This window comes from Triturus cristatus, chromosome 5_1 (assembly GCF_964204655.1).
Source record: "Triturus cristatus chromosome 5_1, aTriCri1.1, whole genome shotgun sequence".
In the NCBI taxonomy this organism is placed as follows: domain Eukaryota; kingdom Metazoa; phylum Chordata; class Amphibia; order Caudata; family Salamandridae; genus Triturus; species Triturus cristatus.
The window spans coordinates 246106822-246178910 of NC_140587.1; positions in this window are offsets into that span (position 1 = coordinate 246106822).

The following is a 72089-nucleotide window of genomic DNA, read 5'->3' on the forward strand; positions in this document are numbered from 1 at the left end:
AGCCCCACACAGGTGGATTGCTGAGAGTGCTCCAAGGCCATGCCGCCTTTTTACACCACTCTGCAAACGCGGCTCCTGGCGCACTACTGCTTGGTGATGAAATCCTCTTGTGTCCTGATGTCCTCAGGACACAGGAGGACCTCATCGCCCCACCAGCAGTGTCCCAAGAGGCTCGTTTGCAGAGTGGTGTAAAAAGGGTCATGGCCTCGGACTACCTCTCTGCAATCCAGCTTTATGGTGCTTACTGGAGGTACCTGGTGGGCTAGTTGGCCATCAGGGACCCTCAGTATTCAAGGGGACTTAATTCCCAAACTTAGAACGCGCTAGGTGCGCATTTGCAGAGTGGTCCAGAGAGGGGGGCCTCCAGCGAGATGCCGACTTAAAAAAATAAAATATATATTTCTGAACAGGGGATGTGTGGCACCCCTTCTTTCAATATGTTTTGGGCCCTGGGGACCACATCCCCCAGGGTCTGCACATTGGAAGGGGGTCGCACGGCCCCCTCCTGAGGCCAATTTCGTCCCCAGGGAACCCATCCCCCTGGGCATGGCCTGACTTGTTTGTTTTTATTTAATAAATTTGGCCCCATCATTTTTTGACTAATGGGGAGGGGGGCCAAGTGACCCCCCTAGCCCTCAGCGTTGGGAACCGTGGAATGAGCCCCAATGCCCCCACGGTCCCCTCCGGCTCCCCGCCACCTGCGGTGGCCGGCATTGAATTTGGGCAAGGGGAGCTGCATGCTAGCTTTTTGGGAGCAAGAGCAGGTTTCCTGCTCTCGCTTCCAAACAACAATGTCCCGGGGGTGGGTACCCCGGGACATTGCAGGAGCCGGCCCTTGGGGTGGCGGTTCCCAGGGCCATCAAGGGCCCTCCCAAGGTTAAGAAAGCCCCGGGGAGGTGGTGGTCCCTGGGCCCAGGGGTCCGCAACAAACCCCCGTATTTAAATAAACAGTGCCCCGGGGAGTTTGTGGTCCCCAGGGCAGTGTGGGGGGGCTCAAGCCCCCTGACTCTAATTATTTAGCAAAGCCCTGGGGAGGTGGCGGTCCTCTGGGCTTGGGGGAGCCCACGAGGCTCCCGCGCCCATACTTACAGATTGCCCCGGGGAGTTCCAGGGCATGAAGACCTTTGATTGAGATCTAAGAATCACATCCAAACATTTCTTGACTTTCTTGCATGGATCATTGCACCGCTTGCAATTGGAGAGCTCTTCAGCAAAGGAGTCTGCTTAGCACTTTTGCTGTCATTTTCTTTTTCAGGGACCCAAACCTTTCACTGCTTTGAAATAACTTCTATACCAGAATAACAGGAGAGGAGAAATCAAGAGGAACATGGGCAAATGATAATTGAAGAATTGAAATATGTTTAGGCAGGAGGTTCTATCTCACCATCATAATCCACTTTCTGGGAATTTTTCGTTATACCTACCGGTGAAGAACGTTTACCTTTTAAGAGTGTTACATGCACTTTGTGCAACAAGAAACTGAGCAGAAGGAGCCCGGGGAAAATATAGCATCATAACATCTGCAATGGATATTCACCTTAAGGCTTTGGGTGTAGGCCAGGACCTATGGCAGTGTCCTGTACTCCACCAGCTGGGCAGACAATCTTCACTGTGCATGACGTTCGGACATGCACAGCAGGGGTTGGCTACAGAACTAGGCCTCTGGCTAACCCATGCTGCACATATTCAAAAAGCTGACAACCCCAGATGTGCAAAACCTTTGTCCAAGCAAAACAGGGATTCGCTACAGGGCCTGGCCAGACCCTGCATTCAACCCACTATGGGCAGCCAACGTAGACCGCGCATGACTTTTGGGTGTGTGCATCTGGAGTGGTCTGTAAGCAGGCAACTCCCCTTCTGTAGGCAGCCAACGCATGCTGCGCATCAGCCAAACAGGAAATAAGTAGGGTGTTGAGATAAACCATTGTTTTTTTTGTTACATTCATATTTAACTAGAGTCTTTTTTGTGATGTAGAGCAAACCCTTGTTTCTTATTACACACATCATGTAAGAGACAGCTGTTGGGGGCATCGCCAAGCCGCGGGCTGTGATGGCTGCGCGGTGCTGAAGCTCCGCCGCCGGCCCAGCAAAATCACGGATGTCCCCGGCCACCTGAACGGAGTAACGGACAGCGAGCGATGCCGCTTCACCCCCCAGTCCCCAGGTTGAAGATTTGACGTCGGCTGGCCCGCGGAACCTTCAGCGGTGTTCCCGGGGGCGGCTGGCTCGGAGGACAGGCAGAGACAAAGTGGCGGCTTGAATCGGCGCATCGGAGAGGTCGAGGGGATGGCAGAGGCCGGCTCGGACGCAGGTACCGTGGGGAGGCTGGGGTGGGGGTGTGGACGCCTGGGAGCGGGCTGGACGGGGTCTGCTTTGCCCCCCCCGCTGCTGCTAATGCGGGGCTGGACGAGTGGTCGGCGGCTGTCCGGCACCGCTTGGCGGCTCCGCTAGCCTAGCTTCCCCGAGTCCCTCGCTGATTTAAGCGGGTGAGGTCGGAGGGGGCGGACAGTGGCTGGTTTGCGGTGGTGGGGGTCGGGGAGGCTTACCGTTCTGTGCCGGGCGCCTGGGTCGCTCCTGCCCCCTTCATTGGGCCGTCTCTGTTGGTGGCGTGTGCTCTGGGTGCTGGGCTTTCCTGCCTGCTTGACCGGACGTCCGGGCCTCCCGCCCTTACGGCCTGTCTCCTGTATTCAGTGCTGCTGGGCCGGCATGGTTTCTGTTCCCTCGTCCTAAGGGAGTCCTGAAGAGCCGCGCTGAGAATCCTTGGTCCGGACCAGAGTGGCGGTTGATGGTTGGCCTGGTCTTCGCGTTGCTGTGGCGCTCGTCCTGGGAAGGGCCGCCTGGAAGCCCGTACAGCGCTCTGTGGCCTGAACTGCCTGGTTTGAGCTGGTGCCGCTCTGACACGCTGCCCTCACCGGGTTCCTGAGAGGGCTGGTTGGTGTCCAGTCGTGCCTGCTTAGGCATGGGTCGTAGGGACCCGAAACAGAAAACGCTGCCATTTGAAAAGCTTGCTGAGCATTCGTCGGAGAGGGCCCCTTGACATGGCGGCGCAGAACAAAAGCACGATCGGTGGATCAGCGGCCGGCGCCCCTTCACCCGACTGGCTGCAGGAGATGAAGGCTGGGTTTCGGTCCATAGACAGTCGCTTTGACTCCTTGGATAAAACGCTGGAAACCATGGGTGCCAAGATACAGGCCCATGATCGTCGCTTAGACGGGGCGGAGGCCAGGATTTCAGCCATCGAGGACGGCACTGCACAGACAGCCAAGCGATTAGACAGAATGGAGCCCATATTAAAAGATGTGGCCATTAAGAACGAGGACCTAGAATCGCGACGTCGCCAGTGACGGGCCGGCTGGATGTCTTTGTGGAAAAACTGTTGGATGACATCTTTGGGAGAGACTCTTTCACGGCTAGCTTTGTGGTGGAGAGGGCACATCGCTCCCTGGGGCCACGTCCTAATCCGGGACTCCCGCCTCGCCCGCTGATAGCCCGCATCATGAACTTTCGAGACCGGGACACTGCTTTACGACTCGCTAGAGAGAAGGGAGATATTCATTGACAAGGCTTTAAACTTGCTTTCTACCCGGACTTCACTGCTGTGGTTCAGGAGGCCCAGCGGAAATACGCAGGGGCGAAGGCTGCGCTCCGCAATCTTTGCCTCAAGTACGGCATGCTCTACCCGGCGCGGTTGCGGGTGGAGATTGATGGCCGGGTGCGGCTCTTTGACAATCCTACGGAGGTGCAGGACTTTTGTCGCGCATACAAGCCGAATAAAAGCCCTCCCCGCGGAGGCAGGGGTGGGCAGTCTTCCCCGCACAGTGGATCGATGGCCAGCCAGGATCTGTTTGCGGGCTCTGGGGTGGGATGATGTGGCGCCTATGTATGATCCTTGCTTCTTCCATTTGTTGCTGGCTGGGGACTCAGGACAGTTTGTGAACGATTGCTGCGTATTGCTGGGTTGATGCCGGGCCATTGCCACCCCCCCTTGGTGGATACCGATGGGAGTTATGTTGGAAATGATGCTCCGTTTGTTAATGTCTGACAGGGCATGGTGCATCTGTTTGGAGCTTTTTTTTTGTTGTTTACTACTTTGGGATTGCCGCCAGTTTTTGCGGTATGGCTGGGTGGGGGTAGGGGGGTTGGAGTAGGTTGTTTTGATCTCAGAAGCATTCATTGGTGTGAGACGAATTTGATGTTATCTGGTGGTACTGATGGCTCCTGTTCACAATTGCTTTGTCAGATGTTTAGATGGCTCGTATAGGTCTGAATGAAAGTCCCATAAACTTGTCATTAATGTCTTGGAACGTCAGGGGCCTTAACAATCAACATAAATGCAGGCAGGTGATGCATTATCTAAATCGGCATCAGGTGGATGTTGCCTTTATCCAAGAGACACACTTACACTCCACAAACAACTCTCGCTTTGCTGCTTCCTGGGGAACACACAGGTACTTTGCCAATTTTAGCAACTATGCCAGAGGCGCTGCTGTGCTGATTCACAAAAGAGTCCCATCAGGTCATTGGGGATAGAGAGGGACGCTATTGCATAGTGAGAGGAGTGCTGATGGGACACGGGATCATCTTGGTGTGCGTGTATGCCCCCAATACTGACTCCCCAGAATTTTTTCATGCGCTAGACGCGCAACTTACAACCCTGGGGCCCGCTATGCTCCTGCTTGGTGGTGACTTCAACCTCTTACTAGATGTGGGTTTGGACAGTACCTCGATGGCAGCTGACACTAAGCCCAGGGCTCGACGTGCTCTCGGAGACCTCTGTCATCAATTCTCCCTTATTGACATTTGGCGCAAGCGCAACCCAGCCACCACTAGTTACACACATTTTTCTGGCCAACACAATACCTGGACTAGGATTGACTACTGGTTGCTCTCCCCCGGTCTGTCCCCCTGGTTTCGGACGTTGAGGACTCTCCCCAGAACATATTCGGACCACTCGCCGGTCCTGCTTTCCCTGAATGTGCCGCGCCCTGAAGGCTTTGAGCGCCAGTGGCGTTTCCCTGGAAAAGCGCTGTTGGACGACCTGTTTTATCATGAGGTCACTGAGGCGATTGAGGAATATTACGCGAATAACACCGGCTCGGTTGACTCTTGGGCCATGCTATGGGAGGGGTTTAAGGCCTACATTAGGGGGGTTTGTATAGCTAAGCATGCCGGGGTCCTAAAAGCGTTGCACACGACACTTACTCAGCTAGAGGCTCAGTTAGATTTGATAGACGCGGAAGCGCGAGGGGCAGCGTCGGATGCCGTGTTTGCCAGGAGGTTGCGTCTCCTCTCCGAATACAGGGAAACTGCAGACAGAGATCCTATATCTCGGCAAATACCAAACTGCCCGTAGATACGGCGAGGGCGACCGGCCGGGTCGTACATTAGCGCAGGCTCTACGACCGCCGTACAGTAAGTCGTACATTACTGAAGTTCGGGGTGAGGACGGACTGCTTCGCACGACGCCCTCCGAGATTAGGGATGAGTTTCTGGCCTACTTTTCGGCATTATATACGACCAGACAGGGTGATGACGCCTCTGCACGGGAGGATTACTTATCCGAAATCGCGCTAGTGATTTGGGAAAAGGGCATGCAGGAATTCATGGCGGAGCCTATAACGGTGACTGAGGTTCGAGGGGCGATTAAAGTCCTACGGAACTCCTCGGCCCCGGGCCTGGATGGCTTGTCGGGGGACTTTTACAAGGCATTTTCGGATCTATTGGCGTTCAAGCTTATCGAGGTCTACGCCGAGGCCTTGGAACGAGAGACTCTCCCGCCCACTCTAAGCGAAGCGGTCATTGTTTTACTTCCAAAGCCGAATAAAGACCCGGCGTTATGTGGGTCATACAGACCCCTTTCGCTACTGAATATTGACTACAAAATTCTCGCCAAAATTGTGTCCAACAGACTTTCACAATTGATGGAGTTTATTATTGCCCCGGCTCAATCTGGCTTCATACCCCATCGCTCGACACCCGCGGCCGGAATTCTTCTGGACACTGAAAAAGCCTTCGATTCTTTAGAATGGCCGTTTTTCTTATCCATAATGCAGCGTATGGGCATGCCGGCTGGCTTTATCGCCACCACGCGGCTCTTATATAGCCGCCCCACGGCGAGGCTCCGCATTAATGGTACGTTATCGCGCCCGTTTGCTCTTACCCGCGGCACCCATCAGGGATGTCCGCTGTCGCTGCTGCTGTTCATTCTCGCCATGGACCCACTAATCCGACATTTTCAGGAGCCACATCTCCACAGAGGGCTCCAATTCCGGACGGGTCCTCTATTGGTCTCACTCTATGCCGACGACACCATACTGTATGTTAGAGAGCCTCAACTGAACCTGGCTCCTCTGATACGTGAAATACTTCGCTTTGGTCGTCATTCCAGGCTGGGTATCAATTGGCATAAGTCCATCATCTTCCCATTGACCAGCGGCACTTCTCCTTGGCAGTGCGAGTATCCGCTGGAGTGGTGCTCGGACTCTGTAAAATATTTGGGCATACACATCCATCTGAACACAGAAGAGATTATTCGTCTTAATTATGGCTGCGCAATTGCGAAGCTTGAATCGCAGGTGGACAAATGGCTACGGCTTCCGCTATCTATGGCGGCCAGAATCGCCATCATAAAAATTATAGTACTCCCTAAATTTTTGTATCTTTTTAATAATATCCCCTTCCCCCTCACTCAAAATTTCTTCGCCTCGCTGCGGGCTCATTTGATTAGATTGGTCTGGGGAGGGAAGCAGCCACGGATCCGCTGGAAGATACTCATGCTTCCGCACGATAGAGGCGGACTTGGAATACCAGATTTGTATCTATATTATTTGGTTGCGCAGTGTGCCCACGCCTATGGATGGTACCACCCGGACGCACGGATTGCATTTCTTCGCCCGGAAGCTGATTTTGTGCTCCCGGGCCGATTGGCCGCGGTGTTGCCTAAGGGCGTACCCAGAAGTCCAGTTGATATCCAAACGGTGTCTACCACGAGCTGGGCTTGGAGTAGGCTATTGCGCTACATGGATCAGCCCATCTTATACTCAACTTCTCTCCCGTTACCTAATGAGGGATGGCTTCCGATCACTGGCGAGAAACTTGTGCAACGCACTTTTACGAAGTTTGACATCACCAAGATTGGTGATCTATACCCGGGCGGGCACGTATTCTCGATGTCGGAGGAGTAGCGATTCAGTGATGCCACTTTCATGGACAGATTTATCCTTAATCGGCTGTATTGCACAGTCAGGTCGGGAATTAGGGGATTCCCCCTCGAGCCGGCTTCCTTTGAGCCACTTACTCTCCCCATCGACACGGCCTCAGGGGCACATCTTATTTCTAAACTGTACAAGCTATGTATTGTGCAGGTTCCCTGCACGGACGACTAGCTACGACTAGCATGGGAGACTGACCTGGATAGGCTCATCACGGATGAACATTGGTCCGCTTGCTGTAAGGTCACCAAAAAGATATCCCTCAATAGCGGCCACAAACTCTTACACTACAGATTTTTTCGCAGAAGCTACATGACGCCGGCTAAACTTCACGCCATTGATCCCAAGCGGCCCCACACATGCTGGAAGTGTGCCTCCCCTCATGCTGACTTTTCCCATATGACCTGGACTTGTCCAAAATTGCAACCATACTGGGCGCAGATACACAAAATCATGGGGGACATGCTGGGGCTTACCCTGGTTCCTACCCCGGAAGTGGCGTTGCTGGGATACACGGTTAACTTTCCCAAGTCCGTGAGGAGGCTGGCGTCGCTGGGCATTCTACTAGCAAAGCGAGAAATTGCTAAGCGCTGGGGTAGTGGGGCGGTTCCCGCAACTAATGCATGGCTTACTGATATGGCTTACTGTAGCACATATAGCGAGATTTACTCGAGTCTTCTTTCTGCAACAGCTCGTCCCAAAGATATCTGGGGTCCCTACAGAACATATATCGCGAATATGCCAGGCGCCTCTCCCACACACTCTGACTCGGGAATTGTGCCCACAGGGGTTGGTTAGATTTGGCTGTGGTGCCTCTGTGTGAACGTGTGGGCCTCGGGGAGGTTGTGGTGCGATGGGTCCCCCTTGCCTTGGGTATGATTTTTGGGTGGCGCATGGGTTTGGCACTGCAAGATTTGAATGGCTTGGCTCTTACGCAGGAGAGGGGCATGGTGGGGGTCAGTGATACATTGCATGGCCACATGGGATCTGACGGGCTAGGTTGCTGCAACAAGGAACAGGAAATTGCCGCCTGGAGCCAGGCTTATCTATTGTTAACGGACACAGGAGTGTTGCCATCGCACTGTTTGATTCACACACATGACAGTTGTAACCATTGCAGAGATCTCGTATTGATTTGTTTACAAAAGATAAATAAAGTTTTTTTTTTTAAATGTAAGAGACAGCTGTTGATAATACTCATTGCACACTTGAAGTAGGCTGGGTACCTAGCTGTTGAAGTGCCAAAATAGGTCACTGGACTAGAAACCAATGACCATGATCCATTTGCTTCATGAGAGGGGGAGTCATAAGAATAGGTGAAGTTTCAGGGAAGCAATTTGAATCCTGATTGATCAAAAGTCACAGCTGAGCCATTGTTTCAGGAAGAGCCAAGACAAGTAGGAACTGTCAGAAGTCCTTTAAAAATGGAAAGTAGCACAGTGGCAAAGCTGGCTATAGTGTATTGAGGCAGTAGACATGACTCAAGCCTGTGATAAGTGACCTTATAAGAAAGTAGCAGTATTCAGTCTTTTCCAGAGAAAGGGTATGACTGTGCTATTTCATTTAAACCTGGAGGTGCTGTTCATTTTTGTAGATCCTGACTGAAAAGGAAATACTAGAAGCCTATATGTCTCAGAATTCACACAATGGGTTGATCCATTTTTATCATCTCCTGAGGTGCTGTTGATTTTTGTACTCTAGAAGGATCAGGGTCTTCAACTTTAATTATATTGGTTATAGAGACTTGAATCAGACTAGTCAAGGATAGATATTTGTGATCTCTTATGAAGGATAAATTGGAGTCAGTTCACAAAGCATGAGTGTTTGCTTTGCTTGTATTATCAGGAACCTATCATTTGCTGCATACAAGAGAAGCTGATGAGTGAAAAACAGCCTTCCGTATCCCAGGTGAATGCTTTGAATATTGTGTCATGAAATTTCCCTGCTATTTTTCAGCATTTTATGGAATACATATTTTTCGTTGCATAGTTATACTATACTTTCACATACATCCATGGTTCAAAAAAGGTGTTAGTTGATGCCATATCTGATTGCTGTCTTGAGTTATCACTTACATATGATCAGTCCATGGTGCCTTCTCAGCAAATGGTTCAAATGGTCCAATCCATTTCAAACATGATCAAGATGGATCCAAGAGAGTTGGAAAGGACTTCTAGTGAAGACTCCTCTAATTCACTGACCAGACCTGTATTTTAGTCAACAAGCAATCCTTGATGCAACAATCCTTCAAAGGAATATAATCGTATATAATGAAGACGTGTTGTGAATTGGGGATTTCTGGTCATAAGGGTGTCAAAACTACCGTACATATGATATAGGTTTGCTATCTTTTTGGTGGCTTACAGGTGATTCTGACATTCGGGAATATGCTATTGCTTGTCCAAATTTTGCTCAGCAAAAATCTTGACATTCTAAACCATTTATCTATCTACATCCATTACCCGTGGCACCAGAACCCTACCAAACAACCTCTCCAGGATATTGTGTGACGATGGTTACTCTGGATACTTTCGTCAAGATTGCTCTTTTTGCTCCTGTTTTTGAAAGACTATCAGCTGAAGAAAAAATGATATTTTGAAATTCATGAATCACCTTATACTATCATTCATGATGGATGTACTCATTATATTCCACAATTTTGGGGAACTTTTTTTGTAAAGCATTGGGTGTTAAACGTGGCTTTTCTTCTGTTTCCCATTCTCAGTCAAATGGGCAAATAAGAATGAAAGAACCAAAGTTGGAACCATATACTCCTTTGCTACTATAATTTTACTCAATATAAAATGGTCTCATATTTCCCAGCAGCTCATAGTGTCATTAATGTTTCACCTATTTTCCGTAGGGAAGGATTTCATTCAAAACCTTTTCCCATTCCTGTCCTTGTTTTGATCCATGGTTCCTGCATTAGCTGACTATTTGAATCAGCTGCAAAGACATACTTTTCTGAATATTTGCATAAATCAAAAGTCAAGATGCTGAAAACTCAAGATCAAATTCTGCTCCTTTTGGTGTCTGGTTATCTTCTAGTATTTTGCTTGTACATAATTTGCAGGTCAAATTTCAACCACATTTTTTCGTTCCATTTTGAATAACTAATAAGATTCATCCTGTGGCCCTTCAAGTGAATTTGCCTCATACTTGGAGCATTCGCTTAAAGAAATATGGGGCATATCAACAACAACCGGCGATAATTATCGCTTAGCGCTAGGATAATTATCGCCGGCTAGCGTGGATTTTTATCTCTGAGATAGCGTGCTATTAGCAACGCTCATCTCAAAAGCGATAAAGATCCTAGCGCTAACTGCCTAACGTGAGATTATCACTGGAAACCCAGTGATAATCTCAGGAAATGTGGCGTTAGCTTGTTGATAGGGCCTCACAAACTTAGCCATGATATCCACCCTCCATAGGATATCATGGCTAAATCAGTCCTGAAGCAGGCGTAAGGAAAGTAGCGATAACAGGGGTTATCGCTACTTTTCTTGCCGCTATGCTTCATAGCGTGGGGCTTGATGATAGGAGAAAAGTCGCTTAGCAACATTTCTCCTGTCATGTTAGGTCAGGAACGCCCACTTTGCATCTCATTAGAGATGCAAAGCTGGGCGTTAAGATTTCGTGCGCTAAAGCAAGGTTTCACGCGTTAGCGTGACCTTGGTAATTAGAGATAAAATTATCGCCGCTTTTCGGCCGCAAACGGCCGCAAAAGCGGCAATAATTTTCTATCGCCTCGTTTCTGATATGCCCCAAGTTCTTTGTTCTGTTTTATTGGCTTACATCTGAACCACCATTGTTAGAAATGGGATCTCTGGTTGGCTAGGGCATGCGACTAAGCCAGGCAGAAATCACCATTCTAGTCGGGGCAAGGGAGTTATATTCTGAAGATAACCCCTGCTCACCCCCTTGGTAGCTTGTTAGAGCAGTCAGGCTTATCCCAGAGGCAATGTGTAAAGCGTTTGCGCAACACACTCACATAATTGTAACACACTGGGCCCACCACAAAAGAAACTCCACACAAGGTTTGTATTACTCATAAAACACATTAGAACGTAATCACATATATACACTGTGCCACCTGGCACTGGGTATGACTTTACAGGGATTATATACAGTACAGGGCCATAATTCACAGTTAGTGAAGACAACCAGTCACTACTGGTAAGGGTGCACTTAGCATAAACACATTAGGCAAAAGTATCAGCAGCAGTGCACCAAAGTAAACACTTGCAGTACACCTATCATGAGCACCTCCTAGGCGTGAACTTAACAACATTACCTAATACAGCATGTTATTCAGAACATAATCAGCCGCAGTGTACCATAATAAACACTGCACACATGGGTACTCAGCATATCATATTATGTAAATACATCAATAGGCGTGCACCTTCTGCATACATATAATTAAACCTGCACCATAGGACAATACTTTGTAAAGTGCACACTTATCATCGATCAGGGACACCGTAAGAATGGCACCCCTTGTAGGCTCTTTGGGCCACGTGCTCGCCTACACGATGTAGGGCAGTAATCTCCTGGGGATCCCGTCCATGGCTCATCCCGAAATGCCGCTTTCAACATGAGGCCTCCAAACTGTCCACGTAGCTGCCAATGCAGCAGAAACAATGGCCGTAATGCAAAGGGGGGCGGGTGTGCAACTCACCCTTGTTTCCTCAAAAGAATGCCCCCAATGATATGAATCTCGTAGGGGCAGCTGCCAACTGCCACCTAGGGCAGCTGCTGTGCATGTAGGGTAATGTTGGCGTGGCCCCTCGCCAGGCATCTTACTGGTCCCGCTGCCTCAAATGGACTGCCCCACTCTCCGAGGCAAGTCAGACTCGCCTGGACTCCCGCAGAGACACCAGCTGGGCCGCTGTGCTCCTTGATGCTTTGCTGCTGAGTCGGTCCGGATTCTGGAGCTTCCAGTGGGCTCCCGCCTACCTCAGTAAACATACGGGGCTCTCCTCCTCCTTCCGGGAGCCCCTCCCACAGTCAGGCGTCTGCCTGACTTCCTGGGGATTCCTCTCTCGCAGCTTCTTTTTTTGCAGTCTTGCGGGTGCCGGCTGCAGCAGGTGGCTAAGCAACTTCTGGCTTCTCTTTGGTGCTGGGCTTCTTGCTGAGCGGCCGTGCTTCATGCCTTCTCCTCACTCAGGTGGAAGTCAGCCCAGAACTCCCCGGCAATTTTACAGCTCCCTTTGCGGTTTCAGGAGGCACAATGCCCCCAGGATTGGGCAAACAAAGAATTTCGCCCAAGCAAAAAGGAGGGGGGGGGGGCACCTCTATTGAATCCAGCGCTCTCGTAGCGCTAAATCTGCTGAGTACTGCTTGGCAGGATCTAGCACTCACCACGCGCTGAGCCCATAAAGTCACAAGGGGCAGAGCAGGGCCCAGCCAGGCCAGCTCACAGGGTCCTCTGGCAGAGGGGAAGTCCTTCGTAGCGGTTCCTCCTGGCGCCCAGCAGTCCTCTTCGTCCTTCATCAGGTGCTACTCCTCCCACTTCTCCAAATGCAGATCGGCTTATTCAGCCTAGCGCTGATGCACCCAGCTCTACTGGAGCCACTACACCTCCCCAGTCTCTGTCATCCAGAGCCAGACATGCAATACACAACAGGCAGACACAAAGACACATAGCACACAGAAATGCCCACTTCTAAAAGGGGCATTTCTAAAATAGTGACAATAAATCTGCAAACACCATTATGCAGCATTTATTGCCACTATTCCAAACATACCAAACTTGATCATGCTACTACTCTCATGTCAGGAATTACCACTGAAACACATATCAGGGAATCCCCAATGCATTTCTATGAGAGGGCAGCCTCACAGTAGTGAGAAACCAGATAGGCTGTTTGTCACTACCAGGACATGCCACACAGTCAAGGCACATGTTCTACCTTTTACTCACACGGCACCCTGCCCTTCGGGCTAGCTAGGGCCTACCTTAGAGGTGACTGATATGTAGTTAATGGGGATTCACAGATGTGGCACCCACTTTATGTGCCATATCACAGCGGCAGTAAACTACTTGCACAGGCCCTGCAATGGGCCCTGCAATGGCAGAGGCCTGAGACAGGTTTGAAAGGCTACTTTGGTGGGTTGCGCAAGCAGCGCTCAAGCCCACCAGTCACATTTAATTTACTGGCCCGGTATATGAGATACCACTTTACAAGGGTCTGATAGCTAATTAAATACGCCAAACAGGTGAAGACCAAACCTACCAAGTTTACCATAGAGAGCACATGCACTTTAACACCCAACAGCAGTGATAAAGTGCCCAGAGTCCTAAAACCACCAACACCAGGTCAGAAAAAGTTCCAGGAGTTAGGCAAAAAGTTCCGGGGGTGACCCTGCAAAAAGGGCCAAGTCTAACAACCACCTGTTATGGGAAAGGGTTATGGTTCAAGGGCAACTAGAATATGAGTGTAGCAAAGTGGGTTCAGCCCACTAACTCTCTTTCACTTTTTTACTACCGAGTTTTGGACTTTCATTGTAAGTGAGTCTGACTAACTGAATCTCACTCATTCTAAATTCAATAGAAATAAACTGAGAGTGCAAGTCACAAGTATCTGCTTTTAAGATAAGGCTGCTGCTTCATAGCTGGGTTGAGAGGTTAGACGCAAGCATGTGATCACTAATGTGCGAGTGTGTGTGAGCTGAACATACTAGACTAAAGTCTCGCTCACCACAGCACATGCACATAGGTAGCAGAAGGAACCCATCATGGATTGGTGCTGACCTGCAGTAGGCCTTACATTGTGAGTGTACATGGATAGTGTAGTCCCATTGTGCTTACTCATCAGCTGTGTGTTCACTTCATTATACCTTATGAGCACAATCTGCTCCATCTCACAGTTTCGTCATATTTAGGCCTAGAAATACCAGTCAGGTACTAATTTTAGGGTAAGCCTGTACACCAAGTGCAGACCCACTCTCACTTTTGTGATAACTCTTTATGGTACTTTGAGCATTGTCATATTTCCCTGGCTTAGCCAAAATCAGATACCAGGTCTTTGCCCCCCCACTGAGCCAACCTAATAATTCTGCTGGCCAGGAGAAAGATCAAAGACCTTCCCACATTACCAGTGTTTGATCAAGTTCTTGGGTCTCCTCAACATCTCATCCATCCAACACACCCACAGCACCCTACTGTGTGACTTCAATCTCCCAATAAATCAAGGTTCAAAAAAGACACTCCTAAAACTCATCAACTCATTCAATGTGGTGCAGCATATCAACCAATCAACACACTCCAAATGCAACATCCACAATCTTGTCTTCACAACATCACAAGCATTCTAATGAAAACCCCCTTATTGTTTTACTAGATTGACTAAATTACCATTTCCATTTCTCTGCTCAGTGTACATCCAGCCAACTGAGGTCAACTCAGAAGAGTCAACCAAACATTCAGATCCTTCAAACATTTCTCCCTTGACAATCTAAAGCTTGAACTCGTATCCCATCCTGACAACTCCATATCTACCATCAACACCCTTCTAAACAACTTTAGCACTTTCTTGGAAAACCATGATGACACGCACACTTCAAATACAATTTGCTAGCTGAGACCTTCAGCATGATGGTACTTCAAACACCCCTCCAACAACAAACACTTCTTCAGACAGGAAAACAAAGTAACTCTGTTCAACAAACAAACAACTCACCACAATAGCTCCATCAAATTACTATGGCAACACCAATAATATGGATTTCAACAGAAGCAGAACACTCTTCAAGGCAATCATGTACTGAATCCATTCCCTGCATCATCCTTCACAGACAAAAGCATTGGCATCAACCTCTTCTTCAGTGCTAAATAAAGATCTGACAATACATCAACAAAACCAAGGCTACTTCTCCTTTAAGGTCATCTATCAAAGCCCTATGCCTCACAAATCTCATCAACATACTCAACCCTCTTTCTGGAGAAGGTCTTTCACCCTACTCAATATTATAAATGCTTCTTTCACTTGAGGCATCTTCCAAGAATCTTTGAAGGCAGTACAGGGCCTGTCACTCCTAAAGAGCCGGCCCTTTTCTCACCTATCTTTCTTCAGTAAGATCATCAAAAAAGCAGTCGAAACTCATCTCCAAGATCACATCAATGCACCACTACCAATCTGGTTTGAAATCATTAACAGAGACAGCGACCTTACACATCATAGATGATGCCCTCTTAACAGGATGACTCCTGCTTCCTTATATTGCTGGACCTCTCAGCTGCTTTGGTACACATCATAGGCAATCCCACCCTCATCCACACCCAGAAGTGTTGAATGGGATTTATTTGCAACATCATTCCATGGTTCTCCTCCTATCTAATGCAAAAATAAACAAACCCTATCAACTCAAACACAGAGAGAACATAACCCACTGATAGCAAATAAGTTTCTTTTTTAATATCGTCAATGGTAACCATACATATATCTTATCCCATACAACTCCCTAAAAATTTAATATTTCTAATTCTTTCATTATTAACTCAGATATTCACATTTGTGCCAACCAATATGTAGAAATAGATACTTACTATTACAGTTCAGTGTTTGTTAAATCTGTTGACAGTTGGTTTCTACTACTATGATACTTCCTATAAGCCTTCACCAACACCAACATATTTTCCTCAGTTTTTTCCAATGCAGAAGGCTTTATCTACAACTTATGGAATATCATAGTGCAGTTATTCCTAAAGTATTACTGTAAAGTAACAAGCTATACATTACACTTTTTAATTCTAGGTTCACAAACATAATCAATGTTGTGATCCTCTCTCACTTCGTTTTAGCTATCACATTATTATTTCTATTAATAAAGAGTGCATGACTCAATAACAATAGAAACTCTATTGGAAAAGTCATGACAACCTAGAGAAGTATAACCATTTCAAAATATTTAAAATGTAATTTAATAACGCAGAGAAAAATCTTTAAAACCAAACATGCAAAGGGCTGAAATTATTATATCAAGAAATCATACTACCTTCTGGCATTGAAAGAAAAATGATGGCATCCCTAGACTCAGAGCAGATAGGCTCGTCGCTAACTATTACATAGATGTTTCAGTACCTAATCCACCAGTTATTCTATAGAGCGCATTATATTTTCTAAATTTCACTTTTTTATCAAGGAGCATAAATTATGGTGTAATATGTAAACAATGTCAATGCCAACCCACACAATTTCACACTCTTGGGCACCCCCAGGTCCTTAAAGCACCATATCACTTGTTCAGTACACCAAGGTTCCACTCTGTCCCATGACAACTTCAACCTGTGCCTAGAGCCATATCGGCCTCTACTCAATGATAAAAGCATCACACTTCACCATTACACCATTGTTACACAATTCTGCTTGAAAGCCTCCTTCACTCCTGGCATCCAATGCCTCACACTCTGCCTATACCTTACCCAGACTTGGATGTCCAGCACCTCCGTGAAGCTCACTCCAGGCAGAATACCTGGTATTTGTCTTCACCAACAAGTAAGGAATAGTAAAATTCTGGCTCAGTGAAATTCATCTTTATGTCTTCAGACCCGAGTTTTAACCAATGTCTTTTGAATTCACACTGGACGCCAACCTCACTCTTAAGGAACACAGTGCCAAGAAAACCAAGACGGTTTGGTACTTCCTCTGTCTGCTGGATAAAGTAAAACTATTTCTCCCACAAAGCAACTTCTGAACTGCTGTGCAAGCCCTCTTACTCTTCCGTCTGGACAATGGAAACACCCTGCTCCATGGCCTCCCAGACTCCACACTGGCCCCCGTAAGGACTTCTACATACTACAGCATGTCTCATCCAATGCCTAAAGAAATATGATCACACCACCTACTACTGATTCCCCTTACTGGCCCCCACCTGCATTATTTATAAAGCCATCACAACCTCCACTATGAGCAATCAAGCTGACCATCTTTGGGCACCCTCGGCCCGCCCAGAGCTGGGACACCATCAGACTGCAAAAAAAGAAGTGTAAGAAAGCAAATAGGCCTTTTCCATGAGCACCTACGATCTGGAAAAACATCACCATTTCCATCAGAACTGCCTCAACAATGTTAAAATTCAGGAAAGAGTTGAAATCACACTTCATTAAAGAAAACTGCATCATGGTGCAATAACTGTCCACAAATCAGTTACCTCTCAAATCACTTGCCTTTTACCTGCGCAACACTCTGCTGACTTTGGTTAGGTTTGCACTCTATAAATACCACATACATACACACAAACACACACACACATACATATATCAAGGTTTGTAAAATTCCTAAGAATGTTTTTCCCTTTGAGAGTTGTTCCATCCTATTAGGGGACCTCTTAAGAAGACACTTGGCAACTTTTACATGTATTATCCTCTGCAGAAAGATACCGTGGCTGCTGAGAAGAGTCATGCTTTCTTTGGGCAGTTTAGAAGGGAAATCAATAGGCTGTCCAAGTACCTTGCCAAGGCAGTGTTTCTCAGGTAAGCAACAGTACACAAATCTTTATGTCAGTGACAAAATCAATGAATTCCATCACCTGTGAATAAATGCATTATGACTGATCAGAATTCAGCAGGAAACTTATGGAAACAAGGAAGACTGGCATGTAGTTCAGATGCTCCTGCTGTGTAACTGAACACGTGGTTATTAGGAGAATGTCATTGAGTTAACATATAAGCAGGAGTTTCATGAAATACTACAGAGAGGGAGAAATCAGAAGGGAAGGCAATGGAATTGTCACCCATGGCCACTCCAAAAGAACTTCAGATACTGTTGATGAAAGTCAATGATAGGAATTGAAAAATAGACATCCTTCAGTTCCAGAAACATGATCCACTCTTCTGTGACAGTAGTATTTCTGAGAGTAAACCCTTTCATCTTGAAATGGTTGCTAGACTTGGCCCTTTTTACAGGGTCACCCCTGAACTTTGTGTCTTCCTCCTGGTATTTTTTCTGACCTGGTGTTGGTGGTTTTAGGACTCTGGGAACTTTATCACTGCAGTCCAGTGTTAAAGTGCATGTTCTCTCTATGTTAAACATGGTAAGATTGGTGTACACCTGTTTGGCGTATTTAATTTACCTATCAGTCCCTTGTAAAAGTGGTATCTCATATACCCAGGGCCAATAAATTAAATGCTACTGGTCGGCTTGCAGCTCTGCTTGCGCCACCCACCAAAGTAGCCTTTCAAACTTGTCTCAGGCCTCTCCCATTGCAGGGCCTGTGCTTGCAGTTTACTGCCGCTGTGACGTGGCACATAAAGTGGGTCCCACATCTGTGACTCCCCTTTTACTACATATCAGTCACCCCTAAGGTAGGCCCTAGCTAACCCTATGGACAGGGTGCGCTGTAGGTTAAAGGTAGGACATGTGCATTAACTGTGTGGCATGTCCTGGTACTGACAAACAGCCATTTTGGTTTCTCACTACTGTGAGGCTGTCTTCTCATAGGAATGCATTGGGGATTCCCTGATATGTGTTTTAGTGGTAATTCCTGATATGATAGGAGTACTGTGATCAAGTTTGGTATGTTATGAATAGTGGTAATAAATGCTGCGTAATGGTGTTTGCAGATTTTTATCACTATTTTAAGAAATGCCACTTTTAGAAGTGGTCATTTCTGTGTGCTATGTATCTTTGTGCTTGCATGTTGTGTATTGCATGTCTGGCTCTGGATGACAGGGGCTGGGGAGGTGCAGTGGCTCCAGAGGGGCTGGGTGAATAGGCCGATCTGCATTTGGAGTAGTGGGAGGAGTAGCATCTGACCCTGAATATGACTGTGCCTGCCTCCCACAATGCTTTCTCAGCCCCTCTGTGGTGTGTCTGGGCCCTGAGCCTACACTAATAATGGGGACTGTTTTGCACTTGTTAAGTGCCCCCCAGAACTGGTTTGGACTAGATCCAAGGCCCTGTGACAGGGCAGAACAAAGACTAGCAGTGGTATAAATATTGGGGCTGTGACCCCATGTAAATGGTGAACTTGGTTCTTACTTGAAGACTTGGATGTGGAAGAACCAACGTGGAATTCAGCCCCAGCCTGCTGGAGGGTTGAAAGGACTGCCCTCTGCCAAGAGGCACTGCGTGCTGGCCTGCCTGTGCTCTGTTCTTTGCTTCCCCTGCGCGTGATCATAACGCTGGAGAGCGTTTTCTAAAAGGAGCGGGCTTGCACAGGTCTGATTTGGGGAGGAGTGCTTTTTGGCCCTGGAGCGTGGGAAGCGTGGGCAGCGCCTCCCCCCTTCTGCTCTGCGGCCTGAGCCCCAGGTGTGGGCTCACACTGGCCTGGACCGTGTGGGGCACTCCATTGTTTTGCACGCAAAAGCACTGTGCCCCACAGCTAGTTTTATGCCGGAATTCCGACGCTGGGATTCCTCCTTATTGCCTGGTTGGGGGCAGGGCATTAAGCCAGGAAGCCTGATCCTGGGTGGGGCTCCCGTACGGAAGAGGAGAGCCCCGCGGGTTTCCTCAGCTGGTTGGAGGTTGCGGGTGCACAGGCAGCTACTTTTCGTTCTACAACCCTAAGGGAGGTACGTGGTTATCCTCCACCTCGACAGGCTGCAATTGCGCCTGGGCCTTTGGGTGCGGGTCGTGTGCCCTCGCAAGGGGCAGAGGGTAGAAGTAGTTAGGGGCTACTAGGCAGTGTTTTACTCTGGCGCACCATGGAAGGGGTGTGATATGCAATAGTGCCCAGCTGATGTTCATCTGTATGCTGCGCTGAGTACCAAGGGTGGCACCCTATGCATTACAACAGTGACCTGCACATGTCTAAGAGGGGCATGATGTGTTTCTGGAAGTAACCAAACTACGTGCCCTATGTTCGGGCCCTGATTATGCTGCGGAGTTGTTGTGCATAGCTGACAAGGGTCAGCAAGTGGGGTGCTCCCTCACATAATGGTGATTACGGCATGTGCACTGTGGCAGGTGTTTACTGTGGTGCATTGTGCTGAGGATGTATATGTGTACTGTGCTATGCTGACTATTATCACAAGGTTCATGCCTCATGCATTATGCTAAGTGCACTCTTACCAGTAAGTACTGGTTGTCCTCCCTAACGGTAATTTATATACTGATTATGGCAGTGGCCTGATTGTCCCTGTAATGTATATAATCCCTGTAAAGTCATACTAAGTGGCAGGTGGCACAGTGTATATATGTGATTACGCTCTAATGTGTTTTATGAGTAATGCAAAGGCTATTTTTGATATAACCTTGTGTGGAGTTTCTTTTGTGGTGTGCCTAATGTGTCGCTGCTGTGTGAGTGTGTTGCACAAATGCTTTACACATTACCTCTAGGATAAGCCTGACTGCTCGTGCCAAGCTACCAAAGGGGTGAGCAGGGGTTATCTTCAGCGTGTAACTCCCTTGCCCTGACTAGAGTGGTGGTTTCAGCCTGGCTTAGGCGCACGCCCTAGCCAAGCAGAAATCCCATATCTAACAATGGTAATAAAGCACTAATATGTTTAGTGATGTAGGTTGAGTTAAGCCCTTTAGTTTCTTGAAGAATAACATTTAGTTAATAAACACTTCAAAGATGGGTACATGCACACTAGCCCCTTTCTTGATCAGCTGCACTGCTTTCTGGTGAACTAGCACATGCACATTAGTTGATTATAGGTCCACAGTGCTGCAGAGGCAATACCAAAACATCTTTAATATAACCATGAACAGTCCAAAGAAACCCTGCATCACATCATATATTTTATCACTGTGAAATAAACATCACAATCACATTTCGCACTTTTATCTGGATTGAGTGGGACCTTGAATTGGACTTGATGCATTGGGTTCCTGAAGTGTCAAGGAGCAGCACACTCCTGATAATAATCATGGAATATGATCCCTTGGAAATTCTGGTTGAACTGAGGGCTACTCATGGCTGCCTATGCACCATGGCTGAAAAATCAGCTTCAGATGGGCAGGCCCATTCTGCTGACAGCATTCTGCTGCCTTTTGCCAAAAGCTCAAAAACACACTTGTGGCAGAAGATACTTCGGATAGTGGCTTGGGGATGGTTGATGGTGGTGAATGTGCACTCCTTGAGAAACTAATCTATAACAGCAGACCACCTCTATACCTAAGCTGGGGTGACAAGCATGTTACTACTAGTTCATTAAAAACAAGGAGGATTCCCACAGCTTAGACAAGAAGGTGGTTTTAGTGTCACATTGAAGTTATACTGCTCTCTAAGCTCAGACTTGAAGGTGGGGAGTGTTTTTCTCATTCTGCAGGAAGGCTGACCAAGCATGTCTAGAAGCATAAACAAAAGTTCAGAGACATCTAAGCGGTGGTCCTGTCACTGCACAGTTTACCACTTTCCTTAGTGAGCGCTCGAGGAAGAAGAACAAATCAGGAAGTTGAGATCTACTTCAGGGGCCATGCTCCTTGGGCTCTCAGCCGGTAAGTTAAACCTCTTCCAGTGGAAAATGCAGAAGAGTGAATTGGAAAACATATTGGATTGGAGCCATAACTCAGTCAGAGCAATGAGAATGTGAAAACGTACTTAAAATCTCTTTGTATTTGGTTTGTATATGTTTATGCAAAGAAATGCTAAGAACCATTTATGTTATCAAAAATGTTTAAATTTATATTTCCTATTTACTTGAAGGTTTCCATGAAATCATATTGATCGCAAAACGTTCATGTCGTTCTCAGGCCTAAAAGCCACAATGCTCCATGCACTACACTTCACATCTTCCAGCAGCATAACCAGTTTTTCGAACCTGGTAAGCATTTTTTGAGAATTTGAGTTAGTATTGTAGATGTGAATGATATGTTCTCTTTAAGGCTGTCCTGCTCTTCCTTGAGGAACAGATCCTGAACCTGCAGAATTAACAATGATTTAGCTGAGAACAAGTTTCTGCTATGTGGTCGTATTGCATTGATTTGTATGGAGAGAAATTCCTTATTTTACATGTCAATTTTACACATTTTTAGCTGCAACTGATCATTTTCGAGCGATAGCCCTGGTCAGTTGGATTGAAAATTGGCTTTGATCATTTGCTCGGATCACTGACAGAATATCGATGCTGAAAATATCGACCTGACAAAATATCGAGGTCAAAATATCTAATACAAAAATATTGAATTCATATCTTCAAACAGGTAAGTACAAAAATATTGAATCAAAAATATTGTTGTAAAAAATATAGTTAGTCAAAATATCGAATGTTTAAAATTGTACTAAAAGTAATTTAAAATTAATAAATTAATAACTATAAATAACTAAAACATACTTAAAAATACTCACATAACCTTAAAATGACTAAATAATTAATGTAAGTTAAAAAAAAAGTAAACATACATTTTTATTTTTTAAACATTACGAAAAAATATTCAATATTTTTACCGTAGGATAGCGGGAGGGTAAAATTTACTGTTACCACTCCAGAGAGTGCAATAGTAGGGAAAGCGTTGGATAGCGTAGGGGTAACAATTACTATTCCCACTCCACAGAGTGCAACAGTAGGGAAAGCGTTGGATAGCGTAGGGGTAAAAATTAATATTCCCACTCCAGAGAGTGCAACAGTAGGGAAAGGGTTGGATAGCGTAGGGGTAACAATTACTATTCCCACTCCAGAGAGTGCAACAGTAGGGAAAGCGTTGGATAGCGGGAGGGTAAAAATTACTATTCCCACTCCGGAGAGTGCAACAGTAGGGGAAGCGTTGGATAGCATAGGGGTAAAAATTACTATTCCCACTACAGAGAGTGCAACAGTAGGGAAAGCGTTGGATAGCGGGAGGGTACTTCCCACCCTATTTCCCTATAAACCCACAACCCACTACAGAACTAAAACACAAAATTAAATTAAAAATAATTAATAATTCCTAAAAATTAATATTTAATTTACAATAGTTAAATTACTTCCCACCCTATTCCCCTATAAACCCACAACCCGCTACGGATTTACACTACGCAAATATTAAATAACATAAAATTCATAACTTAAAAAAAATTAAACATACATTACAAAAATAATATACACTTTTAACACATATACTAACATACAAAACACTTTAAAAAATTCGATATAATTCAAAATTCGATATATTTTAATGCCTATATTTTATACTTCGATATTTTGACAATCGATATTACTTACCTTCAATTCGATATTTTTAACCACTGTATTATGTCCATTCGATATTTTGTCCATTCTATATTTTTACTTCGATATTATGTCCATTCGATATTAATTTTTCGATATTATGTCTAGTTACCCTTTTGCTCCACTGCCTGCTGTTTTGCTTTACCTGCTAGTTAGACTTTAGGCTTTCTGAAGTTTTGCGTTTTATTTTTTACAGATGGTGCATTATAGAGGCGGGAACTTACGAAACAGTGAGTGCTGGCCTTATTGCCACACAAGGATCCCTAGCATGAAAGGTAAAGGAAAAATTATGGGGGAAACTGGGGTGAGAGCGTGGCGGGGGAGGGAGCAGCCTAGCACCACGCCTGACATTTGACAGGAAAACGGATGCAGATCAAGCCAAAATGTGGGTAAAAGTCTAACTGCATTTACCATTCATTTGTTGATTTATTTCATGGCTTACAATGTTTGTGGCTATTGGATTGTCGAACCGGTACACACAGTTGCTGTTATGGTAGAAGATGACACTGAAAATAGAAGAAAAAAAGGTTGGGCAGGTAGGACTGATTGGAATTTAGAAGGGAAAATAAGTATGAGAGTGCAACATAGAGGGAGAGGGCACTAGAAATAGTGAGGTAACAGGGAAGATAGCCAATAGTGCCAGGATCCAAAGAACAGACCGTTGAAGCATTAACATGTGAGAGAAAGAGACCCTCTGATCTGGCTGGCCTGGCACCTTCACAGGCCTCTCTGGGTGTAGATTCAAGGTTCGGCAAATGCAAGGGGATCTTAGGATGTGAGTGCACAATACCTTCCTTTTCTCCTCCTCCATAAGATCAGTTTGAAGCAGTAACAACTGAAAGAAACCCTATCCTGCTTTCTGTTGCCTCTCCCACCTTCCTCCCCAAGATAAATACAAGGCTTGCAGGCCCTCTTTCCTTCTACCTGAGTGTAATTATGCTGTTAGGGACTGGGAGGGGGGCTGGATAAAATGGACTCCTACTCACCCTATGTACCAACTTTATTGTGAACGAACGCAGTACAAATGCTTAAAGGAGTGAGTAAGACTCAAAAACAAAGACAGAAAGAACTCCTTTCTGGGAATGGTACTTTTGAGATAGAGAGGTTAGCTAACTTGCAGAAAAGGTTGAAAGAGTCAAAGAATGAAACATACATTGAGCAGTTGGCTGCTCTTCATCCAATTGCATAAGGAATCCCTCACGCGCAAACAAGAATCCCATATCCCGAGCATGAAAGTTACTCAGGAGAAGCAGGAATAGATAATTAGCCACCTTAAGGACAGAATTAGGACTTGCGCTCCAACTGCTTTACCTCCTGACTTGTTTTTCCCCCCAGATTACTGAACCACAAGAGAAGAAATAGAGGGAGGATGTAAGAGAGGAGGATTTGTTGCTCCTGTTCCCCATGCCTGCCAATGGGATCAGAGGCACATTTGGATTTGCCCAAGAAAACAGAGCAGCAGCTGCTAGACCTCAGAAGCCTGGAGCACAAGGAAGTGACATGCAAGTGAGTGCTGCGAGGCCCTTGGCAGGCAGTACAATACCCAGGTTGGAGGCTGATTCCACTACTGTGGACTGACATAGAGCATGCACATGTTCTACCTTGGGGTATAGGGACCAGCAAGAGCGACATCCTAAAATGACTCTCAAAGCCTGAGACAAAGCGTAGGATTGACAAAATCTTTTGGATCATCTCCCTCTAAAAGAATACCGGGCTGGAGGTGGGGGGAGAGTTCTGGTTCAATCAATCAATCAATCAATCAAAGCCATTTATAAAGCGCACTTCTCACCCGGAGGGTCTCAAGGCGCTTGGGGGGGGGGGGGGGATGCCGCTACTGCTCGAACAGCCAGGTCTTGAGCTTCTTCCTGAAGGAGAGGTGGTCTTGGGTCAGGCGCAGGTCGGGAGGGAGGGAGGGAGTTCCAGGACTTTGCGGCCAGGTAGGAGAAGGACCTTCCTCCTGTTGTCGCTCTTCGGATGCGGGGGACGGCGGCGAGGGCGTGGCTGGTTGATCGGAGATGGCGTTTGGGAGCGTAGAAGTTGAGGCGGTTGTTGAGGTAGCTCGGGCCTTGGTCGTGTAGGGCTTTGTGTGCGTGGGTGAGGAGACGGAAGGTGATTCTCTTGTTGACGGGGAGCCAGTGCAGGTCTCTCAGATGTCCGGAGATGTGGCTGCTTCGGGGGATGTCGAGGATGAGTCTGGCTGAGGCGTTCTGTATCCGCTCGAGTCTCTTCTGGAGCTTGGCGGTGTATCCGGCGTAGAGGGCGTTGCCGTAGTCCAGTCGGCTGGTGACAAGGGCCTGGGTGACCGTCTTCCTGGTCTCGGTGGGAATCCATCGGAAGATCTTCCGTAGCATGCGCAGGATGTTGAAACAGGACGAGGAGACGGCGTTGACTTGTCTGGTCATGGAGAGGGAGGAGTCCAGGATGAAGCCCAGGTTTCGTGCGTGGTCTGTCGGTTTGGGTGCGGTGCACAGGGCGGGGGGCCACCAGAAGTCGTCCCAGGCGGAGGGCGAGGAGCCCAGGATGAGGACTTCCGTCTTGTCTGAGTTCAGTTTCAGGCGGCTGGTCATCATCCACTCGGCTACGTCTTTCATCCCTTCGTGGAGGTTGGCTCTGGCGGCGGCGGGGTCGTTGGTCAGGGAGAGGATCAGCTGGGTGTCGTCTGCGTAGGAGATGATGTTGAGGTTGTGTTGGCGTGCGATGGCCGCAAGAGGGCTCATGTAGACGTTGAAGAGGGTGGGGCTCAGTGATGATCCTTGGGGGACGCCGCAGATGACTTTGGTGGCCTCTGACTTGTACGGTGGTAGGCGGACTCTCTGTGTCCTTCCGTCGAGGAAGGAGATAATCCATTCCAGTGCCTTCTCCTGGATTCCGACGTTGCTGAGGCGCTGCACTAGGGTGCGGTGGCAGACAGTGTCAAATGCCGCGGAGAGGTCTAGGAGGATGAGGGCCGCTGTTTCTCCGTTGTCCAGCAGGGCTCGGATGTCATCGGTGGCAGCGATGAGGGCGGTTTCGGTGCTGTGGTTGGCTCGGAAGCCAGACTGTGAGGGGTCGAGGGATCCATTCGTCTCGAGGAAGGCGGCCAGCTGCTTGTTGACGGTCTTCTCGATGACTTTGGCTGGAAACGGGAGGAGCGAGATAGGGCGGTAATTCTTGAGTTCGGTGGGGTCCGCTGTTGGTTTCTTTAGTAGAGCGCTGAGTTTGGCGTGCTTCCAGCTCTCAGGGAAGGTGGCGGCGTCGAAGGAGGTGTTGATGATGTCCCGCAGGTGGGGTGCGATGACAGCGTCGGCCTTGTTGAATACGTGGTGAGGGCAGGGGTCGGTCGGAGATCCGGAGTGGATAGAGTTCATCGTGCGGATGGTGTCTTCTGTGTTGGTCGGGGTCCAGGCGCTGAGGGTGGTGGTGGGGGGCGTTGGTGCGGTCGTGGGGGACGTTGTTTGTGGGATGAAGCTGTTGTGTATGTCAGCGATCTTGTTGTGGAAGTAGGAGGCGAGGGAGTTGCAGAGGTCTTGCGACGGGGTGATGTCGTTGTTTCCGGCGTTGGGATTGGAGAGCTCTTTCACGATGTTGAAGAGTTCCTTGCAGTTGTGTGCGTTGTTGTCCAGCCGGTCCTTGAATGCAGTTTTCTTGGTGGCGTGGATTAGTTGATGGTGCTTCCGGGTGGCGAGCTTGAGGGTGGTCATGTTGTCCGGTGTTGGCTCCCTTCTCCAGGCTTTCTCGAGGGCTCGGCACTTCTTCTTGGAGCTCTTGAGTTCGTCGGTGAACCATGGGGCCTTCTTGCTGCCGGGTCTGCTGGGCGGGGTCCTCAGTGGGGCGAGTTTGTCCGCGCAGGTGCTGATCCACTTCGTGAGGTTGTCGGCGGCCTGGCTAGGGTTCGCTGAGCTGGCTGGAGGGTGCTGGCTCAGGGAAGCGGCAAGCTGGTCGGCTGTGATCTTGTTCCAGCTTCTTCGAGCATCCTGTTGCTGGTGGTGGTGGATCGTGGTTCTTCTGAAGGTGAAGTGGACGCAGCTGTGGTCCGTCCAGTGGAGTCCAGTGGCGTGGCTGAAGGCGATGTCTTTGCTGGATGAGAAGACGGCGTTGAGTGTGTGTCCGGCGAGGTGGGTGGGGGTGGACACCAGCTGCTTGAGTCCGCGGTCCATGGTTCAGTGTCCATGGACTCCCTCTGATCTGATGAGCATAAAGAAGCAATTCTTCAACGTGCGAGAGAACCTGAGAGTGTACGGATCTTTCTGTGTGGATATGAACCAAATGTTGCAATTTATAATACCAAGTAAAGCGAGAGAGAGATTGGTGGAGAAAGACCCATGGCTCACAGTGGACCCCGGTAATGATGAAGTAATGAATGCTGCAACGGATGCGTTGTTGAAAGCATTCTCAGAAAGATGCTCTGTGAAAAGCGACTTGACTAAAAATTCCAATTGAAAACTGAATAAATGTTGAGGCTCAGCTAATTATTTACCTAGGATGATCTTTGTTCTCCCTTCTTTTTCATTACTATAGACGAGAAGAGTCAGTATCTCTTCTTCTTCACATTCTGAGGGTCCCAACTTTCATGGACCCGACTCCCACAACGATTTACTGAATCTCTCTTCATCTTTACCAAGCTCCAAAGAAGAATTTGGACATGTTGGTCTTTCCAGGGGGTGTCCCCTGGTTCAGTATGTTGAAAACGTAATGCTGGCATCTGTAATTGTAGATATACTACACAAAAAGGAGGACCAAAGGAAATTTTAGGACCAGCAGGGGCTGATTCCCCACTCATATAACTAGAAAACACAATAGTAGGCCTCTGGGTCCAATTAAATATTGGAGTGCTGGAGTATCTCTTTCTCAGGACGATTCCCCTAACCCACCCTAAGGTGGCATGCTTCATCATTGGGGATCTCTTTGCACTACGAACAGAATTGTAGTGCGGGCTACAACCCCCGATACCGGTCCTAGGATGCTTGTTTCTGGTCCAGGAAGGACCTGGCTTGGCAGTTCAGGCTGGGCTATTCCCATGAGGCATAGGGTCAAGTCTGATCTAAACTGAGGTGGCATGGTGAGCAAAAGAATGATGGATTTAACCCAGATCTCTTGACTCGGGTGAATGTTTTGATTTGTTCTGCATTCCATCATCAATTGTGTGTCTTTTGCTAAACAAAATCATTAGCACGCACTCACAACATATACGGCTCAGGTTAGAGTCCATATTATGATCTGAACCAACACAATTGTAGTATAAGTGACATACCAGAATTGTCAGGTGAGCAAAAGGATACTTGAAACCTCAGCATGTATTACTCAAGGCGGTATCCAGAACCTGTATAAAAACCTCTATAAAACCATATAGGTGGTGATAAAATATGACTGTTGGGTGTAGTCATGAAAACACAGAGTATAAAGTTGACTGTGCAAATAGAATGGAATATGTAAGGTCTACTTATGAGCAATGTTGTAGGGAAATCTATTATGATGCGCTGCTGGTGACATGCTATCTAATCAGAATATCCTGAGTGGGGGCAATTCTAGGTGTATATACAAAGAAGGGCATAGTAGATCAAAAGAGTTAGTGCACACAACAATAATGGTAAGCAAACTAAAGTTCGTTAACAGGCAATTTGCCCAGAAGTTGTACTAAGTGAACATGGGAGGACAGAGAAAAAGAACAGAAAATGCTCATGAAATGAAAAGCGCACACAAATGAAAAGACAACAAGGACAAGGATTCCCCGAGGGAACAGGGAGAACAGTCCCGAGCAGGTATTGCCATCTACAAGTGATCCCAGGGCCGTAACGGAGATTGACAGAGATGAAAGGTTTTTAAACAGACCCACCCAGACTAGTTGCAAATAGACAGACGTACCTTGAAGAAGGGAAAATCCGCGGCCAGAATAGTGCCCCAGAAATGGTACTTGCTACGAGCAGTGAACCGCTAATCTGTTATTCCAGACCAATGCAGCGAAGTTTCAGTTATTCAACTCTCTGTATTCAGCTTCAAACGAAAAATTGCAGTTTTGCCTTCCCTTAGTAAGATGCCTCAGTTAAGCGATGTCTAGCCTATTATTTCTCAGCCTTGGACCCAGTAGCTGCTGGGCTGCCCAATTCTTGATAAAACCTCGGAAAATATTGTGTTACATTCTACACTAACTGCTGTCATTCTCCCAAATACACAAATTAATCATCTGTCCACAGCTCAGTTGTCTCAATATGTATGGAGGCTTCTGAAGTCCAGCAGCTGCTGCTCTGTTTTCTTGTGCAAATCCTGATGTGCCTCTGATCCCATTGGCAGGCATGGGGAACAGGAGCAACAAATCCTCCCTCTATTTCTTCTCTTGTGGTTCAGTAATCTGGGGGAAAAACAAGTCAGTTGGTAAAGCAGTTGGGGCGCAAGTCCTAATTCTGTCCTTAAGGTGGCTAATTATCTATTCCAGCTTCTCCTGAGTAACTTTTATGCTCGGAATATGGGATTCTTATTTGCGCGTGAGGGATTCCATATGCAATTGGATGAAGAGCCATTCTGGGTAGCTCAGAAAATAACTTAGCTCAAGGCAGTATTTCCGAATACTACCTCGTTTGAAAAACACAGAATACTAACAATCTGATTGCCCATGGGGATAAAACCACAAGTAGATTGTACCACTTGGGGTACAGTCTTTGCTGCCATTTATACCAGGACTCATGGTATTCCTTTGTTAGCGGTGGTACCAGATGTATTAAGACAAATACAAAACGAATATGGAGCAGAGCCTGCCTTTAACTTAGGGATGAAGTTACTAGGTAACTATGACCAGGTAATAGCCATAATACTAGCTAATATTAAAGAGGAAGCAGCTTTGGTGGCAATCCGCCAAAGCCTAAGGGAGTTCAGTCCGTTAGATCAGTGTTTCCCAAACTGGGGTCCGAGGACCCCCAGGGGTCCGTGGCACATTCCCAGGGGGTCCTCAGCCAGCAATCTTAAAAGCACTGCAACGTTCTTGGTAAAATTAGCAGTTTTTGAGCAACTATAAAAGTGTCAAGAAAATGCCAGTGATTAATGTACCTGCTGGAGACAGATGAGAGTTTTGTCCAGTGGCAGCTTTGACTTATCTAATGTGACACAGAGAGTTTATATGCCTACTGCAAAGAACGTGTACAATGCATTTTAAAAAACAGTATTTTATGTGCATAGGTCAGTGGGCTACTGATTTTGTCACAGAGATTCTTTCGTCACTGTGCAATTCATAAGGGAGAATCGTAATCTAGCAGTGTCCTATAAACTGTCATCAAAGAGCTGCTTGCAAACTGCATGGTAAAAGTTAGCAACATATGTTTATTCCCAGTCTATCATTATCCTGATGCTGCTATGTTCCCACTTCCTGCACATGAACAATTTTGTAATGCTGTTTTGTCACTTCTATGTGTGCTGCCTAATGCAGCACACATGGAAGTTACAAAACGTAATTTTTATTAAAGATTGTTTATGTGCAGGAAGGGTCACCTTTGAAAAATCAAAAACGAGGAGAAATAAGGCATTTCTCCTCATTTCGCAAAGTTAAGACCAGGTTTTTCATGGTCTTAATTTGGGTGCTGTCTCCTATTTAAGCTGATCTTGTAAACAGAGGGCAGCGTCAAAATCAATGGGTGTTGGAGTGAAACGCCCACTGTAACTCCCACTGCCCACCTTTTTCACGCTAAGCATTGCGTGATAGGGGGCCTTATTTACAAGGCAGCGTTAGGCCACAATAAGTGGCTTAACGCTGCCTTGTAAATAAGGCGAAGCCCCTATTGCCACAGGAACATCGCTTAAAGTGACGTTCCCATGGCAATAGGGACTTGTAAATATGCCCCTGAAATCCTTAGTAATTCGAGTATTTGTTTTGTGTGCACACGTGTTTTTATTTTTTTTGAATTACTGTTTTAATGTTTGAAATTTAAATCCTACAAATTGCTTGGGGGTCCCCGGCCTTCAGTGGTGACTCAATGGGGTTCCTCAGGAGTCAAAAGTTTGAGAACCACTGCGTTAGATCAACAACACGAACTATCCAAAATAATTGAAACTGCATATGCAGAATTAGGCAGACAGTTTAGGTGGGAAATCTTTAAAACCACATCTGATGGGCAGTCCTGAAAAGGACACTTTCAAGCAGACACCTGCTTCTTCTAAAGAGAAGTGGGATAATAAAAAACAACAAAACTTTTAAGGAAACAGATCTCAATCCCGAGGTAGATCTCCTCCACAGTAGCCCTCTGAAAAGAAATTAGGAAACCTGACTGGTATCAGGATATTGATACACGTTCCTCTCGTTCCTTTCAGGGTTCATCGAAAAACTCCGAGAGGGAAGCACGGTCAGGAAGACAAGAAGAGCGTACAAAGTCCGGAGACAAACAGCACGCTCAAGACTATTCCAAAAAAGAAGAAAAGCCAAAATCAAAACCTCAGTATAAGAAGAAGAAAGTTGCAGGCCTGAAGATCAGACATGGCCAGAATTCTGTGGACACAACTTCTGAATGGGGAATTGGCTCAGACGATGCTAGAAAATGCGGCAGAAGTAACAATAGCTCTCCAGAACCTGATGGAATTTCTGATGACAGCGGACTTGAATGATTACATCTCTGTGGAAACACCAGATACGAGGGTAAGCGTCCCACATAGGTTATATGAAATAACACTCCAAATGGAGGGGGACAAGCCCAGGAAAGTTAAAGGTCTCTTTTGGGTGAACCTGTCATCTGGTTATGACATCTTATTATCTGAACAAGATTGGCAGCCAGCATTCGTTATGGAGTGCCCTAGGGGAGAAACAGTAATTTTTACAGCCTTCTCCGACCACGTTCCCATTCATCTTAAACACACACATGCATGGGAGTGGGCAGTTGTACTAGCTCCAGCATTGTACAAAAATCATGCCGGATGGGATGAGAATCCAACCCACCACGTGATCCCGTTAAAAGTTTCACCAAATGCACAGAGACAATATCCAGTAAAGCAAGAAGCTCAAAAACGGGTCAGGGAGATCTGAGATCAACTTGAATACCAAGGGGTGATCGAAAATTGCACCTCATCAATGAACAATCCTTTGTTTCCTGTCATGAAACCTGACAATACATATCGTCTAGTTTTAGATTACAGACATTTAAACACTTGCACAAAGACATTCGCTGTCCAAAATGCACACAGTGCCACATTAATGGATAACATTGTCGGGAAAAAATACAAAACAACACTTGATATCTCGAATGGATTTTTCTGCCAAAATATAGCGCCTGAAAGCAGGTATTTGACCGCATTCTCAGCGTTGGGGTCCCGGAGACAATTTTGTCGTCTCCCCAAGGGTATAAGAACAGCCCAGGGCTATTTTCAGCAAGAATAACCAAATTACCGAGCAATTTTGATGAGGAAGCATTGTCATATGTGGATTATATTTATCTGATGGACGATGACTTAAAAAGACACTTGACTAGGGTGAGCACCATAATTATGGGATTCGCCTCTGAGGGCTACAAATGTAATTTAAAAAAATCAAAAATTCCTGTTTTTAGGATATGAGCTTTCAAGTGAAGGAAAAGTCTGTAAGCTAACATTTTAGAAAAATGTGCGCTACTCCAACCTCCAAAATCATTAAAAAATGTACAATCAATACTGGGATTACTAAATTTTGGCAGAACATACATTTTAGACGGAAAAAGTTAAACCTTTCTACCACTTAATAAAACCTGACTTTTCATTTAGACAATGGACACAGAAACACACAAACATCCCACGTTCACTACAAGAAGACATGATAGCTTCAAAACACTTACAGACACGGGTAAGCGTACGCAACTTAGTGATCTGTTTACTAGCGGGTCAATGTGAGTGCACTTACTTAACCTTCAATGAAGGCAAAACAGTACCAATCGCTTACAAATCACACCTGTACACAAATGCAGAAATGCGTTTCACTTCAACAAATAAAATACTGACAGCAGTTCAGACCGCTGTAGCAAGAGAAAGAGCACTGGCTCAGGGAAAACGCATAATTGTCGTAACAATGGTACCAGCTTTAGAAGCTGTTACAAAGGCTAGCATTCCAAATGCCTTACATCCGAGATGGATACAATGGGCTAATTCTCTTACTGCAACGGATGTTGAGCACAGATTTGATCCGAGTCTAAAAACACAAGCATTTCTGTATTACTAACAAGAATACCCTCTACCAAATGAACTCTTGCCTCTAGATCAGTATGAAAATATTATTTACGCTGACAGATCTGATCAACCGGCCATAGGGAGTAAGTAACAATACAGCGCAGCATGTGATATCATTAAAGGTGGCATGCGGGATGGAAAGTTCCATCCAAGTTGCACCAAGACCTAATCTCTAGGAGACTGCATGGCTCAGTTGGCAGAGTTAAAAGTGCTGATACTGGTACTTGTAAATCCGGATCACGAATTCCCCACACTGATAGTGTGTGATTCTTTTTACTCTGTGCAGTCATACAAGGAATATTTACATCACTGGGAACACAACGGGTTCAAAGACGCAAAAGGTGGCACAAATATGCATAAAATGCTATGGGAACAGGTAGTTGAGTTGAGAAACAAACTACCACGGGCTTACGTGATTCATACGCTGAGTCATCAATGTGATGCCGTTGAAGTTGAAGGGCATACATTGGCTGATAAAGCTGCGAAGGGGGCTCAATGCACAGCTTCCATAGCTGCAATCACTTGTTCAAAAACGAGGATAGATGGTGAGATTATGGTTGCTGTTATTGCCTTGCGCAAACGCAGCTCAGCAGTACCAAAGAAATTTCCACTCAAGTACTCCTACAAGTTAGTTGCAAACAACATTCCATATGCTCAGATTCCTGGAGTGGGGGACAGAGTAATACCAAATATGGATCTTAGGCAAGGTTTGATTTTTGCAGCACACGAGCGTTTGGGCTCTGCTCATACAGGCGTCACAGCGACTATTTCATTGTTGAAACAGCGCTACTGGTGGCCAGGTCTAACAAAGCAAACTAAAGACTATGGGGCAGATTTACAAGCCCCTTGCGCCACTTTTGCATCACTTTTCCTATGTTAAATGTGACGCAAAAGTGTCTCATGGGGCTTGTAAATCTGCCCCTATGTCTTGAAATGTGACATCTGCCAGCAGATGAAAGGCTCCACCATAACACGCCCGGCACAGACACCATTATTAAAATCAGACAAACCTCTCGCTTGTGTGTATCTGGACCACTGCGGCCCCTTATAATCAGATGGGGCCTACTAATATTTCATGGTTGCAGTGGATTCATGCTCAAGATTCCTATGGGTTTGGCCTCAGCGCTCGGCTGACGCTCGAACTGTTATCAAAGATTTGCGAGTCGTTATAGGGACATACGCAGCTGGCAAGTTGCATTCTGACCGTGGCCCGGCATTTAGCTCTCGTGCTTACAAAGAGGCCATGGAAAGAATGGGCATAGCATTGTGGTACTCCTCTCCATACCATCCTGAGGGAAATTCGGTTGTAGAAAGGAAAAACCGGGACCTAAAGCAATCTTTAACAGCTATGGTATTAGGCAAGGGCGGTATTTGGGTCAATCACTTATATGGGGTACAACGAGCTCTCAATAACCAGCCAAGAAGTTCTCTAGGGGGTGTCACACCTTACGAGGTCCTAATTGGGAAAAGACTGTGGGTACCTGATCTTGATTGTGAAGGCACAGCGGCGGATGAGAAACCATTTGATATCCATGATCGTTTGGCTGTTTTACAGGATCTAAATGAATCCAGGACACAACAAAGTAACATCCACCAGAAATAGACCGCCACTGGGGAAGTCAAGGCTGTCACGGCAAGACCTGTCTGGATCCCAAAAGTCGGGGATCTGGTCAGAGAGAAAATAGTGGACAAAAAAGAATTTGGACCATCATACAGAAAGCCTGTACCTGTCCTAGCAGTTCAAGAAACAATAACTGTGCTTCTACCGCCTCTTGCCGGAAAAAAGGAGAAAAGATTTGTCTCAATAGACTTAATCAAACCACACTATGTGGCTGATACTAAGCAGTAGGCCTCATGGACTCAACAGTAGCAGACGCCCTCCTCTAGCTACAATCCAAGGAGTTCAAACGGAAAGACTCATCACGCTCGAAGAGCCTCCTGTACGGAATGAAGGACTATGAAACAATGCTATGGAACTCGTTCCTCTTGAACCGGAAGTTCAACTTCAAAATCAAACTAACACAGGTTGAAAGAAGACCAAATACGGATGTTTACGTCAACATGCCTCGACAAGAGCAAACTACAATTTAAACAAACCCTGATGCAATTCCTAAAATTGATCCAACTGCTTCTGGCTACTTCATAAACTTTGATACGTTTTCCTTGGATCCAAGTGAACCAGAACTACGCCAGCCCAACAAACACGCAAGCAACAAGTAAAGGATTTTTTTGAGCTTTCTCAAAAAAACTTACCTGTAGAATTCTGGGCAATTACTGGGATCCTGTTCTTTCTTTTCTGGATAGGTTTAGGTATAACTTTTAGCATGCTTATTAATGGACAATACCTTCAACACAGACCTGCAGCTGAAAATTGATTCTGAAACCACATCAATCCTCTCATCAAGAACAAAGAGAATTGCCATCACTGAACATCACAGCAGTTCCTATACCGGACGGTTTATTTTGGGACAAGGTTGATTTTGATATTTTCGGTCCAACTGAACTTTTAAACATTTCTCATGTATTTAAAATGTCATTGAGTGATATCATTACCTGCAGTACATTTTCTGATGATTGGAACTCTGAAACTGTTAATAACATGTTGTCTGATTTAGAAAAAACTGCTGCATTTCCAAACACTGAAATGTTAGAAGATACTTCAGACTATGACACTTTGTACTGTTACCAACATTATGGTCATCATCTCTTACACAAATCTATAACACCTAGAAATGGTTTTGAGTACCACCAGTGGGAACATTTTCAGGATATATATCACTTCTGATCCGAAGTTATTTTATTATAAAGTGGCTTCCACATCGGCACAGAAAATTATGCTGACTAACACCAAACAGATTTACTCTGCTTCCTTATCACTCGATTGTCTGAACAGGATTTTGACCTATGGAAGGACACAATAGACTTAAAATCAGTCTGGGGTTCTAGAGACTGGCAAGTCCAGTGAACAAAAGCACTATTTAGAGCATGCCTCAGCAGAGGATATTTCTAAATGACACTGTGCAATAGACATCCTGTCTTGTACTAGCCAAGAACAAGGACCTGAACACACCTCGGTTTCCAACACCATCACAAATGGACAGGTGGCAAAATTCAACTTCACAAGAAGGGGTAGAAGTAGATGATATTGTTCGGTGCAATAGATCAGATCCTAATTGGAAAGGATGGTTGGTTTGGCCCATAGACACGAACAGATGTCAGCAAAGATATTGGGGTACCACCAAAGAGTTCAGTATCCATAGGCCAGACCCACGCTATGTACAAAGAGAACATCCAGGGGTAGTGACATCCTACAGTGTTGGAAAGTAGTGCCTTGATTGGCTAGAAACCTCATAGAAGTGAAACAGCACTTATCCTTACTCACACATGACATTGATCTTAGTGATTTTTTACTAGGCCCCAGGAAAGCATGTCAGAAACGTTTCATATATTTTGGCATTTATGCTGCCTACAATGAAATTTGGAAAATATCCCAACAAGAGGTCGCAGAGAGACTACGGGAAATAGACCGTATTAACTTAGAGAAGGCATTAGCGGTAGTGGATAATGGGTTAACAACTTAGACCTCCAGGATATATTCCTTAGGCAACATTGTATCTTCTGAAATAGACATATTGGAACAAGATTTTGCCATATTACAACATGGGCAATCTCAGTTATGTTCCATTATGTTGTTAAGCTCAAACCCGCAATCTTTGTGTGCAGGCTATGTGCCTTGGCGTTTAATAAACAGTACGTCTCTGTTTTCTGAATACAGTCTAACAGATAAACAAATAGAAATGGCACAAAGGGGAGCAAAATATACAATGCTGCATATTGAAAAACTGGATAGATTACCATTTACGCTAGCCGAATCACCATCAACTGAATGGCTAATCCATGGCCACATAACTTTACCGGTCACTACTTTTCAGTTTCAATATTGCCTTGAGCAAAGGCAGGCAGGCCAATATGAAAAAAATGGGTAAGGAATACATTAAGGACTCTTGGGAGTTACCATACAGATTTTGATGCTGGAGTGGGGATTGAGAAGTGTTTCTAATTGGTACAAATTGCAAAAACGCTTTAATCGGTTCCCTCATGTGCCAGGAAATTTTCCTGCATGGAGATTGTAATGGTCCAGTAGCGAACTTGTCCTGCCACATGAAAGGGACTCCAGCGGCCGTGATTACCTGGTATTCAAGCTGCTCTCGAATGGGAGTTACTTGATGCTGAATGATCAAGGTTGCTGTGGGATGCTCCCGGGCATTGCCTATCTGGTCATTGTGAACTCCAGGGTTACTTGCTGTATTGTTTCCCCCAATGAATACAGTCAGGAAGGCGCCGTTATGGCCTTCATTGAATGTTTCCTGTATATAGTTTGATACTTTGAGCAGACTGAAAGCCATGCTTTTACAACAAACCGTACCCTCAACCTCTGCTCGAGAGACCTTTGATCTTCAAATCACAAGGACCTCGACTGAGATACAAGCACTTATACGTGCAAACTGCCCCTTTTATTTCGCAGAAATGGTAAGTCGTATCTTTAATATATCTGAAACGAGTGGTATTGTACACCTATTTAAGATCATAGGGTCAGGATTTCGAAGCACCTTTCAGACAATCCTCGGAAGTTATTCAAAATTTTATACACTCCATATTGGGAAGCATGTTTGGAGGTCTTCCGCTGATCCTTTTCTCTATATATAGCAGGAATCCTGATTGAAATTTTTCTGCTAAGAAATGGACGGCCCAAACACCAACAAGATGGCAAAAGCACTCCTGGAGCGTAAATATCATGAGCGCATGGTACAACATCTGGGCACACCTCGCCTACGGGAATTGAGCGCCTCTTGGTTCCTATCCTTTAGACCAGTTTGGATGGACAGCTTCTTACCTGTACTTCGATGCCTGTTTTGCAGAGAAGAATGCGTGTTGGATCTCTGTCTGACACTTGCAACAAACATGCCTACGTACTTGAATACCAAGCTGGAACCCGTGAGGTCCCTTGCTCGGCAATTTCCCCAGCGTATTCCTATCTTAATGGCTGCATTTCTCGAGAACCCGCAGGTGCCTTTTACTACAACTGGGTTGAGCATCAGCTCTTCCACTAGCACTCAGGTATCGACTACAACAGCACTCAGGTATCGACTACAACACCAGCTGCCACTGCACCAGCTATTTGCAGTTCTGAGTATCATCTGTGCTTAATTGACATGCTCTGCGAGGTGTTACAGGGACCGTCCTCTGCAACAGCGGGCAACAGCAATGTTGCGTTCCCCAGCCAGGACACTTAGGGCCTCATGTAGGTAGCCAAATACCGGTCGATAACGGCCGATTTTCGGTAATTATACCGTTACCGACCGGTATTTTGGCCATTGGTATGTAGGGGGACAAACTTTGCTTTCGGAATTTACCGAATCGGTAAAATTACCGATTCGGTAATAATACCGAATCGGTAATGTTACCGAATCGGTAACTTTTCCGAATCGGTAATTTTACCGATTCGGTAAATTCCGAAAGCAAAGTCGAGATGTAGGGGGAGTGTGTGTGTGTGTGTTTAAGAGTCGGTATTTACCACCAACTTATAGTTGGTGGTAAATAATGAATGTATGTGTAAATGCATTTTTACGCGCGTAGCAGTGTGCAATGTGGCATACATACATGCCCTTAGGGCATGTATGTGTGCCACATGTGCACACATGGCCGAATCAGGGGTGCAACAGGGTGTCAATGTGACACCCTGCCACCCTTGTATGTGTTCCCCCATTACCGAATCGGTATTTACCGATTCGGTAATGAGGCATACCTTCCCATCAATGGGAAGGTATGCCTCATTACCGAATCGGTAAATACCGATTCGGTAATTACCGACTAGTAACGATTCGGTAAAAAATACCGACTCATTACCTACATACCAGTTACCACTTCTAAAATACCGATTCGGTATCGTTCGGTATTTTAGAAGTGGTAACTGGTATGCTACCTACATGAGGCCCTTAATCTTTAATTGGCTCACCGTGTGCTGGGAGAGAATTAGATTTTTTCCTTTTGGTTTCAAAACTCAACTAAATTCGGAACATTTCCTAAGAATTGACCCTGGAAAAGCATGGTCTTCTGATGCTTGTAGTGGTTTGACTTATATAAATGAACTCGACTAGGACTTTGGCTTAAAGTGACATTTCCAAATACCAACTATCGAAAATCATTTTTTTCTCCCCCCGCATTAAACCATTTTTAAATGGTTTTAAGGACAAAATTTTATGAAGCTCATTGATATTTATATGCGCTGCTACCTAGTAAAAAGAGTAGTTCTCTAGCGTTTTTATCATTGTTGACTGTTCAGAAGAGGAGTGGGTGTTATGTTTCATAGAGGTACCCTAATACAGGCCCGGGTAATATCATACGCCTTCACCTACATTATCTCCCTTATACTACACAGTAATGAGCCTTTAGGATTGAACCTTTACCTAGTTCTATTCCTGGGCGCAGAAGGAGTGTTTTCCCTAAACATTAGCATAATATAACTTCATCAATTTACTTATACAGTATGAATGAATATTCATGAGGGTTCATGGAAACCAGGCAGGGGCTACATCACCTGCAGCATAATATCTATGTACAAGGTTCATCCCATACATCATCCTCAAATCCAACAATGGCTAATACAAGAAACCAGGGATAAAGGAACCCTAGGTACTTTTTATATAAATACAGCACATCTTGCTAGGGTTGGTAGAGGGAACCAAGACTTCCAGGCTGACACACTAACCGGAGACGCTGAGGCTTCTGCATGCAGATGCTCCAGCTGACAGTGGTCTAACACATCCCTCGCGGGGTGTCCAACTCGAGACCAGTACGGGGTCCCACACTCTCTCTCTTCAGGTAATGGGGTTAGACTAAATCCTACAGGGATTCTTGGCTTCACACCTACTCACATGCTAGGTACACTTAGGTACATCTAGATAGGCATCGTAGGAGTACGTGCACCTTTTATCATGCATTTTATATTCATGTACGTATTCATGATTATTGCAAGATGGTAGAGCTGTACTATCCTTTTATTTTCACTGTACTGCTAATCATATATATCTGCTACTTTCTAACGATTGTTGCAGCACATCTATTTTACACTAGAAGAACTGTGCAATAAATTCTTATTTCAACACGCCCAACTGTTTCTTCTGTGCAACTCTCTGAGACCGAATAAGCAAGCACGAGTGACTGAGCGAAAAGTAGTATATTGTTTCCATGATCCTGAGGGATCAGGGTTGTCATGTTCTGAGGTTGCCAGAAACTATTCTCTCCCCGATAAGAGGAGATTCTAGTGGCACTGTTAGGTAGCTAAAACAGAAAGGCTAACATTCTCGTTGGGGGCTCTCAGAGTCATTCTGCCACCAATCCTACAGTTTATGTTATCCAAACGTGCAGGTCTTGTATGGGTAATGTTGGAACTACACGACATGGCGCCCTACTGTTTAATGATTGTTGCAGCTCATCTTTTTTACACTAGAAGAACAACTGTGCAATAAATTCTTATTGTAACACGCCCGACTGTTTCTTCTGTTCTCTCTGAGACTGAATAAGTGAGCATGAGTGACGGAGCGAAAAATAGTACATTGTTTCCACGATCCTGAGGGATCAGGGTAGTCATGTTCTGAGGTTGCCAGAAACTATTCTCTACCCGATAAGTGGAGATTCTAGTGGCACTGTGAGCTAGCTAAAACAGAAAGGCTAACATTCTCGGTGGGGGTGCTCAGAGTCAGTCTGCCACAAATCCTACAGTTTATGTTATCCAAACGTGCAGGTCCTGTATGGGTAATATAGGAACAACACAACACTTCCATTCTGAACATTACAGAATGCATGCATAGCGAACCTCTTCTAATGGCTCCCATCACAGCCACATGAGGCTCAGGAAACCATATCTTACATGCCTCTTCAGCGCACTTAGGGCCTGATTACCGTGAACCGCCATACCTGCCGTTGTGGGCTGAACGCCTCGAGCTCAGCAGTCCGACCGCCGTATTACGAAATTGTCAGATGGCCTTTGCAAAGACCATGGTCCAACCGCTGACACTACCAGCCATCACAGACCACTGTGGTCGGGGAACAGCAGCTGCCATAGGGCGGTAGTTAGGAGTCTCACTGCCGTTTGTATTACGAATTGGCTTTCCGACGAGCATACCACAGCGGTGGAACCAACGTCTTCAGGTCGGCAGAAGGGACAAATTTGAGGTGCATACTCACCTTTTTCCTGTTCTTCCAGGTACATGTGGATCCCTTTCTACAGGTCCCCCTTCACAGCAGCATCTTCACCCCGATGACTATGACCCTGTTTGCGGCGATCTACAGGTAAGTCCTTTTAGTACCATATGAGCTGAGCTCCAGCAATGAGTAGGTGGTATTTTTCTATATGCATCATGCATATGTTTGCATTCAACACATATGCAGTTGAAATGCTCACACAGGCATCAATATATATGGAAAAAAATTCCCCACCACTACTAGACCCCACAGCCACACCGCGGGTACTGAGGTCAACTTGTAATATGGCAGTTGGAAGACTGCCAACACTGTGGTCTTCTAGAGGACGCAGTGTCCCGGCTGTCAGACGTCCTGACTCTTAATCAGGGCCTTACTGTGGTAACTCTAGCTCCTTCCAGTTTGTGGATGCAAGTTGGGGGTGGCTGAGAATGCCTTGCAAGGCCTACATTGCTCGATCTGAGTGATCATAGCGGCCTTTGAAACTAAGGAAAACATGCTTGGGAATACTGCCTGAGTTCAATAAAGAGCATATCATAAACTACAAAGAACGTTCGATTTTGAACCACATGGTAGTCAGTGAAAACACAGCATATGTCATGTCCACTGTTATGTAGAGTATTATGACTGTAATGCACTTGTCATATAGTAAAATTAACGTATACTAAGTTCTGACAGAGGATGATCATGGCAAGCAGAACAAACATTTTACCCATATATGTAGCACTGGGTGCAGAGTTTTCTGTAATGTTAGCATTTTTTTGTAAAGCGCACAATCACCCTAGAGGGCATCCTGTCGCCAACACAAGAGCAGTCAGGCTGATCCATGGATTAACCTAGTTGAAGAACCAAGTGTTCAGCTTTGTGCAGAATTCACTAATTTTAGAGATGGTGCAGATGTGCAAAGACAGGTAATTCTCCCCTTTTGGAGCCACCTAGGAGAAGTAACTTCTCCTTGTTCTGGTGCTGCGTATGCATGGAATGTGTGTGAGTCTGGCTGTGCAAAGATGTCTGGAAGGTTTTTGAAATCTGAGGCGGTACTGAGGTTTGCTGGACCAGTGCTTTGTAAGGCTTTGAATTTGTATTTCAGGTGTTTGAAAAGGGTGTTAGATGGGAAGTCAGTAACACTGTTTGAGGTGCAAGGTGTGTGTGTGTGTGTTGGAATGTTGGAATGTTGAGGGAGGAGGCTGGCTGCTGCATTTTGTGTGGTTTGGAGTCATCTGCTTAGTTGAGTGAGGGAGTAATTCAGTATCAGGGAGCTCTCACCCAGTATGGAACACTTGATACCATAGCGAGTCTTTTGCTCACAATGTACTGCCTGACTAAAAGCCGCCCTTTGTATAGGATCAAATATTCATCAGTCGTTATATTCTTTCCAGGAGTATATTTCTCTGGAAACTTGGCAGACAAATGTTCGGTTATTATGCACATTATAAAGCAGTTTTGACAATAACCCTTGAGTGCACTTAAAAGTCTGGTGATTTTTACATTTGGCACGTTCTTCTTTTTAATGTCATACAACCATAGGTCCAGTGTGAGTCACAAGTGAGGGGAATACTGGTTACCGGGGCAGCCCTGATGAAGTTGCATGAATAGGTGGCAACAAAACATGTCAGATTTTCTGTGAAAATGGCTTACAATTAAAAAAATGTTTAACTGAGGACGCTCTCAGCTCCAATTAAAACTATATTTAGCAAGTGAGTTGGACCTCATTTTAAATTTGAGAATTGCATTTCTTTTCTCACGGGGACCAGAGGGCACTTTAGTGACACAAAGCACTGACAGTGCATTTGCACACATTTGTTTCACTGTTACTTTCCCTTCTATCACCTCTGAGAATTGTATGAAAAAGTACACATTTCTTTTTTCATTTGAGTAAGAAAGTGACCGATGATGATAAGTGGGTGAGCAAGTGAGTACCAACCAGCAAGCCCCCCTTGGTGTTACTTCCATGAGGCACCTTCTTACCTTTCTCACACTTTTTCACAAACTCTGTGCGGACACAAAAATTCTTTCATAGGGAATTTATTTTTTCTCTTATGAGATGTGGTGTATTGACGTTTCTTTTGTGAAATTGAACAATTAGACATTAGGCTATTGGTGATATGCCTTGCCTTAGAGGAAGTTTTGAAATTTCTTATAAACTCCTCATATGTCTGTAGAGTATATCTAGTTGTTCGTAATTGGTTAGGTCTACTTTTGTACGCTGCAATTGCAAAAATCGATCTCTGCTCATGTATGATGCAAAGATGGGTGTTACCCAAACTGTGTGAAAAGGCAAAAAAGGACTGCAAACTTTGTTTGTGCACTAAATCAATTTTGATGGTAAGGCCCAAAAATATCTTCAAGTCCTCAAGTGAAGTGGGAGTCCACCGGTGTGCCCAAGAATGAGTCCCTAGAGTGCCTCCATGCTCCCTCAAAAATTGTTCGGCCCACAAATGTGTTTGCTCCACCATTTGTTAAGGAAGTCAATGTCCAAAAAGAGATGGACTTAGTCAATTGGCAAAACATTAGCTGTATTGACTTTACATCCAGCATCGCCAGTGAATGGCGGAATTTGGGGCTGAATTATATTGGGGGCTGCAAAGAAGCACTCCGTCTGTGCTTGCTGCCGCAAATGCCCACTCTCTGGGTTGGTCTACCCTTATGTGCTCACTTCATTGCATAGAGTGTGCTTGCAAAGGGACAGCATGACTGCCATCATCATGTCCCTCGAAATAGCTGGAAGAGGAATCGTCAGATGGAACTCTGCTGACTGAAATATCACTTCCAGACTCTACTCCATTTTCATCTCCCTCAGATGCTGTCCCAGTATCTGCTGTCTCAGTCTCTGTTTCTGCCTCAGAGCTGTCCTCCATAGCCCGAGTTAGGGCCTGGGCAGCAGTCATCCGCTAAGATACCCTCTCCTTCGGACTAACTAAAACCTCCGTACTAAAGCACTTTCGTACACAGAGTGCAGAAGAATTGGTCCAATTTTGTCAGTGGGTGTGTGTGAGATGTGTGTAACAGTAAATAAACACACAATCACTTATCTGGTTCTCTAAGTCAGCAGATTCTATAAAGACACTAAATAAAATACAAAAAAGATACATTAGTACCTCAAGTTGACACATACCTAATACCACAGCATCCTTATGTCATGGCTTATAAAAAAAAGGATTAAATGGTAAAAATAATAATTATATTAATGAAAATAATGGGAGTATGAAATATACTACTGAAACTACTTAAAATATGACAAAAGATGAGTAATAAATAATGCTACTAATATACATGATACTACGATTAATATAAATACTAATTATATGCATGTTATTTAATGATCGATCTCTGATTATTATTATTATTATTAGTAGTAGTACATTATTATTATTATTATTATTATTTAGTATTAATGTTTGGGCAGAAAACCAATATGTGTGAATCAAAATGTTACTACTACTAATAAGTTTATTACGCTTATTTTATTATTATTATCATTATGGATAATAATAAAAATAATACAATTGGTAGTGACGCTTTGATTTCTACATAGTGGTTTCTTACCAAACTTGCTGCTTCGTGCTGCTACAAATAGCAGGCATCTCCTGTACTTGGTACAATCATGGAATAGAAAATCTTCTGGTAAGAGCTTTTCGTTCCGGTGTTTCTCTTGTGAATAACGACTGTAGGTTTTTACGTTTAATTTCAATAATGGGAGGATGGATGATGAATGCATTCCAGATTAACAATTATGTTCCCTGTCACAATTATGACACGAATAAATATGCCATACATATAGAGTGTTGTAATGAAAAAAGCAAGTCACATCTTTCTCGGTTCAATTACATTAAAACCCCCAGTGACATTTAGAAATTAAACAGATTGATTACAGTAATGCATTTGTAGAAGATGGAGTTGTCGTGCTCTTAATTCATTGACCTTTAAATCAATAAAAAAAAGTTAAAAGGGACTGAACCACTCTTACAACTGTATTGGAAAAAATGCAGTATAATTGTTTTAAAATGAACTCGGCGTTTTCAACTCATGGTCAAAATATTCATAAGTTGATTTTTTAGCTTGTGTTTTTTATGGCGAGGGCAGACGTAGCTGGTGCCCAGAGATGGAAGTCCTCTTAATACAGGACTGACAGAAACGCTGGTACTTTCTGTTTAATTTGTGGCAACATGCACGGTTCGTGTTGGACGGGCATCTTTTTATGCCAGCCTGATAAATGTGCTCTGAGTTTAACGAGTAAAAATCCATCTTGCCAAGAGAGTGGGCAGGAGCCTAACTCACAAAAGATGTTCAGGATCCGATAGAACATCTCACGAGGGGGGGGGGGGGGGGGGGGATCTGCTGTTTTTATTTATTTCTCAATAGGAAGGCTACATAATGACCATGCGTTTGACCTAAGAAACAACAACCAGATGGATGTCTGAATTCTACAATGGACTGTATTCAAAATGCGTGAGTCAGGTCCTTTGTCCAAGCTGGACGCAGGCCCCTCTTTCCTTTATAGCTCTGGACTTAAGACCAGTGGCTGCCTGTACAGGTAATCGGAGTGGGTGGTGGGGAGGCGCAGGGGCGAGGCAGGGGTGGGGGATGGAAGTGACAAACGACGGAATAGGGGAAATAAAATAAAGAAAGAAACAAATCCACTTACCTTGCGCTAGCCATAATGTCAAGTTGGGGATGCGGCAAGTGCAAAGTAAGTGGTTTTATGTATTTATTTTATTTTCTCTATTCCGTCCTTTTTAACTTCCACCCCGGCCCTGCCTCACTGACTCACCGAGCTTACCTGCATGGGCCGCCACTGACGGCTCTTCTTATTCCGAGGCCAAGGCAGGTTCTTTGCTGCATAGCTTTGATCCCCCATAGACTGCACACATTGAGGAGCTGTAGATGCCCCACTACCCAGAATCTGTGATCTATATGTGTGGCACACCTAGGTCTCAATTCACAAAGGGAAACCTACATGCAAAGATCTCTCCACAGATGCAAAGTTCCACTAGTGCGGAGGCTTCCGCCTGGATGGTTCGCACCAATTCCTAGTGGACATTTCTGCCCAGCAGTAGTATTTAAGAGTCTCTATCTCCTTAAATGAGAGAATGGGAAGTCTTAGTGCTTAATGTACAACTCTAAAGTAATTTCAGGTAAACTAACATCTGTTTGATTGGAATATTAGGCAGAGATCTCCACAGAAGATATCCACCTCCACTATGGAGAATCCAGACTGGAAATGTATAGGGAAACAGCGTAAACCTGGGCTAAATCATATATCCCTGAAGAACATTAACCCTGCAAGCAAGTAAATACAGCCAACACTAGGCTTTGCCTTCTTCCCTTTTGACTGCATCAATTTGCCTGTGGACACAGATCATGAGACCTGCTTCAGCCTCCAGAATGCTGCCAATTCCGCTCGTAGGAAAATGAACTTCCCTGAGGAAGAGACATACCTTAGAGTTATCTTTATTGTAAACTACTAAATAAAGCAACATGTCTTACCTCCATAAAGCCTCTTTAGAGTAGAGAAGGCTACCATGTGGCAGTAATGGGTGAACTTTGTAAATGCATTGGGAGGGGACATAGGATAAAAAGGGGTAGATGAAGGAAAAGTTTTCCAGATTCCTTTCTGGATGCCATCTTCTAGCTTAACTCCATCTCACCCTGTAGATTAACATATCCTCTCCAGCGTACACTCTGGCATGCTATATGGCCACAAACACAAACAAGGCAAGTAGTCTAACCCCTAGCAATTGCTCTGGATAGCATTCCAAACATCCTGGCTTTGCCCACCATGCCACCTTATTTTACACCCAGTAATATGCAAATCGGCCTTGGTAGTGCTCCAGTGGGAACAGTCCAGCCCGCACTGCCAAGGTAATCTCTGAATCAGAATACAATCAACCCAAGACTGGTTTCAGCCTATTCAAGTTTCTTCAGTCAGGTGCAGCTTGTTTCCAGTGACACAGTGAGAAAGAGGACCACGTCTGGTGTACCATGACAATTTAGGGTGTTAGGTCAAACACGCAAAAGGTGATAGGAAGAATGTTTGCAAATAGTCTAATAGTCAGTCGCTCTAGGTAGCATTGTGACCCACCGTTTTTCTGCCCACCATGCCTCCTTTTATTGCTGAATATTTGTGTCCAGAAATCTGTAATTGGTCAAGTAAAGAGTTGTCCGTGAATGACTGATCTATATTTTAAGCCATAGAGAATCCATTGTGGCAAACCAAGAGGTTAAGGGTAAGACACCTAGTTTATGGCGAGATTGATTGTAGTGGGATTTGGCACTGGTAAGTATGTTATTGTCTCTATTGTACTATTTGTTGTTCAATATTTTTACAAGAGTATATCTTAGAAATAAATAACTTTTACATTACAATGCAAAATTAAAAAACATGTTACAGTTAAAAAGGGCTTTTGTGCCAGAATAATGCACTGTAAAGTATAAGTCTCTTTAAGCCGACATGGTATGAATCTTACTTAAAACAAAATTTAAAAAGTGCAAATATATCTGTCAGTAATAATAATTCCAAGTCACATTTTTTTCAACAACATAAAATACTCATGCTGATATAAACAAAAAATGAAACATCACACTATAAAACTTTAAAGCACATGCAAATTTGTAATTTAATCAAAAATGTAAGACTTATCACATTGCTTATACTTGGGCCCCTCCTGTTGAGCATGGGCACCAGCCATGCTGATTTCAGGACCTTATGGTGCAGTGGGGAGAGCCTAGATTATTGCCTGTGAGGCGGGGAGAATACCTAAAGCCTGTTGTGTGCCTTAAATCTTGCTCATTAGTGAAGGACCTCCCGGCACATATGTCACTCCCGAGTTCTTCTGGCACAAACACCCTTTGCACTGCAGTGCATGGTGATGGCCTGCCATGTCTCAGTCCATTCTGCATTACTCAGCCGACTTTCATGTTACACATACAGCGGCGAATATTTTTGGAGGGCCCTCACCCCAATGACCTCTAATTCCTCTCAGTAGAAACTCACATCAGGATCCTCAGACATTTGGGGGATTTCAGGCACTAAAGGCACAGCACAATGGAGAAGGGTTATTTTGTAGCCCTTCCATGTCTCAGGAATGGCTTTACTTCCTGTTCCTGTGGGTCACACCTTCTTTGTCTCAGTAGGTGGAAAACTCTGACCAACTACTGAATTCTCTGCCTCAGCTCTGGTATTTGCTGCATATAAAGCAGACACGAAGAAGTCCAATAAGCAGTTGGAAAGAAACAGGTAAAAAAGGAAAAAGTAGGAACAGGTGTTGACGTTTAGAAAGTACCCCTAGTATCTTATTAAATATACATTTTAAAAATGTATATTCCCATTAGAAGGGCATACTTGTGATTATGGAGATGTTGGATTGTAACCCATATCTTTTATATGTTTCAAATTGGTAGTGTGTGTGAATGACTGGTCTATATTTAAGCCATGGAGAATCTATTGAGGCAAACCAGATGTTACGGGTAGCCACCTGGTTTATGGTAAGATTGATTGCATAGTGATTTGGCACAGGTAAATGTGTTTATATCTCGGTTGTACTATTTGTTTTTTTTACAAGAGTACATCTTGGAAATAAATATTTTTTACATTACATTAGAAAATGTAAAACAGTGTTATAATGGAAAAGAGATTTTGTGCCAGAATAACTATAAAGTAGAAATACCTTTATGCCAACATAATGTACTAAAAAGCATGAATGTTTCCTAAAACAAAATTTAAAAAGTGCGAATGCATATATAAGTAACAATAACTCCAAGTCACATTTTTTCAACATCATAAAATAGTCACAGCATTGATATAAAAGAAAATGAAGCATCGCACTACAAAACTTTCAAACCACATGTAAATTTGTAATTTATTTAACAATATAAGGCCCAGATTCACAAAGATTTAGTGTCAGGTTAGCGTTACTTTGTAACACTAACTCGATGTTAAACCTATGTGGGATTAGGTTCCTCTATGCACTCCAGAATTCCTTCGACGTCATCCCAGTGGCCTACTTTCGGGAGGTAGAGAGCCTGCAGAGGAGACTGGTGTGGGACGGGCGGGCGCGTATTGCTCTTGCTAAGCCTACTCTCCCCTGGTACGACGGGGGCATCGCGCTTCCCGACATTCGCAGGTATTATTGGGCCGCGCAGCTTTCGGCCATCAACCATGCCACGTATGCGCCTGGCCTGAACCCGGCGTATGAGATGGACAAGTTCCTGCTTCCCGGCGGGGACTATAACAGGGCGCTGTACTCCCGCTCGGCTGGCCGGACCCTTACGGGTCCTACTAAGATTGCGGTGCGGACCTGGAGGGCCGCCACTGCGGCCACGGGCTGGGGTGAGCGACTGACATGTGCTACTCCTTTGTTTGCCTCCGATCGCCTGGGGAGCCTCTGGACTACGAAGGGGTTTGACCAGTGGGACACGATTGGTATCAGCAAAGTGGGAGACCTGTGGCATAAGGGCGCGGTTAAGACTTTCGCGGCTCTTCAGGCCGAATATGCGCTTACGGACAGGGAGTTCTTCCGCTATGCCCAGGTTCGACACGCCCTGCTCTCGGTCTTTGGAGAGGGGACCAAGATCCCGGTTTCCTCGCCCCTCGAGGACCGCATACTTGACGGACATGTCCCTGACAGTACTATTTCTTTAATTTATAAGAAACTGATTAATCATCGGGCTGACCTCTTGGTGCGCCTTCGGGAGGCTTGGACGGGGGATGGGGTGGAATTGGACGACGAGGACTGGCAGTCTGCACTGTCGTCCCCCAAGGAGGTCGCCATTCCAGCCCGTCTCCGGTTGGTACAGCTTAAGATTCTTCACCGGGTGTATGTGACGGGTCCTCGCTTGGTCTCGATGGGATATTCCGACGATGGGCTCTGTAAGCGGGGTTGTGGGCTCAGTGCCACCTTTCTCCATATCCTGTGGGAGTGCCGCGAGGTGGCGGACTACTGGCGCCGGGTACATACGGTTATGGGACAGGTCACTGGGGTTGTGTTGCTGCCGGAGGTGCGTCGCTGTGTACTGAATGTGTGGGAGCCTAATGATTATAGCGCGGCTCAGACTCGGTGGGCGGCCCTGGGGAACATGATTGCCAAGAGAGATATAGCGCAGCTTTGGGGTGCCCAGCGGCCGCCCACCGTGTCAGTATGGAAGGAGAATATGGACTGGTGTATGTTCAGGGAGAAGACTGTGTATGTTGCCCGTGGTAAGCCGGGGGCATGGGGCAGAATCTGGGGGCAATGGAATGCATATCGCGGGGGTATCTGTACGCCCCCCCTGGTGGACACCGATATCGCCATGTCCCCCTGACCCTTGACGGTTCCGGGCACCTTTTGGAATGACTACATATGGACGTTCATTTTCCTTGGCCCCCCCCCCCGTCCCCAGCCTCCCGGTACTCCTTCCTTTTGTGTGCTGCTTAATGGTCTGACCTGGAGTTCCCCGGAGGAAGCCTGACCTGCGCCGTTTGTCTTTATGCCTCGCCTTTTGTTTTTCTTTTAGTTTTCTGTGTTTGTTGGATTTAAGTCTCCTGTGCCTCTAGAACTATCCGGACTCACTACGGGGCCGACCCCCGGGAACCGACTGCAGCTTTGATAAATGTATATTTCATTCTGTACTTAGCGGCCGGCCCTGGTGGTTGTAGGCCCGTGCTTGTAATCGAATTATTGTTCAATAAAAACTTTAAAAAAAAAAAAAAAAAAAAAAAAAACCTATGTGGGATTAACAAACCTATGCTAATTAGTATTAGCGCTGGTTTGTATGGAAAAGTAACACAAAGCAGCATGAAACGCTGCTTTACAATACTTCGCGTTAATCGGGAGTTAACTGGCTGGTACATGGGTGTTCCCATGCAACCACCCATGCTTTTTAACGCTAAACCCTATCTAGTAACATTAGTTGACAGGGTATAGCGCCAAAAATGTACGCTGCTGGAAAGCAGACGTTAAAAGGAGAAATGCTTTCATTTCTCCTTTCTATTCCTACTTTGCATGTGTGCTGCACTGCACAGCGCACATACAAAGTGGGAAAAGTTTTTTAAAATTGACTAGCCATTGTATTTTGTACAGAAACTGTACCGTTCCTACACAAAACCAATGGTAAACCCAGGCACTCACCCAAGCACTATAGCGCTATGGTGTGTGCCTGGAGCACGGCAGACGAAATCAGTGCCTACGTTAGGGAGAGGGGAGGAGAGAGACACATGCTAGAAGTGCCCTTTTTGTCATGGTCACCCAACCTTTTTCTCTAGATGCTGTCTTTCTATGTCTGGAAGTGCACTGGGACCTGCTAATCAGACCCCATTGCCAGTGCTTTTTCCCTTAAACTGTAACTGGGAATTGGTACACCCAATTGGCAAGCACCTATCATTTCTTAAAAGTCCTTATGTTAGAATAGAAAATACATATTTTCGCATTTTTCTATGTATGTTAGCATTTACGGCGCCATGTTCTCTGCCGGCGCCATTTTGTGTTATAATCTAAACTGATAGGGGCACATGCATCATACTAAATACCGGTCGCAAAGGGGCAGATTCGCAGAATCTGCCTCTTTGCGGTCGGTATTTTTGCATTTGGAATGCATCAACCAAAATGCAAATTCACAATTTAAGTAATCGCAAAATTTGCGATTACTTAAATTGCGAATGCATTTAGGGAATCGTAAATTGCGATTCCCTAAATGCAATGCATGATGCAATTTCAAATAGTGATTTCGCTATTAGGGATCGCAAATTACCATCAATTTAAACTTGATGGTAATTTGAAAAATCTTTCATGTTACTCACAGACATGCCCTTGGGCCGTGTGTGCGCAACATGTGGTAACATGGAGATTTCGGGGTGCAACAGGGTGTCCTTTTGGCACCCTTGCACCCTTGAAATTGCATGCGCAATTTGCGAGTACCTATTGGGTACACGCAAATTGCGCATGCAATTTCCATTCATTCATATGGGCCTCTAGCCCATAGGGATGAATGGGAAGCCATTCCTTAATTGTGATTCGCAATTTGCGAGTCGCAATTAAGGAATGTGTAGGTATTGCAATTTTTTTGCAATTCTTACAAGCATAGGGATTTGCGATTCCTAAATAGCGATTTCTTAAAAATCGCTATTTAGGAATTGCATATTCTGACTTTGATGCATGTGGCTCATACTCCACTATTTCCGAAAAAAAGGCCTCTGTTAGGTTATGCTTCCCCAAGGCTACGTTCTGTTTCACTAATGAACACACTGTTTTTATTAGCACATACCTTTCCCGCTAGATAGAGGCCTTCTCCCACTTGTCTATTGGTGGGCACGGACAGAGTAACCTTGAGAAGTAGATAGTGTGTGCCCGGCCTCAGAATCAAAACGTATCCTCTGTACTTCATTATTTAGCTTCATCCGCTTGGAAAATTCCTTTGTGGGTGTGCCTTCATTGGTTCTGAAATGTACATAATGTATCTTTATGCTTGTCAATGTCAGTCCCTCGGCAGCACTCCTGGGCAGACTGGGCTCCACTTTTGGTGTATTCAAATAAACAGATATTGGTTTGTATTCTCTACTGTCTGACCGACTCTTCATTTGGTATGGTAGGCTGAGAGTGAGTGACCCAGGTGACCCTAATCGGACCACTTCCTTCACCTAGTAGATGGTACCGATGGTACCCAGGGCAAGGGTGATAAGAGGGGTCACTGGGGCTGCAGCACTTTTTTGTGCCACCCTGGATGACCCGTGTAAAAGTGTGTCTACAGGTCTGCCATTGCAGCCCTGCATGAGCAGCCTGTCTGCTTGAGAAGAGCTCTGCACACACCATGTGCTGCAGAGTCAACTTATTGCCTTAATGTTAGTGAGTCACACTTAAAGTTGTCCTCCATAGCCCAGGAGGTAAGTACATTATGTCAAAGGTGTGGATATATATCTTCCTACATATATCCTTACAGCCTGTGAGGCTGGGACAATACCAGAAGCCAGTTAAGTGCCTTTAAACTTGCCCAATAGTTGAGGTCTTCCGAGCACCTACGCCACTCTCCAGTCCTCTGTCGCGAACACCCTGTGCTCTGCAGTGCATGGCGATGACCTGGCATATCTCAGTCCATTCTGCATTACTCAGCTGGGTTTCATATTACACATTCAGCAGAGAACCCCAGTGACCTCTAATTCCTCCTGGTAGAAACTCCAATCATGATCCTCAGCCATTTGCGGGATTTCAGGCACTAAAGGCACAGCACAATGGAAGATATTTGTTTTGTGGCCCTTGCATGTCTCAGGAATGCCTTAGTTCCAGTTCCTGTATGTAATCCCTTCTTCGTCTCAGTTGGTGAGAAACTCTGCCCCAACTACGGAATTCTCCTCATCAGCTCTGTTATTTGATGAAGGTATAGCAGACTCGTAGAAGTCTGATTAGCAGGTGGAAAAAGAGGTAATATAGAAAAAAGGAAGTACAGAAGTTGTGGTTGAGATAGTACCCCCAGTATTTTATGAAATATAAATGAAAATAATTGATATTACATTTATAAGTGCATACTTGTGATTATGAAGATATTTGAATGTAACCCTATGTGTTTTATATGTTAAAAATTGTTTTTGTGTGTGAATGATGAATTGATTAATCTAGCTGTAAGATTTAATTTACGAGTGAATGAGTAAGTGGATGATGTGTTAATGGATGCATATTGCTTTCGGACTTGGAATTTTAGACATAACTTCATGGTATTGCAATAGTAGTATCTCAGGATGGTATATGTGGACAATGACAGTTCGACATTCATCGTTGACTCAACACTGTTCATCCACTGTGCAGCAGCAACCATACTTGAAGGTAAGGTACAGAATGTCCCACTAGTCAGTTATACACCTTGTAGACCATAACCTCAGCTCTATGTGCCACATTTGGAGACTGAATGTGGCTGTAGTTTAATGGCAAGATGTACATGTAAGTCCCATTGTATGGGGATGGTGTGTAACACGCAACAGGCTATTAAGGTCTTACACACTACTTCTGGGGGGTACTGGGGTCCGCACCCCTACCCCAATATGGTCAACAGTTTTGAAGTGTAACTTCGGGAAACCAAAAGTGTGTTCGATTATGACTTGCATACATATGTGTACCCTCTACTAGTATCTCTGTTGAAATTTTGTCGTTGAACATTGGAAGGGGATACCCTTCATCACCTTCAACAAAGAAGTGATATTTGTTATATTGTGGTGACTTCATGAAAGTAACATTCAATTACACATGCAAGCATTCAGTCTTGGTTTTATTGGTGTCTATTGTGATGTGATAAAGTTATGAGTGAGTAGATTCATGCCACTGGTAGAAATGCACGCCCAGTGTGAGTTGGTTAAACTTAATGCAATAGCCATATTTCATCAAAATGAAGAGCAACCAACTGATGATCAGTAGATGACTGTCAGAAAGGTACCTGCCATACATGCTCCAATGAAGCCCCTTGAATAGAAACTGACATAAAACTGGTGATGAGCAGTGTCACAGAAAGGAAGTAAGAACTTTATGCTTAATCATAAGACTGGATACCCTAACCTCCAATGGAACGGCCATTTTGGAATGGTGGTAGTATGATCCCTATTTTAACTAGTGCCGGGACACCCCCGTCGGAGGTAGCCGCGCGCTCTATAAATGGTAATAATAATAATAACAATAATAATAACTTGAGCAACTTCTAGTCTTCTTTTCCATGCAGCCTCTTTTTCTCTACCATGCATGGTCCTGCTTTATCATAAGTATCTCTAGGTTGTGCTACATCTTTTGTTTTCACCCCACCACACCTTCCACATCTTGTAGTCTGAACACCTGTTTGCAGACTGAAATGATTCTCAGGAGGATAATACTGAACCCTTAAATCCGGTGTTCCTATTGTAGTTTAATTGAAAGTAACAAATGATGATATCCTCAATAATAAGTCTGGACCACCCAACTCCATTTTTAGTTGGTTCTAGCTGTTCGCTCAGATATGGAGCCTAATTCCCTAAGAGCACCTGACACCATATTGGAGCTGGCCAGTCGCAATGCCTAAAAAATTAAGCATTCTCCTAATCTAACTAAAAACGCATCCAATAGCTTAAAATACGGACTTCTCGAATCTCACCCAGGAACTCTAATTTCTGGCTCTTACTTGTGCTCGAAAAAGGAGCTATAATAAGTGATCTTATCTACTACATGAAAAGAAGACCACAATGGATTATAGCCCTGCTCTCACTGCTCTTGATCACTACATCCAGGAAAATTCCACATGGTCTAAGACCTTCAGTAGCTCCCTCAACTGCTTGTGGAGCAGAGGCAACCATCTCCCTATATAATAATGGGATTATCCTCATCCAATCATCATACTGCACCCTAGAAATACTTGATGAAATCTTTTCTATCATCAAAACCTCTGTGACTAGTAATGATTCCGCTCCTTCCCAGAGTTGTCCTAAGTTTTCAGGCAACTCACAAGAACCCCTAGTAGTGTCCTCACATGTCCTCATCACGTTAAGCGCTCTACCCCTTCCCCTCTTGTCTCCTCCATGGCACTCAGTATACACAATACCAACTCTCCACCACCACCCAGGGGGTTTGAGTACGCATCCATGAATCACCTAACTAGACTAAACCTCTACAGCAGCAGTCACAGATTGAAGCAGCTTCAGAATTAACACCATCACCCTAACTCTACCCTCGACCTCAGAATACCCTGGGTGATACTACGACCCTTCCTATGACACTCCCCACTGCCCAAACAATGACACTCTCGAAACTCCTAAATTCTGGTTCTCTCAGGCCAGCAGTACTCTCAAACACCATAGTCCCGAGCACCCCAGCACCTGGCTCCTCGATCCAAACCTTCACCACTTGTCACTAGAATAGAATCCAGACTTGGCGGGATTACACTGGACCTACAACAATTCAAGTCAGACTTACAAAGCCTAAAAAGCATGACCTCAGAACTGGCGAACAGCTAATGGCCCAACAGGACTCCTGAGAAGAATAGACACAACCATGCCCAATCTGCTAACTAACGCATAAGACCGATGTCACCTCCCCCAGCCAACATGATATCAACAATCTCAGCGTCTCCTCCTCTGAGATGGAGACCTATCCTACCCCAAATCCTCCAATCAGCTCATTAAACTGAAAGATCCTTTTTCCAACAGGAACACTTACTCCTTCCTTCTCTCATATATTTCGACATACTCCGGTAACCCAGACAATTTAGGCCAAATCCAAACAATTCCTGCAAACCCACATAGAGATCCGAGGCCTAACTACAGGGCCATACACATGTACAACCTTAAGCGGTTCATCATCACACAGCCTACCGCAGCTGACACCAAACCACACCTGAAATGCGTGCTACTCAATTGCAGATCCACAGTGAGACACGCAGCTGACATCGCTGGCCTCATACTCGCACACATGCTTGACCTCCTACTCCTGACTGAAATTTGGCTAAATGACTCCTCTGCACCTATCCTGAACAAGCTAGTCCCACTTAGCCATGATATCATAAGATTTGATAGATCTTAGTAGACCATGAGGATGTATTTCCTGTATACACCTCAGCAGTCTCTCAGTGGAACTGTCCCAAACCATCGCTCTATTCTCATGCAAATGCCTATGCATCGATATTGCGAGTAACAAAAGGCCACCATGCAAACTGCATGCAATCTAACATCCACTAGGAGACAGCCTCTCATTCTTAGAATAAATCATGGAAACCATCTCAACACACATGGGACAACACTGCAGCCAGATCTTCCTCTGAGATTTCAACCTCCACTGGAATGACCCAAATGACCCTAAAGTTAACAGTCTTAAAACCTTCCTAGCAGACCTCAACCAGACCTAAATCTGCGGCAGTCCTACCCACAATATGGGTGCGACCTTAGACCTAATCATACCTAAGATCAATTCCATTCAACTACAATCTATCGTTCCTTGCGACTGGACAGATCACCACCGCATCACCTTCCTCGTCACAGAATCTGTGAGGACAAAAAAGCTCAACTAAAAAAAAAAAAACACTTGAAAAGGAACATAAAAAATATAAACCTGAATGATCTGTCATCCCTCAGCAATAACATCTTGTCTCTTCCTGTGGACACGGCAGATGTCCATGACCTTACAAATCACAACAACATTTCCATAATGAACATTCTAGACTCAATTGCACCCTTACAGTTAAATAAAATGTCAATCTAAGACTCCAAACCATGGTACAATGGTAACCTAAATGCTGAAATACGTAATCTGACACGAGCTGAATGAGCCTGGAGATTCTCACTGTCCCTCAGGCACATTAGGCACCTGAGATCGCTGAAGAACATTTATAACAAACGCATTAGAAGCTTGAAAGTGAAGTTCTTTAGAAACTAGACAAAACTAGAAATCAAACTGAAAAACTGTTCGAACTGGCCAAATTTCAATCTAATAGGCAACCCAATCCTTCTCCAATTGGATCTAATCTGCAGCTGTGATGAAATTGCCTCCTTCTTCCTAGAAAAGACAAACAAATTTGAAAGTGATTTGCTGGTAGCAATGGAGCACCTTCTGATCATACCAGTTATCATCACCCCCTCCCCTGATCACTAAGCCTCCATATCTCCCAGTTCACGCCCCCAAAAACAACACTTCATGGAACATTTCAAACCTTGTGATGAAAGTGCCTTTCTCAAACTTCTAACAGCATTGAATCCTTCAAACCACTTCAGCAACCCTCTGCCATCGAATTTCTTCAGTGAGATTAAACTGTCTTTGCTCCCACCTTGGATCGAGATAGTAGTGCCTCACTACTTCAATGCTCTATCCCAGACTGCCTAAAGTCTGAGCAGGTAAAATTCATGGCAGATCACGCAGACCTAAACAAGTTCTGCAGAATCTCCAATATTCCGACTCTGTTGAAGCTCCTCGAGAAATGTGTCCATGTACAATTATGCAACCACATAGAACAATTCAGACTCTTAGACCAATTCCAATCCTGTTGCCTTCAGGGCCACAGCATTGAATTGGCGCTCTCACACATTGATGACGATGCACTAAAAATGGTTGGATCAGAACAAATCCTGCCTTCTTATCTCCTCAACCTCTTGCCAGCTTTTGATACAATCAAACATGACAGCCACCTAGACCTACTGGAACTTAGGATAGGACTATCAGGGTCCATCCTCAACTGGCTCTCCTCATTTCTCCACAACAGAACTCAAAGAATCTAGGGTAATCAGTCCCTGTCCAATTCCGCTCTGATAACATCAGGAGTCCCACAGCGGTCCGTGCGCTCACCCACTCTCTTTAGCCTGTTCATGAAACCTTCAACTGAAATTCTGAATTTATCTAACAGCCACTATCACATGTATGCTGATGACACCCAACTGTATTTGAAAATCTCTTCCCCCAAATACATCAGGTTCCGCAACACACCCTTACAAAAAAAGAAAAACAGGCTGACCTGCAACTACCTTAAACTAAACACTCATGAAACTGAATTCCTCTTAATCGCACCACCCAAACACTCACCTGATATCAAAGAATTGATGAAGCAATTAAAAGTTGTTAACTGTTTACCATTTTATAGACTCCATGAGGTCACTTGGAATAACGCTAGACAAGAACCTGAACATGCAGGAGCACATCAGTACAGCCACCAAAGGAGCAAACTTCCATATGAACATCCTAAAAAACATAAAACCCTTACTCCCTCCCTAATGACTTCAAGTTAGCTGTTCAAGCCCTAGTGATTTCCAGTTTGGACTACAGAAGTGCACCCTGCTGCGGCCTACCTCAATCTAATCTGGATCCACTAATAGCCTCTCTTAATTCTGCTTCTTAGCTCATCACATGATCTAAAAAAGCAACCACCTCACTCCCTATCTAAAATCTCTAAGCTGGCTCCCATATGAGGCAGGGATACAGTTAAAAGTTGGCTGCGTGACCCAAAACCCCCTACTCTACAACACTGAGGTACCTTGACCTGAAATTGGAACTATCTGGTGGCTGCAGGACATCTAGAAGCACCAGCACCTTATTGTTGAAACCACAGAAATGTTATAAAAAGAAAACATACAATGAGCCTTCAAGAATCAGGAACTCCTTGCCCCCGGAAATCAGACTGAACTCCTCGACTGCATCATTCAAGACAGAAGTTAAAGTGTTACTTTCAAACAAATTTCTGCCTTAGAACCCACAAACTCTACTCTCTGACTTCGATACAGCACATTATCTACAGCCATGTTTATTACTTGCCTGTTATGTTCTTATTTGTTGATGTTGTCGGCTTGGACCCTGAGGTGGTCTCTTCCCTCACCTTGGAAGCTGCTACATTCAGTATCGTTCACGATTACCTTGTTGTCTGTTCTACCTGTTTCTTCCTTCCGACTATTTGTAAAGTGCTCTGATGCCCTCATGGGTCATGTTCACTCTATATACATTTTATAAATGAGCAAAATAAACAAGCAGCACCCATGGTGTCTCCACTGACTGTCTGGAAATATCCAGTGACCACAAAATGTTCAGGGATGCAGAGGAGAAGTGGTGTCTTTTAATTACTGCTTCCCTGGACATCCCAAAGATGTTGATCCTTTGCTTACATATTCTCTCTCTCCTCCTCAAGTAATTGTACACCAAACTGAGGGCGAAGTGAAAAGACATTCCTCAACATAGTGAAAAGATTGTTTGGTCTGTGTCCTGCTTTTTTAGTGGGCCATCTGTCTGTGATTAGTTGATGCTGTAATCAGTTTCAGCTATTTTTGTGCGTAGTCCTGACTATCCACTCCTACATTGTAGTAGCTGGTGGGTTTAATGTGAATGAAGTTTTGTTGCTATAGTTGTTCTTTATTAAATGTAGCTATATTTTATTGTGCAATTGTTTAAAATATTATTATCAAAATAAAAGCTTAGTTAATACAACTGAAAATGTATTTACTTTCCATTAAATATATGTTTTTGTTTATTTTCCTATTTCTTCCTATATGGTGTTAGTATTATTCCCTAACTACATTTATTTATTTGAGTGTGCTTTGCAGTACCAGTAATTGGTAATGTGTGTTGCTTGACTTATTCCAAGCCATTAGAGTAGTTATGATCCTTTTTTGTCAATAGTATTACTGGAGTAGATGTGAGTGCAATTTTGGTGAATGCATGTGGCATACTCTTTTGTGAGTGTGTTTTAGTTTTTGCATGCGCCTCCCTAAACCCCTTTATGGTCATTCCCATTTTTCTACCACTCCTTTTGTCCCTCACACATTTCCTAATCCACAGGGACATTTCAAACTGCAGAACCGGTGCTTCTCTGGAACATCCTTGATTTGTCCTAAAAATGTGAAGAACTTCCATAGGTGTCTCCTCCTCTTACTCTTTAAGCGGTGACAGCCCATCACATTATCTGCAACTCTGGTTGGTGGCAGCTGATATGTGTTTAGATGCACCCATGGCAGTTACCTACTGGCACACCTATGTAAATTAAAGTCTCTAGTCTGAAAGCAGACAATGACTGCAAAACATGTGGAATTTCTGATCGGTGGCTATCTTTACTTGTTGTGGCTGACTGGAGGTGCTATTTTTCGTGCTATAGTTTCCCGATACTAGACGGATGGTGCGTTCCGATTTAAACAGCATCACGGTGGGTCTGCACCTTATACTACGCTCCTTGCACTCTATATTTAAATATACTCCGTTGTGGCACCTAATGTGGGGTGTGCTGTAAGCCATCTGTTGAAATTGCTTGTGATTACCTTTGCTTTTTTAACAGTTCTGGGGTATGTTAATTTATTGTGGGGAAGGTGCTCTGAGGGCGGGTTTTCTAATTAGTGACCATTTTTACTCAGTGTGGCCGTCTAGAGGCACCATCTTTAAAGGCCGCTTTCTAGGCGCCCAATACTAGACGGATGTTGCCTCCCTAATTCGACGTGGATATTCTGCTGGCGCGTAAGGTAAACCCGTCTGCACCATTACCTGTCCGGACCATGGCCAGTGCCAGCCATGCTACTTGTGGTGTTCCGGTTGGGCTCGTAACCAGATTTCACCCCAGAAGACATCCACGCTTGGCACACATTCTGTTCTATTTTTGTCCCCAGAATTCCTGTCCTGAATAGACCCTGTATCGCGAGAGGGTCGAAACGTTGTCGACTAGTATAAAGAGAGAGCCCAAGAAAACCAAAATCTAATCTACTTTATTATAATTGTAAAGAGCTCCCTTTTTTGTTACTACCAATAACCATCTCCCCCTTCTTTCACTTATTTTGTACAGCACTGTTAGGTTATGGTCACTTCACCGGGGTTCACCAAAATCACGGTTGAACTGCTTATAGTGTAAATACTTAGCAGACATTTCTTTGGCTATCCCTGAGAGCTACTCATTGGTTCACCAGGATAGACTAGTTTAAAAAAAAAGGGTGGCGTTGGTATTGCATTTAAAAGCCATCTGTTCTGTGCTTCACTTTTGAGCTTCCTGAGCTCTAGGATGGCGAGAACCTTGGTTTTCGTCTTTCACTTTCAGCACAACTAACTTTTCCCATGTCCTTGATTTATCGTCCTCCTGACTATGCCGGGAATTTTATTAAATAACTAGAGGCATATTTGGTCCCTCCCCAATTGTGCTGGGCTTGTTGCAGGGATTCTGCCCAAAAACAGAACTATGCACAGGATTATAATACCTTGGTGTATAGGGACTGAGTCATCCTACCACCTTAGTTACCCATGAGCCCAGGACCGACTAGCTATAGTGTCTCACTTGCTCTCCTACTCACTCACAGAGAAACAAATGATTAGACACCCCAGAACACAACACTCCCAGATCTCTCAGGAATTGTGGTAACAAGACACACCCTTTTGCTCGCACTCTTGTACTTGTCCACAATAAGATCTGACAGAGACACAAAACAGTTTAAAATATTTTAACTAACATGCCCTAACATGGAGTATACGTGCCACAACAAGCAGGAAAATGCAAAGTACAAATACAGTCAGCATAGCAGCCAGTCCATAAATCATGAGAGGGGATGTCATAATGAAAAGACAATAGAGCCTAACCTCCTTCCCCTTGCTAAGAAGCAGTATTATTATATATTAGAAGATCTCTGGGCTTTGTCAGCAGACCCGATACCTTAGCCTTAGCCATACCTTACCTAGTGTGTGCTACCTATTCATGTATTCTAATAAAACCATAGTATTTTGTCCAAGCAACAGCTGTTTTTTTAAGCGCTAAGGCCTGGCCAGAACAAAATAACAAGGGACGTTGTTGTTCGACCTTGCTCACAATTTTCAGACAAAATCCCAGGAACCTGCAGAGAATGAACACAGCGATAAGTTCTCATGTGAAACCAGCCATAGAAGTTATTGTAAAAATAAAGTTGTGTAGTAACATGCCCAAAGCAGCAGGCAAGCTAACTTAGAGAAAACAACAATGTCCCCATGGGCCATGTGACACCCTCCCCTTGGACAGGTCGTTAGCACTGGGCTAAAACAAAATTCAGAGGTAAGCCGAGGCAAAGCATCTCAGTGGCATCCCAATTAGAATGTTTGCAGATGCGAACAAAATAGCCAACTGGGTACCCAAAAATATATCCATTAACAATGAATCGTCACAGTCAAGCATGTTGCAGGAAAAGTGGAAGGCCACATACTCCAATATGTTGTCTGAACCTTCCATAGTAAAAAGGAATGCCATCCAATTAAGAAAGTACACATGATCCTCATATCCAGACACCGTCAGGAGCATATCAGGGCAACCTGAGTGAATTTCAATGAAACTTCGATCTACCATGCATTGTGCACGATCACAGGTACTCAAGTCTGCCTTTGGTCCAAGTAGAGGATCACACACTTGACGCCTACCCACGGAACATTCCTGGTCATGGTCCATCAACAGACCCACAACAGTTCATAATCCAGGGCAGCGTGTGACGTATTAAAGAGGCAGATATCCACGGTCTATTGGAAAGGGCACCGGAGGCAGTAGAACACAGGTTGCACGCAAGTAAGGAGGCATAACGGAAGGTCAGCCAATACTCAATGTTAATAGTGTCTAATGGCATTAGACCAAAAAGCTGCCGTATCCGATCACGGTACAGATGCAGCTGGACCGGGTTTGGCAGTAGCACTGATCAAGCAGCCATTGCGGAGCAGTAAAAGGACAAGTATGTCGCAAATCAACAGGAGCATCAGGGGAAAGCGTCAGAATGCGCTAGAAAAAATAGAATGGATAAAAGCTGGGATTACTCCAAAAATAGTCTGAAAGGAGGTGGCAAGTCCGTATCCCACAAGTTTAAAAAAGTGGGCAAGGCCCTCTGTATTAGACGCATTAAAAATATTTGGTGAATTAATTCTCCAAAATGGAGTGGGAAATTTGTGTTTAGCAATGACTGAATCTCACTTGCGTTTTTTGCCACCTGCAATTCGAAGGCCTCACAAGCTCATGTGAGAGCCACTTCTTGTTGAAACAATAGCGCTTTGAGTCAGCTTAGCTTATTGAAATCTGTTTTCAAAGTTGGAATGGAAGGCCAAAGCGAACTATCTACAATTCCATGTGGGGTGGAAACAGGACATTGCTGCAACATTTAACATGTTGTGAAACTGTTACTATATACGGGATGCCTGCTCGTAAGCCGCAGCAGTTGTGGTTATTTAGGATAAGATAACTGCTCTTAGAAAGCAAAGTTGCTGCGGGAATAATCACTGGGAACGGGATCCCCTTTAACAAACAAGCTAAATTAGAGGCCGAGACATTGCATGCACTGTTAAGTTTTACTTGTTTGCAGACTAATGAGTGTCCTACTGTAGAATCACAATCCTCCACTGTAAGGAAAACCTCCTTATCTGCTCATTGACATCAAAAGGTGAAAGGCAGGGACCAAAGTTCAAGAATATAGCTACTGCTGAAGGGGCTCAAATCTACCAACTGGATAGTGTTTCATGCAGGCCATAAACTGAAAGAGTGAGACAGCCAGTGAAATAACCCCATGTATTAACCACACTGCTGAATCAGTCTCTGCCACTGAAAATGGTAACTGTTCTAGTTGCTCAATATGTAACATTGTGTATGTCGCGTCCTTCATTGACATAAATTTCTGTTTATCTGTCAAATTAAATGTTAAAAACAGTGCAGAAGAATTCAGGTAATCCCATGGTACTTTTCCACTTCTGAGTATTTGCAAGGTTCAACCAAATTGCATTACAGAACGTAACTGATTTTTACCATGGTACAAAACAGACACTTCATTTTGAACAATGTCAATGACTGATGGTACGATATTATCTAAAGTATATATAAGAGATTACAGTGTATTAATGCTGTTTATTGACTACTGCCAGAACTTTTTCTAAATTATCTCGGTCAATTTGGCACAGGCGCACCGCAGCTTCTATCTGCGATAGCTTTCAAAATTCATTATATGCCGCATAAGCAAAACATTTTGACAGGAGACTTTGGACCCAGAAGAAAATCAGCAAGATCAATGTCACCTGATAAAAGGGAAAGATGTTGTTTCACAGATGACAAAGTGGAGTGTCCCAACCACTGTTGACATAATTTACCTACAGAATGTGTGGTAAACGTATGGGAATGTGGAAAACGAGGATCAGGTCTAGTCTGTGTAAACCCTTTTGTGGTATTCAAAAAGCGTAATTGACATGCATTAGAGCTTGTTGGCCACAGTATCCATCCCAAGGGGTCAATATAGGAAGATTTGAGTGAGCCATTCTGAAACATGACAGTTAAGTCCTCAATTGTGTGGTTGGTAAGTATTTGCCACGTGTCATAAGCAGCCATTAATGGAATGGAGGGAGTGTTTAGATTTTTGGGAGTGGCTAAACCAAAACAAGTAGTCTGTCATACCCTCTCATTTAGAAATATGAGCTGAGGCGGTATCAGACCTGCACGGTGTAATGATTCAGTGCCCTGCACATGCCAATCTTTGGTACCCCAAATGGATTTTATATCAAATGTATCCTTTAAGTAATCATAACCTTTCACGGACAAATCAGTTATGAAGGACCAGGAGTAAACTAATTTAGTATGGGTCAGCCAAAATTTAGCTAGGGTGGGCATCTTCAATTTATAAAAAATAGGGTCAGAAAGATTGGAGCCAGTAAAGTACATAAATGTACATTGTTGAGTCTTTGAGCTTCCTGATAGCGGGGTTGGGCAATGTTCCTACTGGGTACAATTAAAATATGGTCTCTGAGTATTTGTTTTTTGTAAAAAATGATGGTCATACGGCTAGTAACAGAATAAATCTGCATAATTTTCCGAATTCAAATACAAATCCTCAGTGTCAAATGCAGTATAATATTTTAAATCTGAAAACAAAGAAGAAACAGTGTTAACATCCCAGTCATCAGACTGCTACCCGGGCAAAAACCACATCTCAATGCGGTATACGTTCAAAGTCTTGGTCGGGCCATGGATATCAAATGGTACTTTATCCCAAACAATACCTTCAATAATTGGACAAGCTGAAATATTAACTAGTGCTTGATCCCTTTTCATTTTAGGAGATAAAGTGTGAGGGACAGAACTCCATTAACCAAGTTCACAGCAGAGCTTTCAGGTAAGTAATGGCCATTAATCAACAGGAAAAACACAGTCACAAACCCAATCCACATGAAGAGGAACACCATTGTCAGCACCATCCAGACGTATGTCCGGGGCGGGACCAGGTAAGTCTTTGTGAACAAGGAGATGAAAAGACTGGTATGTGTAAAGGGCTCCGCCACAGACGATGACAACGAAGATGTATCAGAAGAAAAGCTATTACTGTCCATATAGTACCCACTAGACCCCAGCTGAAACAACGGGGGTTGTTCTTCATTGGAAGGCAAATGAATTGTACTTTCACGACTGTCAATTATAATGTCAACTGGAGGAGAAGCATACTCATTAGCCGCAGTCATAGATGTGGAAGGTAAAACAGCCAACAAATCAATTGATCCTCCTTGATTTGTTGGGAAAACGTTGAGGAAACAGAAGCCAATGGACTCTGGGCCAGATGTACGACCATTTGCTTTTGAGTCTCGCAAATTGTGAAAAATTGCGAGGCGCAATTTTTCGAGTCGCAGAAGCACATGTACAACAGTAACAGAGACACTGTTAGCGATCTCCAATGGCGGCGTTTCATTTTTTAAGGGCAGGCAGCGGTCTCTGGGACCACTGCCTGCCCTTAAAAAATATTTTCCCATGCAATTCCAAAGGGGAAGGGGTCCCCTGTGGACCCCTTCCTGTTTGCGAATGCTTTAACACCTACTTGAAGTAGATGGTAAATTGCAACTGTTTTGCGACCGCAATTGCAGCCGCAAAACAGTCATACATAGGGCTCAGACTCGCTATTAGGAAAGGACGCCCTTGAAACGCCTTTCCTATTAGCGAGTCGCAAATCCTAATTAGTAAGTCGCATATAAATTGCGACTCGCTAATTAGGGTTTGTACATGGCTCTTAGGCATTTTTGCATGCGCAAACGGGTCACAAACCCGTTTGCGCATGCAAAAATACTTCGTTCATCTGGTCCTAGGTGTAATATCCCCACGTGGAACGCTTGTAGGTATACTATTCAGTAATGGCCATATGATGTAGCTTGACACGCTCAATTGAAATGTAACGATTCTCCTTATGATCAGGTAGTGGAGACAGAATCACAGTACGTGTGCCTTTCAAACCAAGGACTCTGACCGGTGCATGGTATGAGGGACCAAATTCTATTTTGTTCTCCACCTTCTCTCAGCCCAGATCTCCAACTTTAGGAAGCCAGCCAGAAACTGGAATCAGCACAGCCTCATGTGTGGAAGAGGGCAAATGGGCTATCGCTTGTGTATCACAAGCCTTTTGTAGATCCTGCAACATAGCACAATGGTTATCTACATTAAACGTTGTGGCAGCTACCACAACGTCTAGACCATCAAGGTCTGGCACAAACATTTTAATGCCAAAGAGCATTTCACATGGGTCTGCCCAACCAGAGATCTTCTAAGAAGATTATTAAGTAGACATTAAACTCCATATAGATGAGTCAACCAGCCCCGACCAGTATCTAATACTCTCGATGTTAAAGATTGCTTTAAGTCAAGGTTCATCTGCTCCACAACAGAATTGCCCACAGGCCGATATAGAGATGAGAATTGCACCTACACCCACATAGACTTCATCACATCCCCAGTCAAGAGATCTGGGTTAAATCCATCATTCTTTTGTTAACCGTGCCACCCCAGTTTCAGGTTGCTGAAGACTGCAAGACCAGTGGCTCAGGAGTTGCTGATGGAGAAAGTCATCTCAGGAAAAACCGCAGAGCCAAGTTCAGGTGAGGAAGCATCTGTTATAATGGAAACCGTATTGGCAAGCAAGGGTGTGGCACCATGTGTGGCTATTTCTAGCTCAGTCTCCTAAAGTGACAAGTGAGACTTAAAGTACTCGTGTGACCATGGGAGCCAATCAGGTAAGTCCAGGAATATGAGCCAGACAATCGGATGGCTCTTTGCCACTAAGTCGACCCAACACGTGACTTGTTCAAGCATGGTTGAGCATGTGAGTCTCCCGATCATGGTTGTGTGTGCAGGTGAGGTGTCTGGTAGTGTGTTTGTGTGTGTGTCTGTGCCTCCTGACCCTCACTGCCACCACGGCATGATACAAATGATGGGGGTGATTTGGGGCTTTACATTTATGGTGCAATTCTTCACTGCTGATCAATGGTAAGGAATCCTTATGGTCCACCCTCAGCACTAAGGGTGTCTGCACAATATGTGACCGACTTCAGAATCGATCCTATACATATTTTGCAGTGTCACAGGCTCAATTCACTCTGCCCTCACAGTCCTTTTGTGATTACTGAAGACTCCAACACTGTCTGTGGAAAGCACTGGGCCCCTCCCACAGTGAAGCATAAAATACTCCCCTGTCCTTGACTATCTGAAGAAATCTGGAACGTACAAAGGAAGGGTGTTGTGGCTCCACCATCTACTAACTGACTACCAATACTCTACACCAGTAGCCCACATCCTGAAAGACTGGTTGTCCACATGACTGGGCCTTCAGTACCAGCCACATCCGGGATGTTAGACAAAAATGTTGGTATTTTAAAATCCTACATCGATGGCACTGGACCCCTCTTCGAAAATGGCCGTCCTTATTACTCCTGACAGCGACTTCCTGGCCATGCATATTCATGGAAGGAGAAATTGTGTATCTTTATGGAAGTATGTCATACTGGTCCATTACTGGACTTCCATCAATAACATGCTTTCACGTACGATTCCCCAGGAAGGGCCCACTACTTCTCGGTTGGTCCTTTTCCATGACTCAATGCCCGGACATAACAAATCAGCAGCTGGTATTGAGATGGCTTCCAAGCCCTAGCCATGGCAAAAAAAAATATCCTACGACTTTGGCAAACGCCCTCTTGTCCATACTATGAGTCATGGTTACAAGAAATGTGCAAACTGACATCTTAGGAACTCATCATTGCCAAACTGAACAATCACATGGAGAAATTTCTGGAGGTGTGTTCATAAGAGAGCCTTGACATACCCTGAGTAAAACCCTACAGATGGAATAAGGTGGGCTTGGAGAACAGCCCTACTGATGGAGTTTCTTAGGGTTTGTCATACTAGACAGATGACCCCTTGATGAAGACTAGATTGAGTGCTTTTTGGACTATGTTCTGAACTGTGCAGTACTACTGAATTCACCGTGCTCCTCTCTCCCTCTCACCCATATCCTTCCCTCTCTTTCCCAACCCCATTGACCCCCTCAGCTTTTTTTCTCTTTCTCACCCTCCCCACCACTCACATACAGTTTTGTATTTTCTTGGTTCACATGGCCCTCCCTAGACAGGAGGTTCTCAATCTCTGGATATTGGTCCTCTATATGCTTTATTAGCTTTGAGCATTTTCTCTCAGTGTGGCCTTTGAATTGTAACCATTGCCACGTTTGCAGCACTTCGTTTGCTTTTCGTTGTTTTGATGTATGTAAAAACCAATAAAGAAATGTAACAAAATAAAAGTGCCAAAAAGCACAATGTTATCTGGTCGTGTTAGATCAGGTCGAAGTCAAAAGTTAAGACCAACTGCAATGGATCACCATCAACATCATATAAATGGACCAGGAATGTCTTGGTGGAAAGTTTATCTTCTGACTTAAAAATGTTTATGGTGAAAAAGTGGTAGTCGATGAGTCTTTGGCTGGGCAAGCTGAAAGTGGTTATCAACGCCAGCGGTAAAGCTCCAAGCGGAAGAAGCCAGTGCCTTGGAAGCCATGACATAGATCGGATGCAGCATGGCGTCTGTCCAGATGAAGTCCTCGCAGTTCGGACCTAGAAACTTTTCTGGAAGTCAGATCTCCTTCAACCGGGCAAACCAGCAAACTGAAGCTGACTGGCCATTCGATGTTGACAGCTGCAGCTTCGACATCGATCTCAGTCTTTGTTGGTTCTCCAGGCAGAAAGTTGGCAAACAAAATTCTAAGTCTGACTTCTTGCCGTTTTGGGACAGGAGGAGCGCATTATAAAACCATCCAAGGCTTACGGACTTAAAGGGGCACAATTTGAGGGCTAGGACTCAGTGAACAATTGCAAGGAAAAGGCCTATGGAAGCTAGTTGTGTCCTTGTAGTTCAAACAGGAGGTCAGTCAACTGACCCTTGGATCACTTCTGGGGTCCTAAGTTCATGACATGCAGGTCCAGTCTTTCTTCAGGTTCTTTAATCAATAGGACAGACCTTCTTCTGATTCCTCACAGGTCCAGGAGTGTTTTGAGGAGAGTTCTGTGGGATCCATTTGTATGCCCAGTGCAAGCCTTAGTGTGGAGGACAAACCTGTATCTGCTCCCTAAACCAGTTCTGGTCAGTTCTTCTCCCCCCACTGGGTTTGGTGCCAGCCTGACTAGAGGGACAAAGGTGAGGCAAGCCTAGGTGTGAGCTTCATCTGCCAATAACAAGGTAAGTTCAGGGAGGTCTTGGGTCAGCAGCCAGGTAAACCTGCCAAGGGAGGAGTCCTACCCCACACCCACAGACCTTTGTCCCCTGTCTGGGAGCAATACACGACTCACCACATCTCACCACAGAAGAGCCATCAGAGGTCAGGTGACAGATGGACACTGGCGGGAAATAATTTTGGTTTTAGGTAGGAAAATAACTTTATAAAAGAGTAATTTCTAAAATAGTAATGTAAAATCCAAGTTGACCATTAAGTTGGATTTTAAATTACTATTAAAATAAGTCCTACAATAGTGTAAACCGGTGTTAACTTATGGAAGAGACAGCTGTGCCACAATGAACAATGACTTTGGAGGTTTTTCACTGCCAGGACGTGAAAAATGAATATAGATGTCCTACTTTTTAAATACCAAGCTCCCTGGCCTATGGGAACATTGGGCCAACCTTTGGTGTGACATAAAAGTATTAAAAAGGAAGGTTTAGGCTGGGCAAAAGGTTTGTTTTATAAGGTCTAGTCCTTTAGCTAGCAAAAACAGGTTCAGCAAAAGATGGCAAAATGTCTGGGGCAATATCACGCAAAGATGGTCATTTCCAACAGGGACTATCACATTTTACAACTTTTAGGGGTCAGAATGCATATCTTGGCACTGCACAGCCATACTCCTGTGCGCAGAATCTACAAACCAGCAAACAACGTCAGCAAGAAATGTGTGTGACAATGCAAAGAGGGCCTTTTTCTCACAAGGAACCCTTCAAGCGTATTTTTTTCATAATGATTGCAATGTTTGTCAACATTACCCACAGTCTTTGCTGGATTAAACTTTTGTGAGCATTAAAAAAATGAATTACAGGAAAAGGCTCTGTGAACGATACTTCTGCACCTATCATTAGGGTTAATTGTAACTGTTCACAAACTTTTATTTTACTGAATGAATTGAGTTTGCAAGTGGCAGGGTGCGTGTCGCCCATGACGGGGAACTTCATTGTCCACTTCTTCTCAGTGCATCTTTTGGACTTGGACCGGCATAGATTCGGTGCTGTCAGTATTTCCACAGTGTGAAGATGAAGGGAGCCCACTTCCTACTGTGAGGATTATACCTGAAAGTGTTCTGGCCCACCATGCTACTGTTGCAGTTTTACTTGTCTGACCCAAGCAAGCATAAGGATACCGAATAATTCATACCTTGACGCGATTGTGGTCACTTTGATAGTTTATGAGCATACACCAAGGGGTAGTAATTTGTTTGAGAGCAGAGAAGACGTCTGATTGACTATTTGGAGGTGCAGGCAAAAATGGGGTACATAAAGCATTGACTATGTAAAGAATGGATGAGAAATTCATATGAAAGTTGTTAGACATGGCACCATTGGCGTGAGTCTCCCTTCCACTTTTTATTGTTGCCTCATCTGTTTTTGTTGGTCTAGATGCTTTAGGCACTGTGCCACTGCTATTCAGTGCCAAAGTGCAAGTGCTCCCTATTGTAAAATAATGTAAT